This window comes from Primulina eburnea, chromosome 18 (genome assembly GCF_022965805.1).
Source record: "Primulina eburnea isolate SZY01 chromosome 18, ASM2296580v1, whole genome shotgun sequence".
Lineage (NCBI taxonomy): Eukaryota > Viridiplantae > Streptophyta > Magnoliopsida > Lamiales > Gesneriaceae > Primulina > Primulina eburnea.
In genome coordinates, this window is record NC_133118.1 from 26,652,551 (window position 1) to 26,715,633 (window position 63,083).

The following is a 63,083-nucleotide window of genomic DNA, read 5'->3' on the forward strand; positions in this document are numbered from 1 at the left end:
TGTGCAAAATTTTCCAAATGAACTAAAAAAAAATAAACAACTTCAAAGTTTTTTATGAATTTTTAACTATGTTGGAATGTTCATTAAGAATAAAGAAAAATACAGGAAAGTATTCAGTCAATTATTGAAAAAAACATGCAAGATTTATATAGACAGAAAAACACACAAAGAGACTTAGCCAACTAAAATAGATTTGCAAAAATCTTCAAAAGATTATTATTCCTCGATATGAAGATGACTTACTATTATATAAAGATGCCAATGATCATTATGGGACATCGGGTCTTACAAAGTTTATATCAGAAAGAGAGCAACCAAGCATATATTGCAATTGATTATTTTCAGGCGTAGAAGACATAAGAAATATTATTAAAATGGCAAGTTTTATGTCAAAATTATATTTTTTATATAATCATTATTAAATCTTATAAAAATATTCATGCAAATTTTTTAACAAAAGTTTGGCAAAGCTGATGTCGATGTCATCATGAATGTAGAACCCGTAAATCAGTAGACGTATAAGCCATGCATAATTCTAGATTTTTAAATTTAATTAACTTCATTGCATGATTATTTTTTTTTTATGCATTTATTTGAAGTTAATTATTTGTTTATTCAGTTCAGTAGTTGATTTTCAGCATTTCAGTTATTTCAGTGAGGCCGGACCGGAGTTGGAGTTTTGAGATAGAATTTAAGATTCGAAAAATATTTCCAGGACTTACTTTAGCTAGCAAGTAAGTTAATTTAAGTTAAAAAGAAGGTTTGAGGATTTATTTTAATAACTTGAGGTGAGTAGGAAATTAATTCAATTAAGCTCCATTTATTAAGGGTTTTATTTACTAAATTATTTAAGGGATTAGTGAGGCTTTGTAGAGTGATTAATTATCAACTAGATAACAAATTTTCCCCGTCATTTTTATTTCATTTTTCGGCCACCCCCCTTGGAGATGCAACAAATCCTTTGCCAACTCATCTTTGACTCATTCTTGATTAGTTTGAGTTGTTAAACTTTTTAATTATTTTGTTCCACCTTAATTAATCAATGTTAGAGCTTATCCTAGACTAATTAACCAAGCATTTTCGGCCACCTCTAGTCTAGATGCATCCAAGAATAAATTTCTAGAAAACCAAAATTCAAAATTCAAAAAAAACTAGTAGACTTGGTCCTTGATTCTCCCATTTATTTTGGCAACCACTCCCTCACTCCCATAACCATTTCTCCCCCTCTCCATTTTTCGAAAATCAGAGGAGAACCAGAGAGGAAATCGTGACTTATAGCTAGGAAGAAAGGCTAGAGAAAACCGAGAACTAAAGAGAGCAAGAGAAGCCACTCCGTCTCCGTGCCGCGTCGTCGTCTCTTCATTTCGTTGTTCATTAAAACGAAACCAAGGCATGTCTATATTCTTTTCTAAACCTCAATCAAGTCCTATATTATTTTATAGCCTCAAATGGTCTCGATTTTTCAGCAGGAAACCGATTTTTGACAGCAACATCACTTAAAAAAATTCTGCACAGTTTTATTCCTTGTGCTCTTCACGGTTTGGCTTGTTTTTGTGCATTCAGGTGGTTGGCTCGACTCCAGGCTCACCAGGCTACATCTAGACACATACTAGGGTGTGTCAAGACCGTGATGGTCCATTAAAACCAGCCCCATACATGTCAGAATTCAGAAATGACAGCAACCCTCCCCCTTGCATCTTATGAGTTTCGAAAATTTCAGTTTTGCTGTCATAGGAAGAGATCTGATCTTGGCTGCCCCAGGGGCTTATAGCCATGGTTAGATCACTTCCCTAGCACGTCTAAGACGTGACTAAGTCGCCCTTTTGGTGGCTTGGTCCATGGCTCCGCGGTTTGTAAATAAAACTGTCACAACAGCCCCTCCCCTTTCTCGGCTCTTGAGTTTTGATAGCAGGTTTGCATTTCGTTTTTGCGGCTTGGTGTGGATCTGGTTCGGCCTTGTGCCCTTAGCCACGGTCCATACCACACCCCAAGATGTCTAGGTCGTGCCATGGTAAATTAATGGCCACTGGAACGACGCAAGATAACCCACGAAACAAGAACAGCCCACACTCCCCTTCTCGGCCCTTCATTGTACAGCACATGCATTTCGGTTTTGGTTGCTTGGTGTGAATCTTGGTTGGCCTATGGCCCATAGCCACGGTTCATACCATGCCCCTACATGTCTAGATCGTGCCATGGTCAACCAAATGGCCACTGGAACGACGCAAGACATCGATCAAAGCAAGACACTACACTTGCACAGCTGCTGGAAATTACAGCAACTTGCTGTGTCGATTAGGAGGCTTGTTTGAGTTCTTGGTTGGCTTTTAGCCTATGGCCTTGGACTGGACAGTGCCCCATTGAGTTAGGAAGGTCATGTTTTCGACCGTTCGTGATTCGGATCATTTTTGAGGTCGTTCGAGAATTTACGGTGCGATGTGCCAAATTGACTCTCGAAAGAGCGTTTCATGTTTTGGCCTCCATTTCACCTAGATTTCGACCCTCATAATTTTAGGAGCATAAATTCATAATTTTAAACGTATTTTAATCATGACGTCACGTTGGTTCAGTGTTGGTTCGGGTTGGTTTAAAGTCATGATTAAATACGAGGTCGTTAGACGTAGTTGTCGCATTTTAGAAATTTAATTGCATAAATTTGCCTAAGAAAAATTCATTGCATATTTTCATGGCATTTTTAGGTTGCAGCGAGCCTGGGGACGATCCATTCCAGTTGGTAAAATTTCAGGATATTTTCATTATCGTCAGTTAATTATTTTACGTGCATGAAAACAGAAAAATGATTATTTTTGAGATTTATGCGATATGGCTTGTGGTTCATTCACTATGTGGGAGCATTATTATTATTTATACGGTCGCCAGTGACCGCTCAGTTCAGGTTGGTACCATCGGGTCTTCAGTGACCGCTCAGTTCAGGTTGGTACCATCGGGTCTTCAGTGACCGCCAGCTCAGTTCCAGGCTCCCCGGTAGTCAGTTACCGATCAGTTCAGCTTAGTGCAGTGGCCACAGGCGTAAAACATAATCTCAACAGAAAAGTTTTATCAGTTATTTCAGTGCAGGCTCCAAGGAGCAATTATTTTCACTGTGATTATCAGTTCAGCATGCACGTATTATAATTGCTCAGTACAGATTATTTTCAGCATGTCACATGGCATGATATTTTATCCCATGCATATTTTACTCCAGATTTTTACTCGTTACCTGCGATATATGCATGCTGAGTCTTTAGACTCACTAGACTTGATTGTTGTAGGTACTGATGAGGTCAGGGCCGAGGGCGGGGACCAGTGAGCCAGCTTGGGTCGGCAGTAGTGGCACCCGAGGACCTCAGTGCAGCAGTGTTTATTTTATTCCGCAAACAAATTTTTTATCAGTCATTGGATATTTTTTTTAAATTGTTATTGTTGGCAAACAATTATTTTCTTCCGCTGCAACCTTTTTGAAACATTGAACTTGATTCACCAGTTGATTTTATGAATGAGGCCATTTAAGTTCTTTTAAAAAGAAAATTTTTAATTTTCCGCAAATTTTAAAGCAAGAAGTTTTAGGGCCTTTACAATTGGTATCAGAGCGGTGGTTCTGTATAGGGTTTCACTACTACTGACTGCGAGAAGCTCACGAAGCCACGTCTTCGGTCTGTAAGTTTTCAGTTCAGCATTTTGTTCAGCAATTATTTAAAGCATGAATTTATTTTGTCAGCATGCTTCCAGACATTCAGTATTTCAGTATTCAGTTATAATAAATTATGGAATTATGCATGTTAGTTACGTACGGGTTATGTATGGAACAGTATGCCCCCTAGACGCCAAGTTGGACGCCCGAGAGGTGGTGGCGAGCACCGTCGCGAGGACGATGATCAGAGACAAGAGAGGCAGACACCTCCTCCTCCTCCTCCACCTCCTCCACCGCCCCCACCGGACATGAATGCCCAGATGTTAGCTGGGATGACTCAGTTCTTCGCACAGTTTGCGGGGAACAATGCTGTGGTGACTAGGCCGACAGGGCCCGAGGCCGTCTATGAGCGATTTATGAAGATGCGCCCAAAGGAATTCTCCGGGACATCTGACCCCATGGTTGCCGAGGGATGGATCAAGTCCCTCGAGGTTATCTTTGATTTCATGGAGCTGGGAGACGCTGACCGAGTTCGATGTGCGACCTATTTATTTACTGGAGACGCCCGCTTATGGTGGGAAGGAGCGTCAGTAGCCTTGACTTTGGCTACACTTTCTTGGACCCGATTCACGGATGTTTTCTACTCCAAGTATTTTGGTGAGGAGGTTCGCACCAGACTGACCACAGAGTTCATGAGTCTGAGGCAAGGGGATATGTCAGTTACGGAGTTTATCCGTAAGTTCGAGAGGGGCTGTCACTTTGTGCCCCTGATAGCAAATGATGCCAGAGCAAAGTTGATGCATTTTCTGGTGGGACTACGGCCGATCTTGCGCCTGGAATGTTAGGGTATCTGACCCTGCCACTTATGAGATTGCCGTCTCCAAGGCCTTAGCCGCAGAACAGGATCAGCGGGATATTGAGAGGGACCGACAGGGCAAGCGCCCAGTCCAGGCACCACACCGCCCTCCTCCTCATCAGCATCAGCAGCAACATAAGAGGCCATTCCATGGGCCGCCTAGAAACAGAGGTCACCACCTGCAGCAGCAGCAACAGCAGCGGGGACGCCCAGCCCCGAGGACTCAGGAGTACCCAGTCTGTCCGAGGTGCTCTCGCCGCCATCCTGGAGCATGTATGGCTGGCTCAGGAAAGTGTTTTAAGTGTGGCAGTCCAGACCACATGTTGCCACATTGCCCGCAGAGGAATCTGCCTACTCAGGGCCGAGTTTTCGCTCTCCATGCCGCGGAAACCAACCCTGAGACCATGTTATTGACAGGTACCTTTAAGCTTTAAGTTATCATTGAAATTCCGTGTTTTGACTATCGGGAGTAAGATTTGAACATAGAACCACGATAGGATTGCATGCTCTACTTAGTGATATTTTCGGGACTTAGTTAGAAGAACTTTGACCTTTGCATGTCTATAAGCTTAGCTCTTGTGATCGTTGGGTTCTGCTTAGTATTCCGAACTTTCAGGGAGAATTTTCATAGCCGGCAAAGATACCAAGGCCTTGATAGATTCAGGGGCCACTCACTCGTTTATATCGGAGGTCTTTGCAAACTTTCTGAAGATCAAGACCATTGGGCTAGACATAGCCTTTTCAGTAGTGTTGCCGTCAGGCGAGGAGATGGCAGCCACCAATGTTATCCGAGATATAGACCTTGAGCTGCACGGTAAGCTTGTATATGCGGATCTGATTTTGCTATCGATGCCGGAATTCGACATCATCCTAGGGATGGATTGGCTACTGAAGAACAGCGTGTTGATAGACTTCCAGCGGAGATCTGTTCTTGTCCGACCGCCTGGAATGGAGCAGTTCTTATTTGAGCCGGACAGGTACTTTTCGTTACCGCGCATTATTCCATATGTTCAGGCTAGGAAACTCATGCATAGAGGGTGTCGAGCATTTCTAGCGACCTTTTTAGCTGTCCCCGAGGAACCCAGCCAGTCAGCCTCTGATGTTCCGATTGTCAGAGATTTCTTAGACGTTTTTCCCGAAGACGTCTCTGGTTTGCCACCCGAGAGAGAGGTGGAGTTTTCCATCGAGCTTATGCCAGGTACGGCTCCGATCTCCAAAGCGCCGTACCGTTTAGCACCGACAGAGATGGCAGAGCTTAAGAAGCAGATTCAGGAACTTCTCGACAAGGAGTTCATTCGCCCGAGCTTTTCACCATGGGGCGCGCCGGTCTTGTTTGTTAAGAAGAAGGATGGCTCGATGAGGCTTTGCATTGACTATCGGGAGTTGAACAGGGTTACAGTTAAGAACAAGTACCCACTACCGAGGATTGAGGATCTGTTTGACCAGTTGCAGGGAGCTTCGATTTTCTCCATGATTGATCTGCGTTCTGGTTATCATCAGTTGAGAGTGAGAGATGCTGATGTCTCGAAGACAGCTTTCAGGACTCGTTATGGTCACTACGAGTTCCTTGTGATGCCGTTCGGTCTGACGAATGCGCCAGCGATCTTCATGGATCTCATGAATCGCGTATTTCAGCCATACCTCGACCAGTTTGTGATAGTGTTCATAGATGACATACTCGTCTACTCCAAGAGTCGGAAGGAGCACAGCAGGCATCTGACCACAGTGTTGCAGACATTGCAGAAGCACAAACTATTCGCGAAGTTCAGTAAATGCGAATTCTGGTTAGAAAAGGTGGCGTTCCTAGGCCACATCGTCTCCAGCAGTGGCATCGAGGTAGACCCCGCAAAAGTTGCAGCAGTCAGAGATTGGTTTGTGCCTCAGAATGCATCCGAGATCCGCAGTTTTCTTGGGCTGGCAGGATATTACAGGAAGTTCATTCAGGGATTCTCATCCATTGCCGTTCCACTCACAGCACTGACAAAGAAGAATGTGAAGTTTGTGTTGAGCGATGAGTGCCAGAAGAGCTTCGATACTTTGAAGCAAGCTCTTATTTCAGCACCAGTTTTGGCCACACCGTCAGGACCCGGCGAGTTCGTTCTTTATACCGATGCTTCGAAGCTCGGTCTTGGCGCAGTATTGATGCAGCATGGGAGAGTGATAGCATATGCTTCTCGACAGCTGAAAATCCACGAGAAGAACTACCCCACCCATGATCTGGAGTTAGCGGCCGTAGTCTTTGCTTTGAAGATTTGGAGGCACTATCTGTATGGAGAGAAATGCCAGATCTTTACCGACCACAAGAGCCTCAAGTATTTCTTTACGCAGAAGGAGCTGAACATGCGTCAGAGGCGTTGGTTGGAGCTTGTGAAAGTCTACGATTGTGACATTAGCTACCACCCGGGTAAAGCTAATGTAGTTGCGGATGCTTTGAGCAGAAAAGTCGCAGTGATGGCTCATTTGACTATGCAGAAACCTCTTCAGATTGAGATGCAGAGGTTCGGTCTTGAGACTTATCCTCGAGGTAGAGTTCCTCGTCTATCTACCTTGACCATTCAGTCTTCTCTTTTGGACCGTATTCGCAGTGGTCAGGCCACAGATGAGCAGTTGGCACAGTGGAAGAAGAGAGATGAATCCAAGGGCAGTGTCTTGTATACAGTCAGCGACGGTATTGTGAGATACCGAGATAGGATATGGGTTCCTAACAGTGATTCTATCCGAGCAGACATCTTATCAGAGGTCCATATGTCCCCGTACTCCATTCACCCTGGGAGTACGAAGATGTACAAAGATCTGCAGCTATTGTATTGGTGGCCAGGGATGAAGAAGGACATCAGGCGTTTTGTATCCGAGTGCCTGACTTGCCAGTTAGTGAAGGCCGAGCATCAGAGACCAGCAGGTTTGCTCAAGCCTCTTCCTATTCCCGAGTGGAAGTGGGAGAACATTACCATGTACTTTGTGACCGGATTGCCGAGGTCAGCCAGAGGATCGAATGCCATTTGGGTGATTGTAGATCGTCTTACCAAATTAGCGCAATTCTTGCCTATTAAGACGACTTTCACCATGGTTCAGTATGCAGAGTTGTATAACCGGGAGATAGTTCGACTCCATGGCATTCCAGTTTCTATCGTATCCGACAGAGATCCCAGATTCACTTCCTCATTTTGGAAGAGTTTGCATTCGACTTTGGGTACGAAGTTGCTGTTTAGCACAGCTTTCCATCCGCAGACAGATGGGCAGTCGGAGCGAGTTATTCAGATTTTGGAGGATCTTCTTCGCGCTTGCGTCATTGATTTCTCTGGGAGTTGGGAGTCGAACTTACCATTGGTAGAGTTCACATATAACAACAGCTTCCAGTCTTCCATTGGTATGGCACCGTATGAAGCTTTGTATGGCCGTAAGTGTCGATCTCCTGTTCATTGGGATGAAGTAGGAGAGAGAGCAGAGTTGGGTCCAGAGATTGTTCAGCAGGCAGCAGAGGTAGTAGCCAAGATCCGTGATAGGATGAGGACTGCTCAGAGCCGGCAGAAGAGTTATGCCGATCAGCGGAGGAGAGACTTACAGTTTGCAGTGGGCGATCATGTCTTCGTGAAAGTGGCACCTATGAAGGGTGTCATGAGATTTGGGAAGAAAGGGAAGCTCGGTCCGAGATTCATTGGACCGTTTGAGATCCTCGACAGAGTTGGGACGCTAGCGTATTGTGTGGCTCTTCCGCCGAATCTGGCCGGAGTACACAATGTCTTTCACGTCTCTATGCTGAGAAAGTACATGGCGAACCCTTCGCATGTGCTGAATTTTGAGCCGTTGCAGCTTACTCCGAACCTATCTTATGAGGAGAGACCCGTGCAGATCCTAGACAGACAGGAGAAGAAGCTTCGGAACAAGCTTGTTAAGCGAGTCAAAGTCCAATGGCTCAACCATTCAGAGGAGGAAGCTACATGGGAATCTGAGTCAGAGATGAGGGAGCGTTACCCCGAGTTGTTCGGTGAGTTCTAATTTCGAGGACGAAATTTCTTTTAAGGGGGGGAGGATTGTAGAACCCGTAAATCAGTAGACGTATAAGCCATGCATAATTCTAGATTTTTAAATTTAATTAACTTCATTGCATGATTATTTTTTTTTATGCATTTATTTGAAGTTAATTATTTGTTTATTCAGTTCAGTAGTTGATTTTCAGCATTTCAGTTATTTCAGTGAGGCCGGACCGGAGTTGGAGTTTTGAGATAGAATTTAAGATTCGAGAAATATTTCCAGAACTTACTTTAGCTAGCAAGTAAGTTAATTTAAGTTAAAAAGAAGGTTTGAGGATTTATTTTAATAACTTGAGGTGAGTAGGAAATTAATTCAATTAAGCTCCATTTATTAAGGGTTTTATTTACTAAATTATTTAAGGGATTAGTGAGGCTTTGTAGAGTTATTAATTATCAACTAGATAACAAATTTTCCCCTTCATTTTTATTTCATTTTTCGGCCACCCCCCTTGGAGATGCAACAAATCCTTTGCCAACTCATCTTTGACTCATTCTTGATTAGTTTGAGTTGTTAAACTTTTTAATTATTTTGTTCCACCTTAATTAATCAATGTTAGAGCTTATCCTAGACTAATTAACCAAGCATTTTCGGCCACCTCTAGTCTAGATGCATCCAAGAATAAATTTCTAGAAAACCAAAATTCAAAATTCAAAAAAAACTAGTAGACTTGGTCCTTGATTCTCCCATTTATTTTGGCAACCACTCCCTCACTCCCATAACCATTTCTCCCCCTCTCCATTTTTCGAAAATCAGAGGAGAACCAGAGAGGAAATCGTGACTTATAGCTAGGAAGAAAGGCTAGAGAAAACCGAGAACTAAAGAGAGCAAGAGAAGCCACTCCGTCTCCAGTGCCGCGTCGTCGTCTCTTCATTTCGTTGTTCATTAAAACGAAACCAAGGCATGTCTATATTCTTTTCTAAACCTCAATCAAGTCCTATATTATTTTATAGCATCAAATGGTCTCGATTTTTCAGCAGGAAACCGATTTTTGACAGCAACATCACTTAAAAAAATTCTGCACGGTTTTATTCCTTGTGCTCTTCACGGTTTGGCTTGTTTTTGTGCATTCAGGTGGTTGGCTCGACTCCAGGCTCACCAGGCTACATCTAGACACATACTAGGGTGTGTCAAGACCGTGATGGTCCATTAAAACCAGCCCCATACATGTCAGAATTCAGAAATGACAGCAACCCTCCCCCTTGCATCTTATGAGTTTCGAAAATTTCAGTTTTGCTGTCATAGGAAGAGATCTGATCTTGGCTGCCCCAGGGGCTTATAGCCATGGTTAGATCACTTCCCTAGCACGTCTAAGACGTGACTAAGTCGCCCTTTTGGTGGCTTGGTCCATGGCTCCGCGGTTTGTAAATAAAACTTCACAACAGCCCCTCCCCTTTCTCGGCTCTTGAGTTTTGACAGCAGGTTTGCATTTCGTTTTTGCGGCTTGGTGTGGATCTGGTTCGGCCTTGTGCCCTTATCCACGGTCCATACCACACCCCAAGATGTCTAGGTCGTGCCACGGTAAATTAATGGCCACTGGAACGACGCAAGATAACCCACGAAACAAGAACAGCCCACACTCCCCTTCTCGGCCCTTCATTGTACAGCACATGCATTTCGGTTTTGGTTGCTTGGTGTGAATCTTGGTTGGCCTATGGCCCATAGCCACGGTTCATACCATGCCCCTACATGTCTAGATCGTGCCATGGTCAACCAAATGGCCACTGGAACGACGCAAGACATCGATCAAAGCAAGACACTACACTTGCACAGCTGCTGGAAATTACAGCAACTTGCTGTGTCGATTAGGAGGCTTGTTTGAGTTCTTGGTTGGCTTTTAGCCTATGGACTTGGACTGGACAGTGCCCCATTGAGTTAGGAAGGTCATGTTTTCGACCGTTCGTGATTCGGATCATTTTTGAGGTCGTTCGAGAATTTACGGTGCGATGTGCCAAATTGACTCTCGAAAGAGCGTTTCATGTTTTGGCCTCCATTTCACCTAGATTTCGACCCTCATAATTTTAGGAGCATAAATTCATAATTTTAAACGTATTTTAATCATGACGTCACGTTGGTTCAGTGTTGGTTCGGGTTGGTTTAAAGTCATGATTAAATACGAGGTCGTTAGACGTAGTTGTCGCATTTTAGAAATTTAATTGCATAAATTTGCCTAAGAAAAATCCATTGCATATTTTCATGGAATTTTTAGGTTGCAGCGAGCCTGGGGACGATCCATTCCAGTTGGTAAAATTTCAGGATATTTTCATTATCGTCAGTTAATTATTTTACGTGCATGAAAACAGAAAAATGATTATTTTTGAGATTTATGCGATATGGCTTGTGGTTCATTCACTATGTGGGAGCATTATTATTATTTATACGGTCGCCAGTGACCGCTCAGTTCAGGTTGGTACCATCGGGTCTTCAGTGACCGCTCAATTCAGGTTGGTACCATCGGGTCTTCAGTGACCGCCAGCTCAGTTCCAGGCTCCCCGGTAGTCAGTTACCGATCAGTTCAGCTTAGTGCAGTGGCCACAGGCGTAAAACATAATCTCAACAGAAAAGTTTTATCAGTTATTTCAGTGCAGGCTCCAAGGAGCAATTATTTTCACTGTGATTATCAGTTCAGCATGCACGTATTATAATTGCTCAGTACAGATTATTTTCAGCATGTCACATGGCATGATATTTTATCCCATGCATATTTTACTCCAGATTTTTACTCAGTTACCTGTGATATATGCATGCTGAGTCTTTAGACTCACTAGACTTGATTGTTGTAGGTACTGATGAGGTCAGGGCCGAGGGCGGGGACCAGTGAGCCAGCTTGGGTCGGCAGTAGTGGCACCCGAGGACCTCAGTGCAGCAGTGTTTATTTTATTCCGCAAACAAATTTTTTATCAGTCATTGGATATTTTTTTTTTAAATTGTTATTGTTGGCAAACAATTATTTTCTTCCGCTGCAACCTTTTTGAAACATTGAACTTGATTCAGCAGTTGATTTTATGAATGAGGCCATTTAAGTTCTTTTAAAAAGAAAATTTTTAATTTTCCGCAAATTTTAAAGCAAGAAGTTTTAGGGCCTTTACAATGAATATGCAAATGCATTTGAAGGAACACTTTAAAATGCTTCAAAAAGAGTTTAACATGCTTGGCCTAAATGCAGAAGTTGAGGGTAAACTACAACAAATATATAAGAGCACTATCTTTGATCGAATTACATGATTTTTGTAGGTTTTATGCTTAGTTATGCTTTGTATTGTAAAAGCCTATCCTCCATGTTATTAAGAAACTATTGGCTTCTCAAAAGAAGTGTTTTCGAGTACATGGCTATACAAATGGAGCAGGGGATTCAAGTACCCCTAGCACAAGTATTAAGACAAGAATATCTTTAGTTGAATCAGCCCAAGCAAAATTCGAGGTTCCAAATCCTTAACTCGAGCCATCAAGTCAACTCTTCACCTTGGGGATCGAGAGTGAGAGATCTACCTTAGACTTTAAACTGACAAGGGAAAAACTAAGATTGATATTAAAAAAAATTACAATTACTTCATTTCAGATATATCAGCAGAATTGGGATAAATTAAAAACTAGAATATGAATCAACCCGCCACAATACGATTTGATATAGCAGGAAAGTACCTGAGGATATAGATGAAACCAAATTCACATCCTAAGATCAATGCGTGGTATGAATTTGGGGTTCTTGCCTCGGTCTATACTATATCATCGGCTTCCCAAAAATCTCAACACTACCAAAGTGGATTGAGGAAGATGTTCATGAAACTTGGGAGAAATCTCTTCATTTTCTTTCAAAACAAATTTTGTAATATTTCTTTCAGTTTATGTGTGTTGTAATTACAACTAAATAAGTTGTTAAACAAGTTTTTCCTTCTCTACATAAGGTTACTATGCAATAATATTTTGTATGTTTGAATAAAAAAACTAAGAATTCCTGCCCCTCTCATGAATTATTTTGAATTATCCATTTTTAGGTTTTATTCCAATATTTTGGAATATTTAAAATAAGAAAATCTAACCAAGTACAGATACCAGAAAAAACAACTAAGAATGAATAAAATTACCGAAGGTTTTTATATCACAATGTTCGGCTATGCATGCGTAGTGATGTATTTCTAGATCATGTGTGTTACTTGAACAAGGCAATCTATGGATTGAATCAGGCCGCTTTCCCTTGATATCTAGAGCTTCTTGCCTTCTTGGTTTTGTAACCTCTCGGGTTGACACTTCTTTTTTTATATTGTCGGAATATTTTTTTATTTATTTTCTGTTTATGTTGATTATCTAATCATTACAGGTAGTGATGTCTCTCTTGTTGACACCATAGTGCGCAAACTAAGATCTTGGGGAACTTTCATTTTTCTCTTGTGTTGAGGTTCAGGCGACCTCTACTAGTCTTCTTCTTTCTCAACAGAAGTATAATATTGTACGTACGTTCTCCTATCCAAGCATAACATGCTTGATTCAAAGCCAATGTCGACATCTCTCAATCTTGGCTCCTCTCTGACCCTGCACGATGGTTCCGTGCATGTTGATGCAACTAAGTTCCACCAGGTGCTGGGAGGTTTACAACATCTCCGCATGACTCGTCCTGATAATTCCTTTTATGTGAATAAACTAACCCAATTTATGCATGCATGTACCGTCTAAGAACCACTGGGAGCCGTGAAGCGTCTGCTTCGCTATTTGCATTTGTAATTTTTCTGGGTTCTAATCCGATCTCATGGAAATCCACTGAACAACGCACTGTTCCCGCTCTTCCACTGAGGACCTAATTGTACGCGATTGCATCTGCTGCTACTGAGATCCCATGGATCCTGTAGTCTCTTTTCGTTGAATTGTGTTTTCCTATTCTAGTCTTGTTCTCTGGTATTATATATACCACTTAATCAATAATAATCTATGATGCGACTGGGTAAAATGGGTGCGAGATGTTTGGGCAATTTCACCGGATCGAGTCGTGAAAATGATGAGGAATAAGAGCCTAGTAAGATGTGCACCAGAGACTTCTTCTTCCAAGAAAGACCAATAGTGACTTGTCAATACGAATATAACCATGTGAATGGGCGTCAGCGGACCATTCCGATGCTAAAATCAGCAAATGAGTGGGTAAAAAACTACATAGCAAAGAGAGATGATGTAGAAACAAGGGATATTCTCTTTTAGCAAAATGATGGGGACATGCTATATATGTGGGAATGAATCTTAAAATTTGAGTAAACTTCATATATATATATATATATATATATATATATATATATATATATATATAGTAAGAAAGTCAATGATACATTGTTTTAAATGTCAACTTATTAATTATGGCAGGATGGTTGTTCATACCCTACTTTCTGATACGCCAAATCCATGTGATTTTGACAGTATTGATTGCCAAGGTAAGATATCCCACATTTGTGCACTTGAGTGCGGTGTTACTATCGAGGTAACCTAGGTAGAAAGCCATCATCCGAAAATTTGTCTGGAAGCCCGGGTTTTTGGTAGCACGAGGTATATACCCGGTTGCTAGTAGCCCGAGAAAATGATGTCTCGGGCATATATTTGCACGGTTATCTGTTGAATTGGTCCAAAACTTGTCATAAACTAATCCACGACTCGAGATCATCTAATATCCATGACTCAAGCCTCCCCGAGGGTATCACCAATCTAGGTTACTGTTTCGCAACAATATCGATTCAAAATTAATATTTTTATAGAGCGAGAATATAAAATTTGCTGCAAATGCCATGCAGTGTGCCCGGGCATGATAAGTAAAACCAAACAGGGGAAAAAATCCGATTCTGTCTTAATTTGGATAGTCAAGGTCAAAATTATTAATATTATTATTTTAGTAATATCATTTGGAAAATATGTACCATAGATCTGGAAGATGATGGACGACGTTTTTTTTCAATTTTTAAAAATAGTAATAAAAACATTTAAGACAGGGGAAAAAATCCGATTTTGGAAAATATTAGAAAATAAATTATATCGTCAAATTTTCTTCTTTATTTTCTACATTTGTCTCTATTATATAGGTATATTTCTTTTAACGTTGAAAAATTAATTGAAAATATCAATTATATAAACGACTTTATAATTTCACGTGCTTATATATAAATGGTTAGTTTTAATTTTTCTTAATATATACTTAATTACAATACCTCAAATTAAATAGAAGTATATTAAAAATAATAATAGAATTAAAATATTACTAAATATAAATACATATATAAACTTGGAACAAATAAAAAATAATAATAGATTATATAATTGGGATCAATGAAATATATTGTGGGACAACAATTAACAACTTCTCATGAGCATTGGAGTTGACGAACTCAGTGTTTAACCGATGGTTAGGAGTTCAGTTTCTAGTGTTATATATCTTTTTGGGTGAACTCGTCACACAAAATATTATCAGTGCAATTAACCTTACTAATATGGTTTGTATTCTACTGTGTTAATAATAAGTTTTACCCATTATGCATCGAAAGATAGCAATAACGAGTTCTATCATAATAGTAATATATATATATATATATATATATATATATATATATATATATATATATATATATATATATATATATATATATTTTCACGTTTATGTATTATGATTATGATTATGATTATGATTATGATTACTATTTTCAGTCATCAAGAATTTGAAAATAATAAAAAAAAACCGTTATATATAAAAATTTTATACTAAAATTACTTAATATAAAATATTTTGTACGTGAAATTATTAATTCACACACAATATGTGTAACAATTACTAAGTATATACAATACAAATACATATTTTTATTTTATATATAGTTCTTGGTTGTATCACCTAAACGGGAATCCACATATTTTCTCGCGTGGATGTCATCGATGACATGTTTAGGGTAATTTGTAATTTAAATTAGTATCTTCTGCAGTTTTATTTATTCGAATTTCACTTTTGTTGGGTGCAATAACTGTCTCTGCTTGGTAGAGCGATCGAACTGTGGTGTTTGAGCTGCTGTGCGGTTTAAAAAATTTGAGTTGCACCATTACCACTAGCTGCAGCTTTTGGTAAAGCGGAAAGCGCTCGGTCCTACAACTTCTATTCCCTCTAATAGATAAAAAAAAATTACTATTCTTTTTGTTGGATAATACTATAAATTTATATTGATTTAACACGTAATTCTAATTTCGACCTCGATCTATAACCTAAAAATCCCAGAAAAAATAAATAAATTTAGAATCATCCTGTGAATTAGATTCAGAGATAATCTTCACATGTGTGCCGAGTGAATTTTGAATAATCAGAATTCAATTCAAAACTTGGCCAAAATTTTCTGAGAAAAGCGACTTAATTAATCTAACGTGTTTCCCCTTATTTTTACTTCTTCATCAGAACAGTTGTCGAGATTTCACATTCAGACAGCAGTCAAGCTTAGGGATGTAATCGAGTTGAGTAAATCTTTGAATGTTTGAGTTTCACTCGTTTGTACTCGAGTCGAGCTCGAGTTTTATTAACGAATATATTCATGAGCTTATTCTAAATTTTATCGAGTCTAAACGGGCTAGATAATTATAAATTACAAATTAAATTTCATTATTCATTAAGAAAATAAATTATATATTTATAGAAAAATATAACATTCTTATTAAAATTTGTAAATTTATTCTAATAAATAAGTAATAGTTTTTCCTATATATTTCTTAAGCAATATGTAAAATTAATAAATCAAATATAAAAAAAAACTATTATTTTGACTTATAAACTTATCAACGAACATATTCACGAGTTAACGAGCCGAATGTTGTAAATTTTGAGCTTCGTTCGTTCATTTTAACGAGCCTCAATAAACGAGTTTTTATCGAATCAAGTTTCAAATAACTCAAAAATAGTTTAGTTCAGTTATATCCCTAGTCAAGCCTCCCAAAAATTAAATTATTAAACCTTCATATTTGAATTTTGATAGGATTTATTAAATTTAAAATAACTAAATTTATTTACAGCCAAAGTCAGATGTCAACTTCTAGAATATTTCATCTAAATTCGTAATTTAAACAAATTAATCTAATGGAAGAGTTGAATTATAGGCTAAAATATCTTTAATCTATATCTATTATTGATTTAATAAACTATATTTCTGAATATTGTTTAGAAGAAAATATTAATTAATTTCTTGATAATTTGGAGAATTTTTTAAATAAAACATACTAGATATGATTTTAATTATATGTTGTGCAAAAATAGATTTAAAAACATAAAAGCTAGAGTTAATTTTCTTCATGGAAGAACTAAAAATAAAAAAATTCAACTACATAATATTACTCATACAACAACTCAAATATCAAGTATCAATCATTGTTCTTCCAGCTAGAAGTGTAAACGAATCGAGCCAGCTAGAAAAATAATTGATTCGTATTAGAAATATTGAAAGCAAACATGGGAAAACTTTTTTCCGAACCGAATTCAAGCCTGTATTATTTTGTTCAACAGTTTATTAGCCGTCCACAATCTTTAATAATTTACTAATATAATATAATAATATATCAAATAAATATATTTCAGACATTTATTTTCCACTAACTTACAAAATATTCAAATACTTCGATTCGAACTGGATTCTTGGTTCGAACTCGAATTCGAATATAAAATATTAAAATTTTCGAGCTTCGAATCGAAGTCAAACTCATATATGAATAATGTGTGCCTTCAAATTTTCTTTATATTCGATTTTACTCGGTTCGTTTATGTTCCTAACACGTAATTATTGTACCAACACAATAATCGTTGTAGTAATTTAATTTTAATATTAGTTGAATATTTATTCTGGGTTATTTTTAAGGGCTCCCGCTCGTGTATTAAGTAAGTTCATTAATAATTAGAAGGTTCTAACATTATTACCAGGTCAAGTCGTTGTCCGCATACACGTATTTTGTGGAGACAGAGAAACAAACGACTGTATATTTTTGACACATACATAATCTAATCTTTTCATCTATAAATTTCTCCGTCGTCATTTCCAAATTATAAAATTCAAATCCGACAATCCAAAACAGATTGGAATTCCAAATATGGAGGCGACAGGCGATCTGAGATCTATTGACTCAGTCAATGATTTATGTTCAGAGACAAAGATAATCCAAGATTTCATAACACAGATGAAGCTTAGTGATGATTCACATCAAGAACAAGAAGAAGAAGATCGTGATTCTGTAGATAATCATGAAGAAGATGATGATGAAGAAGAGGAAGATGACGATGATGCTGACGATGAGGAAGAAGAAGAGTTTACTTTCATGTTCGAAGGAGCAAATACACCATCAATGGAAGCGGAGGATATGAAGCAGGTCTTCCCCTTATTCAACCGAGATGTATTCTTTTCCGGTGAAGGATTAAAGCCTTCGAAAGAGAACTTGCCGACGAAGCTCCCGGTGAAGAAAGTGTTTGTGGAAACAGACAAAATATCAGACGAAGAACATCTTGTGACGTCAGTTTCAACCGGAAGTGACGAAGTAGCCGGACCCTTCTGCGAGTGGTCGGGGTCGAAGGCCGTGGTGGCGTCGTCGGTGGCATGTAAGAAGAGTAACTCAACCGGGTTTTCGAAGTTCTGGCGGTTCAAGGATTTGGTCGGGAGGAGCTGTAGCGATGGGAAAGACACATTCGTCTTCTTGAACAAGAGCCCTGCACCGCCGCGCGCGGTCGTGAAGAGGAGGACTAGGGAGGTCGGGCCACCGTCTCCTAAGACGGAGATAGGAAAGGTGAGGAGGATAGGGAGGGGTAAGACGGCGCCGTTGTCCGCCCACGCGGTGTACCTGAAGAACAAGGCCAAGCAGGAGGACAGACGGCGGTCGTATCTGCCGTACCGGCCGGAGCTGATGGGCTTTTTCACGAATAGTAACGTTGGATTAACGAGAAATGTCCATCCTTATTAATCTTTTTTATTTAATTTTTTTGTTGATTCTTTTCCTTTGTTTCATACATATAAGTGAAATACAAGATTTTACTATAATTTTACATTTATACATTTATTATTATGATTGATGTCGTAAGTATAATGAGCTCATATAACAACTATGGTAAAAACTTGTGTGAGACGGTCTCAAAGATCGTATTTGTGAGACGGATCTCTTATTTGGTCATCCATGAAAAAATATTACTTTTTATGCTAAGAGTATTACTTTTTGCTGTGAATATGAGTAGAATTGACCCGTCTCACAGATTATGCCCCGCTAGACGGTCTCACATGAGACTCTATTAACAACTGTTTGAAACAAATTCAAATACTCCATATAATTTGATATACGGAATATATCATACCAAATAAGTAAAAAAATATCAAAAGATAGCGATTCCGGATTTTCACGGTTTAAAAAATTTAGAAATTTAAAAGAGCTGATGAGAAGAGATGATTTAACATATTTCAAGGATGAAATTATGTTTTAATAATATTATATAAAATTTGAGGTTTAAGGACCATTCTTCAAAGGTTGTCATCATTATTTGTAAATTTGTATTTTGGATTGTGTGGGAATTCTCATTATATTAATTTGTCAAATGTGCTGGTCAAAGAGAGCAGCATGAAGTCTTTAACGAGTTAGTTTTCATCACTTCACACGAAAAGCAAATAAATTTCGTGAGAATGTTTTTTCTTTAAATCTAGAAGTATATTATAATATTCCATTATAAAATTTAAAAGTCATTGAATAATATATATATATATATAAGGAAAATTATGGTTAATTTAATCACAAAATCGTAATTTACATGGAATCCATTTCGAACTTAATATATGTTGAAAGCTCCTATTTAGTATTTTTGGATGCAAGATTAGTCATATCAACGTTACGTAGAAAAATTCGGTCGAGTTCTTAAAATCCGGAGTTTAGCTAGGGTGAGCTCCGTCCCAGCTTAGTCCTCGGCTTAATGTGTATGCGTAGTTATCGGGTTTATATACGCAGATGTCTATATGTAACGATCTTAATTTATGTATTTATGTTCATTCCAATTCTACAAATCTAGTTCTATATTTAGTGTTGTATAAGTAGATTTGGTTTATTCTTTATATACATGTAATTAAGCGAGAATTTATTTAAAAAATGTATAACTAAAATATTTGATTAATAATATATGCTTTGAATTATTCTAATTTATCTAAAAAGTTCATTACATATTTATATATTTACTTATGTATTATGTATCATGATAAATTATATTTCTTAAGATTTTTTTTTTTTCAAGTACGAGTGTTATTGATATTTAGAAGTTATAATTTTCATATTATAAGAAATATAACATAAAAATCAAAAACAACATCAGGTTGCTTTTGGATTGATAGATTTGAATTTGTCAGGGAATTTTAAAATAAATGGATTTGAAATGACTATGTTGAAGAGTGAATTTAAAATTGAAAAAAAAAATACCTAGCTAACATAAGATTTTAAATTTTTCATTCTAATTTTGAATAAAAGAGATACAGTGGAGGTAAGAACTCAATTCTTTTAATCCAAAGGCAACCTTAGAAAACATTTAAATTTTTAATGTCCAGCACTTTGTTAAGAAATCCAAGCTAAGCCCACATAAGGGAGACTCGATTTCAATTTTCCAAGTCCAAGAGCAGCTGATTTTTTTATGTACTTTTCTGCATGAGATCGTAGATCTTCGAAATCTTGCAACTTCTTTACCAGGGACCGGAAGAAATCCCCTTCCCAAAGCCCCTGAGTGAAAGCTGTGGTTTTTGGTTTCGAGGGCACAAGATAGCACCTCCAGGACTGCTTTGTTGAACTTGAGGATATACGCCTGCAATGATTCATCCCCACTTTTCTATACCTGGAACATGTTAAAATCAGTTTTCTTATATTTCTTGCTGTTACTGAAATGATTTAAAAAGCTGCCCTTGAAATCTTTGAAAGAATGGATACTCTAAGGCTCAAGCTTCTCGAACCAACGATGGGTTGAGTCCATAAAGTGCTCAGGAAAGATTTACACTCGATTATGTCTTCGAAACAATGCAACATGGCCATGTTCTTGAAACGGGTCAGATGTTCTTTTGGATCAGTGTTTCCATCATATTCTCTGATTTTGACAGACTTGTAATGATCAGGTATGGGCTCATTTTCTATTTGGATGGATAAAGGACATCCACTCGGCTAAGTCTAGGGAGCTCGGGATGACCTGGTTTGTCCTTCCAGTCTCTTTACCTTCCTCTTCAGGTCTTCTAACTCCTCGACCACGGTAAGATCTTTAGAACCCTCCTGGGAACTCTCTCACTTCTTACTCTTGTCTTGAGGATGAAATTCATCCTCGAACTCTTCTTCTCGGTGCACATGACTATCACTAGGAGGCAATTTCTCCGTTGTTGCATTTTGCACAGCCACTACTATTCACTGGATCGACTGTTATGGAGTAATATTAAAAGTCTGTGGGGGTGGATCTCCTTGGGGAACCTATGAATTTGTGGTCTTCCTTCTGGAATTTTCCCTCAGATTTGATTTTCGAATGGAAACTATATCTATGTCTATAGATCTTCTTTTCACATACGGCGCCAACAAGCTAGCCCGATAAATTGCCCACCAGCTCTATCAGTTTACCCGGGCCGCATCAATAGTGTATAGTTAAAACACTGAGTATGCTTACAAAAAACTGACAAGTTTAATGTCATCTCAAGTCATATATTTCCAACCTCATATTTGGATTAAAAAAGATATTCAAACAATATTTCAATGATTTAGAAATAATCTGGGAGAAAAACTCGTTACCAGGAGACATTGGTAATAGAAACAACAGTAAAATATAAGAGAAGCCATATTTGGAAACCTTGATGTCTCAATTGGAGCCATGACAATGCCTACAACTTCTGGTGCCATCACTTTGAAGCCAAGATTTAAGGAGAGATTGAAAAACTTGCTGGTCAGGAAATTGAATGAAGATCAGAAAATGTTCTTATTTCTCATGCAAATAGTCAAACTTACAGGTAGATGTAGTGATCAAGTTATTTCGTGTTGATCATAATATTGATCAGTAAGTTACTAATATTATGAAATGATAACATAATAAAACTAGATGCAATGTGTAATAATGTTAGTCGAAGATTCCGAGAAATGGAGACGAGAGTGATCACCTGGTAGGTGATTGGGTGTGCAGATCAACTGAAGACATGAAGCAGCTCTAGGAAGGATGCGTCTACAAAATCTATCTGAAAAATGTAAATTATCATATGTGCATCAATTTTTTGCCCTCTCTAGTAGCAATTCAACTTTCAATTGAACCTTTTTCCGACAAATGATGGAAAGTTCAAGAAAGAGAAGGAGCAAAAAGCTTAAATTGATCCATCCGACAGCGAGAAGAGACTCTTCATTTTGTATAGAATAAATATCTACCTTGTTTACAGTCTAAAAAATTTGAGAAGGCAACACACTGTGTTTCACCAAGCAACCAAGAAATAGTTTCACTCTTGAATAGGGACCACTTGGAAAAAAATGCGGAAACCATGAAAAGTATCGAGTTCTTACAAAATTGGAGGAAGGCTCTTGTTTCGAAATTATTAGATTTGTTACATAAAAATTTCCGGATTCCTAAATCGTCCATGGCAGTTGTTATAGGCGCCAAGAACTCCATATGTTTCAAGATTCTTGCGGATGTTTTCACTTGAAAGGTCAAGAAAATCCTCCATCAACCGTGCTTACTGACAACCGTTTACATATAACAAGCATTTGTAGAATCATCGAGTCTTTGATTATGATTTTCCTGTCAAGTAAGGTGGCCCAAAATATTTTTCAAATGTGGCAGCTAGAAATACTTTTCAAACGTTGCAGGTAGCAGATGCGTATGTCAAAGAATGGTTGGTGGCCGCTAGAAAATGCATTTGGTTTCACATGGACCGGAAGCTCCCCCATCCCAATTTAAGATATCCCAAATCAAGAGTTTTCAAAGCTTAGTATAATAGATGAGCATTTTAAGTGTTGAATGCTCTCTTGTGGGAGTTGGAGAAATTATTTTTTCTTGGTTATACTAGGGTTGGGAGTGTGAGATATTTAGTGTAATATTATATACACTTTTTGTAATATTTCTCATGTTATAAAAGATTTTCAGTAGCTCCCTGGACATAGCCTATCTTGGGTGAACCACGTATATTCTTGTGTTCTTGTTGATTATATTTCCTCAATTTTTTTATCATCACGATCATTATCACTTCGATGTAATTACCCAACAACTAGTATCAGAGCCTTGTTGTAAAATTTATTAGAATTCTTAGTATGCTCTTTGGTTGCAACTTTGTTTGATATTCCACATCATAAAAGATTTTTTAAATTTTTCGATAAGGCTAGAGAAGCGATGGCTGGAGATGATGGATCGGGACCAGAAATCAACAAGTTCGATGGAACATATTTTTCGTTCTGGAGGTTATAGATTAGAGATTTCTATACAGTAAGAAGCTACATTAAACTTTATCAGGAAATAAACCGGAAAATATAGAGGATGATGACTGGGAGCTCCTTGACCGACATGTGTTACGTGTGATATGATTGACCTTAACGAAGAATGTGGCACATAATGTGGCAGAGGCACACACCACATAAGATAAGATGTCTATTTTATATGACATGTACGAGAAGCCTAAGCAAACAACAAAGTACATCTCATGAAAAAGTTAATCAACTTGAAAATGGGAGAAGGTGCTTCGGTGGCTAAACCCATTAATGAGTTCAACACGATTGTTTCTCAATTAAAATTGGTTGAAATTAATTTTGATGAGGAAATTCATGCACTTATTCTTGGGCGTCTTTACCAAATGTTTCGTAACCAATGCGGGCAACGGTTAGCAACTCTGTTGGAAAAATAAAACTACAATTCAATGATGTCAGAGATAAAATTCTTGTTGAAGCAGTTCGCAGGATGGATTCTGGTGAAGGAACATCATCAAGATCTGCTCTAAATCTCGAGAACAGAGAAAGGGGAAAGAGTGGCCAAAAAAGTTCTAATCGATGGCGTGGTAGGTCCAAGTCAAGAAATGGAAAAGACAAAAGCATCTTTGAAAATAATTTGAAGTGCTGAACTTGTGGTGAAAGTGGTCACTTGAAAAAGAAATGCAAATCATCAAAGAATAATGCAAATGCTGTTACTGAGGAGGTACATGATGCTCTACTACTATTCATGTAAAGCCCGTTTGATTCTTGGGTTATGGACTCAGGAGCTTCGTTTCATACCACTAGTAATCATGATGTATTCGTGACTTACATCGCTGGTGATTACGAAAAAAATTTCCTAGCTGATGGAAAACTTTTGGAAATAGTTGGTATGAGTGATGTTCATATGATGATGTCAAATGGATCTGTCTAGAAAATCAACAAAGTCAGACATGTACCAAAATTGCCAGGCAATATGATCTCAGTAGGACAGCTCGATGACAAAGGCCGTAACGTAACCTTCTGTGATGGCTCCTAGAAAGTAAACAAATGAGCCATGATTGTTATTCGAGGAAAGAAAACTGTACACTTTATATGACTTCTAGTTGCAGAGATACATTAGCAGCCGTGGATGCTGGAGCTAATTCAAGTCTATGGCATTGTAGGCTTTGGCATATGAGTGAGAAGGAAATGAAGATGCTTGTATCAAACGGGAAGCTACAAGAATTAAATACCGTTGAACACATACTCTGTGAAAACTGTATCTTTGGAAAGCAGAAAAAAGTGAGATTTTCAAAAGCCGGTAGAGAACCGAAAGCAGCAAAGTTGGAGCTGGTTCATACTGATGTATGAGGACCATCTCCTGAGAAATCCCTTGGAGGCTCAAGATATTATGTCACATTTATCGACGATTCAAGCCGAAATGTTTGGGTTTATTTTCTGAAAAATAAATCTGATGATTATGAGACCTTTAAAATGTGGAAAGCCATGGTTGAGAATGAGACCAACTTGAAGGTGAAGTGCTTGCGGTCTGATAACGGTGGTGAATATAAAGATGATGAGTTCAAGAAATATTGACAGAACGAGATCAAGATGGAGAAAATCATTCCTGGTACACCTCAACAGAATGGTGTAGTCGAAAGGATGAACATAACCCTGAATGAACGTGCAAGGAGCATGAGACTGCATTCTGAATTACAAAAATCATTCTGGGCTGATGCTGTTAACACTGCAGCATATATGATCAACAGAGGACCTTCATACCGCTTGAATCCAAAATACCCGAAGAGGTATGGAGTGGCAAAGAAGTAAACATTTCTTTATTGAAAATGTTTGGATGTTTATCCTATGTTCATATTGACTCAGCTAGCAGAACAATGCTTGATCTGAAATCAAAGAAGTGTTTCTTTATTGGTTATAGAAATAATGAGTTTGGTTATCATTTATGGGATGACCAAAACCAGAAAATCATTCGGAGCAGAAATGTAATCTTCAATGAGTAAGTTCTTTACAAGGACATATCAGACATTGGAACTAAAGATGAAAATTCTGAAGTCGAGAATAAAGATGAAGTACCATTGACAGATATTCATGTGAATGAATCAAAAAACAATAACCAGAAAAATGAAGAATCAACTGCACAAGATGATGACCCACAAACTTCGGTGATTGAACTCAGGAGATCTTCGAGAACAATTAGACAACCTGAGAGATACTCTCCTGCAGTTCAGTATATTTTACTGACAGACAAAGGTGAACCAGAGACCTATGAAGAGGCTATGAGAAATGGTGATTCAATCAAGTGAGATTTAGCCATTGAAGATGAGATGGATTCACTATCATCCAATCAGACGTGGGAGTTGACAGAAACTCCGCAAGGCAAAAAGTTACTACATAAAAAGTCGGCGTACTAGTTAAAAGAAGACATTGATGGTAGTAAGAGGTACAAGGCAACACTTGTTGTAAAAGGTTTTCAACAAAAGAAAGGCATTGATTATACTGAGATTTTCTCTCCAATGGTTAACCACAAATATGACTGTACTATGATTAGTGGCAAAATAAGATTTACATCTTGAGTAGTTAGATGTAAAGAAATCGTTTCTTCATGATGATCTAGATGAAGAAATTTATATGCAACAGCCACAGGGCTTTGAAGTACGGGGAAAAGAGAAAATGGTGTGCAAACTTCAGAAGAGCTTGTGGTCTCAAACAAGTTCCAATGACAGTGGTACAAGAAGTTTGATGGATTCATGAGTAATAATGGTTTCCTGATGTGTCAGGCTATCACTGTTGTTATGTGAAGAAGTTTGACGGTTCTTATATTATTCTAATGCTATATGTAGATGATATGCTGATAGCAGGATCTTGTCTGGAAGAGATTGATAAACTCAAAAAAGAGTTCAAAAGAATTTTGTATGAAGAATTTGGATGCTGCAAAGCAAATTCTTGGAATGAGGATATTAAGAGATCGGGTGAATGGAATCTTGAAGTTATCTCAAGAAGAGTATGTGAAAAAGGTGGTTAGCAGATCTAATATGGATGAAGCTAAATATTTGAGTACTCCTTTGGCTAGTCATTTTAAACTAACCAAAGCACAATCACCTTCGACGGAGTAGGAGCAGGTTTATATGAACAAGGTTCCTTATGCTTCTGCTATCGGAAGCCTCATATATGCAATGTTATGCACTAGACCAGACATAGCACATGTTGTGGGAGTTGTGAGCATGTTTATGAACAATCCAGGAAAACAGAACTTGGAAGCAGTTAAATAGATTCTGACGTATTTGAAAGGTACTGCTAGTTTCTATATATGCTTCAGAAGGTCAAATTTGGGCTTACAATGTTTTGTCGATGCCGACATGGGTGGTGACCTAGATGGCAAAAAAAGTACCACTGGATATGTGTTCACATTAGGTGGTACGACAGTAAGCTGAGTATCTAAGTTGCAAAAGATAATTGCGCTTTCAACTACTTAAGCTGAGTACGCAGCAGTTACAGAAGCTAGCAAAGAGATTATATGGCTGAGATTTTTTTTTGGAAGAATTGGGTAAGAAGCTTGAAGGCAGCACATTACAGCAAAAAAATCCTATTTATCATGCTAGGACAAAGCATACACATGTTAGGTACCATTTCATCATATCAGTACTGGAAGATGGAGTCTTGATGCTTGAGAAGATCCATGGAAGTAAAAATCCAACCGATATGCTCATGAAGACGATAACCATTGACAAACTGAAGTTGTGTTGAACTTTGGTCGGACTGCAAGTATAAGAAAGAAGATATGAGCTGCTGCATTGGTGGTATGAAGACATGATCGAAATCAAGTCTTCAAGTGGGAGAAATGTTAAGTAAAGTGGCCCAAAGTATTTTACAAATGTGGCAGCTAGCAATATTTTTCAAATGTGGCAGGTAGGAGATGCATATGTCAAAGAATGGTTGGTGGCCGTTAGAAAATGCATTTGGTTTCACATGCACGAGATTATAGAGCTCCCCCATCTCAATTTAAGATATCCCAAAATTAAGAGCTTTCAAAGCTTAGTATAATAGAGAGAGCATTTGAGTGTTGAGTGTTCTCTTGTGCGACTTGGAGAAATTATTTTTCCTCGGTTATACTCGGGTTGGGAGTGTGAGATATTTAGTGTATTATTGTATACACTTGTTGTAATATTTCTCATGTTATAAAATTTGCAGTAGCTCCATGGACATAGCCTATCTTGGGTGAACCACGTAAATTCTCGTGTTCTTGCTGATTATTTTATTCTGCAATTTTTTTTATCATCATGATCGTTTGCTTCGATGTAATTTCCCAAGATCTCCAATTCCTGGATTTGATGTAAAAGTGTGATCAAGAAAGTTAAGAAAGACCCACCATTTCCATCTAAAAAAATAAGATTCAGAATCCTTATGTCACATTGAGGAATATTTGAGCTTACATTTGTTTTATATATATATATATATATATATATATATATATATAGAGTGAGCTTTCATTTGTTATTAAGTTGGACAAATTCATTCAGCACGTCATTTGTATGATACTTAAACTTTATTAAATCACGATCCCTTTTTCCTAGTATATATTTCTCGTTTTCTTTTTGTTGGTTTACTGTTTTCTTGTACTTGAGGAGCAGCGGAAATTTAAAATTTTTGTTTAGACATTCAAAATGTTCTTTGGGTGTCGTATGATTTAATCTTGTTAGAGTAGGTGCACGTCGAGCCAAGTGTTGGCCCAGTGTTCACAATGAAACTCTATGTATAAACGATCTTTATTTTAATAATATTCGAATTTATTGTTTTGGCACTTCTTTATCTATATATCCATGCTAGTTGCATAGATAAAGCCCTTGAATATACAAATAGTAGAAAGAATATGAGATGCTCATATGATGAGTATCATGAAACTCATATTTGTAATACTGTATATTCTAAAAGGTTCCTAGTCGATTCAGCCGCCACTAAGAAGGATATAGGCCGCTAGATCTCGAGACTAGTATCTGCGATGTGAGTACCATCTTTCATTGGTATGGGACATTGTGATGTCCGAGCATGCAGATAGGTGCTCCTGGTAGAGTGCACTGAACAACCCTCTATAAAGGACTTTCCAAGTGGTTCACAATAATCGAGTGGAAAAGTTCTAGTTTATGGTTGTACACGATTAGTCCTTATGACCCGAGACAACAATGAGACTCTATATGCTAGCGTTTCACTTTAACTTGTTTACCGACTCTCATGGGGTCATCAGGTGGCAAGGTTGGGTGTTATATCGAAACATATAGGAGTCGATGCATTGTAGTCGGGGATTCACCGCTTACCTACGGGTATGGATATCCTATGTGTTTTCATGTATGTGTAGTTTGAAATCTCTGATCAGAGTATGGTGGTAATTATGAGAGGGGTTTCATAGATTACACCATCGATGCAACTACAACATGACACATAGTATCGATTCATTGACAACTCTTGATAAACCAATGGTTGTCGAATCGATCGGGATATATGAGTTGAAGGGACCGTACTGTACGCTAACCATAATTGAATGGTTCTTGCAGGCACTATCATTTGATACATAGGGAATCATGTAAGCGATGCTGCTAGGCGTTTAACATGATTGGTTGGGTACTATCAGACTTGAGTTCTGACGTTCTTATTGTCAAGGAGTTGATAAATAAGAATGGAGCAATTGGGGTATGCTCATATAAGGACATGTTTAGTCCGAATCACATGGAGATGTGAACCCACAGCTAGTTGTATCAGTGAACCATTGAGGGCCACACAAGTATTTGCTTTCTAGATCCCGTTGAGAAGTAAAATAGTTCAATGTGTTGAACGACTTATAAATGAGTTTATAAGTGTAAGGAAAAATAGAAGTATGACCTCTATGAGAGAAATGTAAATTTAATTTATGAATGTGTTCCTAAATTAAAAGTTGGCCAAGCGAATAATGTATTTGAAAATTGTGATTTTCATAAACATTATTATGGACTAAATTAAATTAATTCAAGTGTTGAATTAATTAAACACTAGTGGACCTAGTAGAGTCCAAATAATTAAATTAATTCAAGTGCTGAATTAATTAAATTATATTGAGTCTTGTAGAGCTCAATTTAAAGAAATTATTTAACTAGTGGACTTGAGTAAATTCAAGTAATGTTTAATTAGTCTCAAATATGTTTGAGATAATTAAATTTAGTCCATGGTTTTTTAATTTGTTAAAAACCATATAATATATGCATGCATGGGAGGTGAAGGGTTGGAGACAACTTTTTGTGTCTCCAAGGCTTGGCATGCTAAAAGTAGTTTTAGCTTTTTACACTACCAAGACTTATCATCCCTCTCCCCTTGACAACCCCTTGGCCGAAATTCTTGGTGCCATTCTCTCCAAGTTTTTCTCTTCTTTTCTTCTTCAAGTGTTGAGGAAGAAATATTCTTCTCCTTGAAAAATCCTCTTGATTTTCTAGTGCAAATTAGGAGGGGATTTACCAAGCAAGTGGTGGGCCTAATTTTGAAGGAAGGAGGAAGCTTGTAGATCTTCTTGCCATTCAAGAGCTTTATTGTTTAACAACAAAGTTGAAGCCACAATCAATCTTTTAATGATTGATAGGTATATCTCTCAAACACTCTATGAATGTCATTTTTGTGTTTTATTGTATTTGCTACACAAAATAATGAGGTGGCCGAAATTTCTTGTAAAAAATCAAAATTTTTAAACTTCCGTTGTGCTTCCGGTCACCGTAACCGATCTCATTTCAAGTGGTATCCGAGCTATGGTTACGATTTTGTGTAGCATTTACAAGATATTATATTGAGATTGATTTCTAAACGCATGAGAATGAAATTTGCAACAAAAATCAAGGCACGACAAAGGGGCATTTCGGGAAGCATGTTGCTGCCCGTGTCGGGCAGCTCGGGCTGCCCGTTTCGGGCAGCAAGGGCAGCCCGAGTGGCTGCCCGAACACCTCTATCGAAATAACAAAAAAAATTTGCCAAGTTGGCCGGAATCCGGCGACGGCGATGACGACTAGGGTTTTCCAAAAGTGTTTTGGATTATCAAAGTGTCATGGGCCTTGAATTGTTGGGTCATTAGATGGCTAACATATTTGTGAATTTTAAATTGGCCAAAATGTTTTTGGTGAAAAATAAGTTTTTGGGCCCTTAAGTTTAAAATTACAAAAGTTGCAAATTTTTCTCATAAATAAATATTTTAAGTTGTACTTTAAATATTTATAGTAAATGGTGATTTACAAGAAATTCGGTTATAAATAAATTAATTTGAAAGTAGACAAAGGTGTTTGCATACTCTGTTAATTTAGTTTATAATCGTGGCGGATAGTGATTGGATCAAGATATATAATATTGGATCAATTAATTGTTGTGATAATTAATTGATGGTGTATGATATGTGATATTATGCATGAAAGATGATCAAAAGCCCAAGCCCAATTTGCTAGGTGTATGCTAGGATATTTTGTGTTGAATGATTGTAATAATTATCAATTTATAAAGTGGTCTTGGTTTATGGTCCGTTCCCACCCCATGAGATGTATCCCTATTTGCCATGGATATTTATTTGTAAATATTAGTATAGTGGATGATCAAGATTGGAAGATGGTGGACATGATGATTATGAAGATCGAAGACGTGTAAATATTGGTAGCTAATGTAATAGTTGTATTTGCATCCCTTGCATTTGCCTAGGATTGGACCTAGGCCCGTGTTTAGCTCACACGGTCCGTTAGTATTGGAGCGATTGATCATCCTTGTTTTGTTTACTGTTTATAACATATGCATGATATGTTATAAATAATGAGTATGTGCGTTATTATTATGATAATAACAAAGTTGCATGAATCCGGCAAACATACGATCAAACATGGCGAGCTTTTAAATAAAATTAATGATGAGACCTTTCAAATTTGAAAAAACCCTCATTTTGAATAAGATTCAAAAATTAATATCAAGCCCGAAAATGGGAATTATAAATTTTTTTATAATTTCCATGTCTTCCATCGACAATGGGTACATGATGAACGCTACCCGTACTCGGGGCTCGGCTCATTATTGGGGGAGCTTTGGGTGCCGGAAAGCTGTGACATCCATTGACATGGTGATGTGAACTACGTGGAACTCCCATGATTTCGGCTCATATTATTTGGGGAACTTATGGCGACCGTCCATTAAGGTTCAACATCGATGGGTAAGGCTTGACACGTGAAGATGAACGACGTCATATTATTGGGTCCTAATCAAACGTGAGACAAAAGTTTACGTATAGGATTGCATGGCGATGCAATTGAAAACTACCTTTTAGGAATTATGATTGGCTGATATTATTCGGGATCATAATTCGCTAACTGGACCTTACGTACCTACTGAGGAAAGGAGTTTCCCGTTTTGACTAGAGGGTAGTGAAAATGTCAAAACAGTGGGAGCGAAAATTTATAAAGTAATAGTCCATACTTTATATCTTAGTAAATATTTTAAAATAGTCATTAACATTTATTTGTTTTACTTTTCAGTACAAAATTTGACAATGTCTTCAATTCGCAATCCGCTTTCTACCATACTCGAAAAACATGTATTAACCGGACCTAACTATCTCACTTGGCTAAGAAATTTGAAAATCGTCCTCAACTCGGAAAGGATTGCATATACACTGACTGAGTCGCCCCCTGCTGAGGCTCCGACTAGCTGCACTCCTGAGGAATTGCAGACCTACAAGGATTGGTGTGACCATGACTTGAAGGCTAGGTGTTATATGCAGGCTTCTATGAACGATGAGCTGCAGAGGCGTTTTGAGGATACAAAGAATGCTGCTGACATTCATATGCACCTCAAGGAGCTCTTTGGTGAGCAGACTCGGCCTCTGAGGCATGATACAGTCAAGGAGATCATCACTTTACGCATGCGAGATGGGGGATCGGTCCATGAGCATGGCCTAAAGTTGATTGGGCTCGTGGACAAGCTCGTTGGCATGGATTTGATGTTGCCTTCGGAGTTGACCACTGATGTGTTGCTGTTGTCGTTGCCTAGCTCATTTGATCCTTTTGTGGTGAACTTCAATATGAACAAGCTTGAGCCGAGCCTTGAAGAGTTGGTGAACATGCTTGTGACTTTTGAGTCCACCATCAAGAAAGAGAAGCCGGTTCTTTTTGTGGGCTCTTCATCTGGTTCGGAGACCGGTCCACCTGGGAAGGGAAAGAAGCGTTCTTTCCAACGTCCCAAGAAGAGCGTGCCCTCGAAGAGGCAAACTCTGAGTCCCGTAGTGGCAGCCACACCAGTGAAGTCTGACAAGACTGTTGACATCTGTCACCACTGCAAGAAACCTGGACATTGGAGGCGTAACTGCAGGGAATATCTTGCCCAGAAGGGTTCTGGAAAGGGTATGTTCTATATTGAAGTAAACATTTCGATTAACTCTACTTCTTGGGTATTGGATACCGGCTGTGGCTCACATCTCTGTAATGATTTGCAGGTAATGGGAAGAAGTAGGAGGCTCAGGGAAGGTGAGACCTTCTTGAGGATGGGCAATGGAGCAAGGGTTGCTGCCAAGGCCATAGGAGATGTTTGTTTACTTTTGAACAATGATTTTAAGTTGTTATTGAGAGATGTTTTGTTTGTACCAGATTTGGTGAAAAACATTATTTCCATTTCTATGTTAGACAAAGATGGATTTTCTTGTTTATTTAGCAAAGGTGTTTGCAATATTTACAAGAATGAATGTTTAATTGGTACTGGAGAACTTGAAAACGATCTCTACACCTTAAAATTGAAAGATATTCCACTTAACAATGTCCAAGCAATAACAACAACAAACAAGCGAAAACAAGATACTCTAAATTCGGCACAATTATGGCATGCTCGATTAAGACATATTTCCCTAAGAAGGATGAACAAGTTAGTGGGAGTAGGCATGTTTGATATGTCTGATATTAATGCTCTCACGACTTGTGAATCCTGTCTAAAAGGAAAGATGACCAAGATTCCCTTTAAGGGCCATGTGGAGCGAGCCAAAGGGTTATTGGATTTGATCCATACCGATGTGTGCGGTCCGCTTAGCATCACCACTAAGCATGGACATGCCTACTTCATCACCTTTACCGATGACTTTTCGAGGTATGGGTATGTGTATTTGATGAAATACAAGTATGAAGCCTTTAAAAGGTTCAAAGAATTCAGAAGTGAAGTAGAGAAGCAATTGGGACGAAGCATCAAGACACTTCGATCGGATCAAGGTGGTGAATACTTGAGTGCCGAGTTCCAAGAGTATCTTAGGGAGAATGGGATTCTCTTGCAGTGGACTCTGCCCGCTACACCGCAGTTGAATGGAGTTTCGGAGCGTCGTAACCGGACTTTGATGGACATGGTTCGGTCTATGATGGGGTTCACGGAATTGCCGCCATCCTTTTGGGGATATGCGCTTGAGACAGCGGCACTGTTGTTGAACAATGTCCATTCCAAGGCAGTTGACAAAACTCCATATGAGATATGGATGGGTAAACCTCCCAAGTATTCTTATCTTAGAATATGGGGGTGCCCTGCTTATGTGAAGCAGGCAGTGGGAGATAAATTGGATAGTCGATCCATTTTATGCTACTTTGTGGGATATCCAAGGAATTCCGTTGGATATTATTTCTATCATCCCCAAGAAACAAAGGTGTTTGTTTCTAGGAATGCAACCTTTTTGGAAAGGGAATTTCTATTGTATAGAAAAGGCGAGATGATAGAACTCGAAGAGGTTCGAGAGACACCCACAGTTGTAGAACCCACACCCAATGAGCCAAGTGAGGAGATACAAGCTCCTAGAAGATCCGAGAGTGTCTCGAGACCACCTATGAGGTATGGTCTGCTTCTTGAAGAGGGCCATGATGAGCCTAACCTTGGATGTGATCCAAGGACCTTCAAGGAAGCGTTATCTGATGCCGATTCATCCAAGTGGCTTGAAGCAATGGAATCTGAGATGAATTCCATGCATTCGAACCAAGTGTGGAATCTCGTGGATCCACCTGAGGGAATTGTTCCCATAGGGTGTAAATGGATTTACAAGAGGAAACTTGGGGCGGATGGGAAGGTATTGACCTTCAAGGCGCGATTGGTGGCAAAAGGATATACTCAAAGACAAGGAATTGACTTTGAGGAAACCTTTTCTCCAGTTGCAATGTTCAAGCCCATAAGGATTTTGCTAGCCATAGCTGCATGGTATGACTATGAGATATGGCAGATGGATGTTAAGACAGCCTTTCTTAATAGGGATATTAAGGAAGAAATTTACATGTCTCAACCCGAAGGGTTTACATCTATCGGAAGTGAGCATATGGTATGCAAACTTCAAAGATCTATTTATGGTCTAAAGCAGGCATCTAGGAGTTGGAACCTCAGATTCGACAGTACAATCAAAGAGTTTGGTTTTACTAAGAATCCTGAGGAAGCCTGTGTGTATAAGAAGGTCAGTGGGAGTGCTGTGACATTCCTGGTGTTGTATGTTGATGACATTCTACTCATTGGGAATGATGTAGGAATGTTGCAATCAACTAAGATATGGTTAGCAAGTAAGTTCTCGATGTAGGACTTGGGTGAAGCATCTTTTGTATTAGGAATACAGATCTATAGAGATAGATCAAAAGGATTGCTTGGTCTCACCCAATCCACATACATTGATACCATCGTGAAGCGGTTCTCGATGGATGAGTCCAAGAGAGGACATCTATCAATGTGTCATGGTGTGTCCCTATCTAAGTCTATGTCTCTCAAGACTGATGCAGAGATAGCGGCGATGACAAGCATTCCTTATGCATCTGCAATTGGTAGCATCATGTATGGGATGATATCTACACGTCCTGACGTGGCTTTTGCACTAAGTGTAGTGAGTAGATATCAATCTAACCCTGGTCTTCCACACTGGAAAGATGTGAAAGACATCCTCAAGTATTTGAGAAGGACCAATAAGTTGTTCTTGGTCTATGGGGGTGGAGAACTGAAATTGGAAGGCTATACCGACTCTAGCTTCCAAAGCGATATCGATTACTCGAAGTCAACCTCTGGATTCGTATTCATGCTCCATGGTGGTGCTATCTCTTGGAAGAGTTCCAAGCAAGACAGCACTGCGGATTCCACCACTGAGGCCGAATACATTGCTGCATCGGCTGCAGCAAAGGAGGCTGTTTGGATTAGGAATTTCGTCCAAGAGTTGGGCGTCATTCCTAATGGAGTTGCTCCTATCCCCGTGATGTGTGACAACACGGGAGCCATAGCTCAGGCGAAGGAGCCAAGGTCTCATCAGAAGTCCAAACATATACTGAGAAAGTACCACATCCTCCGAGAGATCGTGGAAAGAGGAGATGTCACGATTGACAAAGTCGGCTCCGCAGATAATGTTGCTGATCCGCTGACTAAGCCTTTACCTGGACCATTATTTGAGAAGCATCGCGAATCGATGGGTTTAAAGCATATGGGTAGTTGGCTCTAGTGCAAGTGGGAGATTGTTAAAGTAGGTGCACGTCGAGCCAAGTGTTGGCCCAGTGTTCACAATGAAACTCTATGTATAAACGATCTTTATTTTAATAATATTTGAATTTATTTTTTTGGCACTTCTTTATCTATATACACATGCTAGTTGCATAGATAAAGCACTTGAATACACAAATAGTAGAAAAAATATGAGATGCTCATATGTTGAGTATCATGAAACTCATATTTGTAATACTGTATATTCTAAAAGGTTCCTAGTCGATTCAACCGCCACTAAGAATGATATAGGCCGCTAGAGCTCGAGACTAGTATCTGCGATGTGAGTACCATGTTTCATTGGTAGGGGACATTGTGATGTCCGAGCATGCAGATAGGTGCTCCTGATAGAGTGCACTGAACAACCCTCTATAAAAGACTTTCCAAGTGGTTCTCACTTATCGAGTGGAAACGTCCTAGTTTATGGTTGTACACCATTAGTCCTTATGACCCGAGACAACATTGAGACTCTATATGCTAGCGTTTCACTTTGACTTGTTTACCGACTCTCATGGGGTCATCAGGTGGCAAGGTTGGGTGTTATGTCGAAACATATAGGAGTCGATGCATTGTAGTCGGGGATTCACCGCTTACCTACGGGTATGGATATCCTATGTGTTTTCATGTATGTGTAGTTTGAAATCTCTGATCAGAGTATGGTGGTAATTATGAGAAGGGTTTCATAGATTACACCATCGATGCAACTACAACATGAAACATAGTATCGATTCATTGACAACTCTCGATAACAATGGTTGTCGAATCGATCGGGATATATGAGTTGAAGGAACCGTACTGTACGCTAACCATAATTGAATGGTTCTTGCAGACACTATCATTTGATACCTAGGGAATCATGTAAGCGATGCTGCTAGGCGTTTAACATGATTGGTTGGGTACTATCAGACTTGAGTTCTGACGTTCTTATTGTCAAGGAGTTGATAAATAAGAATGGAGCAATTGGGGTATGCTCATATAAGGACATGTTTAGTCCGAATCACATGGAGATGTGAACCCACGGCTAGATGTATCAGTGAACCATTGAGGACCACACAAGTACTTGCTTTCTAGATCCCGTTGAGAAGTAAAATAGTTCATTGTGTTGAACGACTTATAAATGAGTTTATAAGTGTAAGGAAAAATAGAAGTATGACTTCTATGAGAGAAATGTAAATTTTAATTTATGAATGTGTTCCTAAATTAAAAGTTGGCCAAGTGAATAATGTATTTGAAAATTGTGATTTTCATAAACATTATTATGGACTAAATTAAATTAATTCAAGTGTTGAATTAATTAAACGCTAGTGGACCTAGTAGAGTCCAAGTAATTAAATTAATTCAAGTGTTGAATTAATTAAATTATATTGAGTCTTGTAGAGCTCAATTTAAATAAATTATTTAACTAGTGGACTTAAGTAAATTCAAGTAATGTTTAATTAGTCTCAAATATGTTTGAGATAATTAAATTTAGTCCATGGTTTTTTAATTTGTTAAAAACCATATAATATATGCATGCATGGGAGGTGAAGGGTTGGAGACAACTTTTTGTGTCTCCAAGGCTTGGCATGCTAAAAGTAGTTTTAGCTTTTTACACTACCAAGACTTATCATCCCTCTCCCCTTGACAACCCCTTGGCCGAAATTCTTGGTGCCATTCTCTCCAAGTTTTTCTCTTCTTTTCTTCTTCAAGTATTGAGGAAGAAATATTCTTCTTCTTGAAAAATCCTCTTGATTTTCTAGTGCAAATTAGGAGGGGATTTACCAAGCAAGTGGTGGGCCGAATTTTGAAGGAAGGAGGAAGCTTGTAGATCTTCTTGCCATTCAAGAGCTTTGTTGTTTAACAACAAAGTTGGAGCCACAATCAATCTTTTAAAGATTGATAGGTATATCTCTCAAACACTCTATGAATGTCATTTTTGTGTTTTATTGTATTTGCTGCACAAAATAATGGGGTGGCCGAAATTTCTTGTAAAAAATAAAAATTTTTAAACTTCTGTTGTGCTTCCGGTCACCGTAACCGATCCACTTTCAAATCTATCATAGGGTGTTTTAAAATAGTTTACCGTTGCATATATAATGATGGTTCTAACTATTTCGGATTTTAAACTGAGGTAGCCAATTTTGTAAATCTGTACAAACAGATTTTTCTTCTTCTTTGATCTTCTAATCGGGTCAACGATCAGAAATTGAATTTATCGTATAGATAGCACTAGAAATCTAAACGAAATTTGCGTCGAGAGTTGTCTACCGGAATTTCAAAAATCTGGCGGCAGTGCTGTGGAGGAGCGGTCGTGAGCTTCCAAGAGAGAGGTGACCGATTTCTTGTGTGAGGGAGAGAGACAAAAAATTTTGGTAGACAAAAATTTGTGTGTAAAAGTTATGTGTGTAATTCAACTATTGATTACACATATACTGAAGCCTTTTCTCGCTCTAATCATGACACTTCTTTTATCATGATATTGTTTTTCATTATTCAAAAACTCTTATGTATATATTTTTCACTCTTAAAAATATCACACATAATTAAATTATTATGAACTTTTGACCCACAATACTGAAATCTGATTGCATCCATCGAATCATGGTAAGGACATTGGATCATGGTAAGAGCTTCTATTAGCATCACCCATGATCCCTTGCAAATGAATTCGATAACGATGTAATGTATTTTTGAGTAATAATACTGACATTGTATGTGCAACTGAGGAAACGTATTTCCAAAATGCTCATGTCTTACTCTTTCCAGAGATTTCTTTTACTATTAACACGTCAGATCACATAAAATATCTTCACTCGTAGATGAGCGGTGAATCCCCAACTACAACGCATTCTCCTACATATTTCTAAACTACACTCAACATCGCCACCTGATGACCCTCAATGGAGTTGGTAAATGGATCAAAGTGCATGCTAGTACGTAGAGCCTCCACGTTTTCTCGGGTCAAATGACTAATGGTGTATAACCATAATCATAGACTATTCGACTCGATAAGTGATAACCACTTGGAAAGCCGATGGAGGGTTGTTCAGTCCATCATCAAATGATCATCCATATGTATGAATGGGCATCTCTATGCTCTTACCAATGAAAAAAATGACGTTTACATCATAGATACTAGTTTCAAGCTCTAGTGACCTTTAACTTTATTTTAGGCAGGTGAATCGACGTTTGAACCAATTTAGAGTATACAATATGCTTCCTTATGAATTTCATGATCTTACGTTGAAGAGCAGACCTCATTATACACATTTTATATTCAAAAACTTTATCTATGCACCTTCCATGTGTATATAGGTAAAATAAATTTAATAATTGAATAAAGTCTTAAAATATTATTAAAATAAATATTTTTTTTATATAAGAGTCAATAAAGTTCAAGTTATAAGTTGGTTAACTGGACACTTTTTTTTACGAGAGCTGGACAGTTACTATAACACTTTTATCGTTTTTGGATAGAAATTTTTGAATTTGTGAGAATACTTGATATCAAAATTTTTTAAATGGATGGATTACAAATGACTAAGTATATGTACAAAAATAGATACAATAGATATGAATTGTGTATAAAAATCTCCCTATGGAAAAATTCATATTGCATATGGTACGAAAAGATATGATATTAAAAATATATATTTATGTCGTATCGAAAATTTCGTTATAATATAATTAACATATCGTTTATACCAAAATGATACAGTATACATAAATTTAGATATATTATGAAAACATATCATTTTATAACAAAAAAAAATCTTATATTTTTTTAAATTTTAGCTTTATCATTTAAAAATATTATATATTTTTAAAATTTATATATATTATTTTGATATTTCAATATACACAGAAAATTTTCAAATTTCATATAACCAATATTTAATGTAACAATTCAAATAACATAACTCAAAATTCAAAACTAAACAAAATGTTTGCAAATGTATAAGACAAGCCATTTAGTTATACAGCCAATTTGAAAGTTCCTAAACAATTTCCAACAGTTGAAAAGTAAAATATACCGAGCCACACGGAAACCAGAGACGTAAAACATAGAAATCCAGAACCGGACAAAACAGCACTATCAAGATTTATGCCTTGTTAGCAATGTTGTTAGAGAGCCAATCGAGTCCCTCGTAAAGCCCCTCCCCAGAGGTAGCACAGGTGCTCTGAATATACCTGGACACAAAGATAACATAATTTTAAAGAAAACGCTGTCGGTATCTTAGAATAACAGATGATCGAAGCAACTAGATCGAGAGTGTTTTACCAGTGGCGCTGCCTGAGAGAGTGCAAGCCAAGCTTGTCAGTTATTTCAGCAGCATTCATTGCATTAGGAAGATCTTGTTTGTTAGCAAATACAAGTAAGACTGCATCTCTCAGCTCGTCCTGAAAAAATGGGGCCAAAATTCGAGCAAAATGATCAGAAGTTGCTTTGATTATTAACTTGAAGGCAGAGTAATAAAAGTATAAAACTCAGAAATCTTATTGGCTAAGATGAAACCGCTTCATGGAAAGAGTCCCACAAAAGGCAGGATTTTTTTGTACCCACCCACCTACCCCTAGGTAAAACATTACTATTGCAAGGAAACAAAAATTGATATGTTCGTTAAAATGACTCATAAAACATTACTATTGCAAGGAAACAAAAATAGGAATGTCCATTAAAATGGCGCATTTATGGGCTTCATTTTTGTCACTTAACTCTACCAAAGGAAGTTAATACACAGTAAATTCATTGTCATTGAAGTGCATCATAACAGGGGAAAGCCTTCTAGATCAGGATGCTAAGCAGTTAAACTAGTTAATCATGCACTTTATGCAGTATTGTTTTTAAAGGCCAAGATCATAATGGCATTTGCAGTGATATATTTAAATAAATAGTTCAAGTTTTATCCATGAATGTAAGTGTAACATTGTTTAAACAAACAAAAACTATAAATCTCTTGTTTATTACCTAGAGTATTTAACATAGTAGACGATACAATTACAAATAACCAGCAGTCCAGCACTGATCTTAGCCCTTAAGAAGCAGAAATGTTGAAAAGATCAGCCTTTAATTTCTATTCCAACCAATCACCATGACCATGAAGCATGAAATACAGCCATAAGATTTAACATAAAATTCTGGTCAAGCAAACTGCAGGAAAACAAATCCCCCAAATGTTCATCTACTTCCCTAATAGAATGCTGAAAAGCAAGAATGTTGAGCCTCAACGATTGTTTGATGTTTTACTTATTGAAACAGACTGGAAAAAGAAAAAGATTGTCACCTCATTCAACATCCTATGCAGTTCATCCCTTGCCTCCACAACACGGTCTCTGTCATTGCTATCTACCACAAATATGAGACCCTGAGTGTTTTGGAAGTAGTGCCTCCACAGTGGACGAATCTGTCAAAGAAATTAAACAAAACAAGGACTCTTTTGTCACTTGATGCACAAATAATCAATCATTATGTGAAATAAAAATGGCCCACAAAAGGACAGTAAGTGTTGAAGTTTCTTTACTTAAATAAAAAATAAACAAATAGAGTGGTAAACAAAAAACTAAACATAAGGCTCACCTTGTCCTGACCTCCAACATCCCAAACTGTGAAGCTGATGTTCTTGTACTCAACAGTCTCCACGTTGAAACCTGAAAATAGAACGTGAGCCCCATAACGTTAACAACAAATAGAAGTTGAGCTTAAAAGCAAAAGATAAAATGGGGATAAACCGGATAGGATGCTAAAGAAGGTCATGATAACTGAAAGATACAGCAACATTCAAATTGCAGAATCAAGGGCCATACCAATTGTAGGAATAGTAGTCACAATCTCCCCGAGCTTGAGCTTGTACAGAATGGTTGTCTTACCAGCAGCATCAAGACCAACCATCAGAATTCGCATCTCCTTCTTGGCAAAAAGCCGACTAAAGAGCTTAGTGAATGTCAGCCCCATTTTTCTTTCTTGCCTTTGATCCCTAAAACCATTATTGCACAAATAGATTCAAAAAATAATAATATAAAAAGATAGATATGCAAATGCACGAATCAGGACAGCAAAAATAATGTGCAATGGAAACATGTTGATGTCTTCACACAAATTCCAAAGATGAAATCCTGATTAGATGCATTGAGATGACTGAAGAACGATTTACAGCAACCTTACTCTTTGTGTTCAATTAAACATCTTGGTAATATGAAAACTTTTTATGCCTAACAGATTTATCCATACCTAAAGGAAATCAACACACAAAGACCAAAATAAACTTCTTACTAATTGGCCATGCATTAAAATTCACGTAAATTTTCAATAATTGAAAATACTTTGCGTCTTACATGTTGTCATTGAATCAATCATATATCATATTAATTATCAAGCATTAAGTAACAATGAAAAAATTACAAACTAGAAATGCGCATCGAGCACCTATCATTTTGATTTTAGGCTCCATGAAATTAAAGGCCCACATCACGCATAAAATCATATTCGAAAACAGATTAAAACTAAGAAAACAGAAATTAAAAATTCAAGAAACTGGCCGAGCTAGAGCTCACAAAATCGAAAATTTCACCATAATTTTTAGCGGATCAACAGATCCACAAGCAAAATCAGATATTTTCCACAATCTCCTCTGTAAAAAAAGGATTTCAACTTCACAAAACAATTTACCGAGATCCTCAAGGTAAAATCTTCAGATCAGACCAGATCAGACCACAACAAAACCAAAATCTAACACCACCAACCGCACATTCTCAAAATCCACAAAAAAATTCAGTGGATCCATACGAAAAAATGCTTCATTTCAATCAAATCCTCCACGTCAGAACAAAAAACACCAAAATTCCACACCGTATACCACAAATCTAAACATGAAATCAACAAAAAATACATCAAACAGCGAATCCATGAAAATCAATCATAAATTCGCATGCGATTCAGATTTCTCCTCACCGGAAAGTACAGATCTGGCGAAGTGCTGGAGAGAGAACGTGGAGAAAGATAAATGGAGCTGCCTAAGGACAACGCGAAGAGATTAATAACTTCTTTTTCTGAGAGAGATTGAGAATCTGTAGCCATTGGTTATTTATATTAATCCCGTGCATTATTTTTTATATTGTCCGAATTGCCCCTCAATGTTTCGTAAAATAACGGCGTTGCCCTTTTGAGAAAGTGGCCGTTGTGACATCACTTCAGGGAATGTATACCGTTGGATATTCACATGCTGGCGGGCGAGTTAGATCTCGCCACGTCATTTATTTAATTTACTAATATTTGTTTTTACCAAATTTTAATTTAATTTACTAATTTCGGCCCCGATTTAGATTTTTTGGAGGAGAAATTGTGCACCGTAGATCTCCACGGATTAAGATCGATTGCATGATTCGATAGACGGCTCATTGAAATAAATAGATGTAGATGAACAATATGTAAATTAGTGGATCTTTGACACACTACGCATATTAAATTTTAATATTAATTATAATTTATACTTTATATATACTTTTGATTAAAATGTAAACGGATCGAATCGAGTTGAATATTTAAAAAAGATTTAAGTATCGAATCCGAACTTGACTTGTTGAATACTTCAGCTCAATTCAGGACATACTCACTAGAAAAAAATTCGAAATTTAACTATTTAATATCTAATTAACATATTAAAGTTCAGCTAAATGAGTGGCACTAACTCGCTCGAAAAAATTATAAGCTTTTTGAATTTGAAAATTTCAAAATACAAATAAAATGTTTTGAATTTGGAAAGTTCACGGACCAGTTCTATTTTTTACACTATTTAATCTGTTGTGTATTGTCCTCTCGCAAAGTTCAATTCGATGATAATATTCTTAATCATCGATATATAAACGCTGATTGATTATTCTGATGGACCCGTGAGATAGATATTTCAATTCTTTCATGGTGACACTGTTGTTAGTCCCACGTGCGGAATTTGAGATAATAAAACCCGAAAAGAAAGAATAAACTGGACACCAAGATTTACGTGGAAAACCCCTAAAAATTATTCGGGTAAAAACCACGTGCAAGATGAAAATAATTCCACTATAATATTTTGTGGTGTACAACTCACTCACTGTGTTTCCAAAGAGAACACACACTCTCTTAATACAGGAGAACAAACACCTCACAAATATTATAGAACTAAGCACTCAAATGCTTATAAGATGAGAGAAAACTAGAAGAAGGGATGATTTCAGAATGAAGGGGGGAGCTCTATTTATAGAACCTCTGTCAGTGTGAAAACGCGTATGAAACGCTTCTTCTGAAATTTCCTCGCTATTTCGTTGCGCGTTTTCTCATTTATTCCCACGTGACTTTGCCTTTCTTCATTTTGCTGCCAGCAGCCTAACTTGACTGGCCCCACCGACATTTCTCCCACTTGGAGATTTGATTGAGAATCAAACACATCTCCACACATCCTTTCAATCTTGACATTCCCTGCTGCTTACGTTTTCGCTAGACCACTTGAGGATCTACACCACTCAAACTTATCAGTGTTCAATGGCTTGGTCAGAAATCAGCTATGTTTTCTTTCATATGGATCTTCTGCATATCCACGCTTCCTTCTTCTACCATTTCTCGCACAAAATGAAATTGTACTCCAATGTGTTTCGTCCTGGAATGAAAGGCTGGATTCCTTGCGATGTGCAAGGCACTCTGACTGTCACAAAACAAAGGAACATTTTCTTGTTTGTGACCGATCTCTTCCAATAACATTTTAATCCATATTGCCTCCTTGCAAGCTTGAGTAGCTGCCATATATTCTGCCTCTGTTGTAGATAATGCCACAACTGTCTGCAGTTTTGAAACCCCGCTTACTGCTCCCCTCGCAAGTGTAAACACATAACAAGTAGTAGATTTCCTCTTATCAAAATCACCTGCATAATCTGAATCGACATAGCCCCTGAGTGTAAAATCTGATCTTCCATAACATAATGCAGCATTCGAGATACTCTTAATGTATCTAAGGATCCTCTTAACAGTGCTCCAATCCTCTCGTCCAGGATTCACCATATACCGACTAACTGCTCTCACTGCTCGAGCAATTTCCGGTCTAGTATAGATCATGACGAACATCAAACTTCCCACTGCTGATGCATATGGTACTCGAGACATCTCTATCCTCTCTGCTTCACTGCTAGGACACATCTCGGAGGATAACTTGAAGTTAACAGAAAGAGGGGTCGAGATTGGCTTACTATCTTGCATGTTGAAGCGTTGCAAGACTTTCTTCAAATAATTTCTCTGTGAAATCCAAATCTTTCTGTTACTTCTATCTCAGGTGAACTTGCATCCCTAGAATCTTGTTTGCTGGTCCCAAGTCCTTTATATCAAATTCCCTAGCCAACTGTGCTTTCAATCCTTGGACCTGATCTTTGTTCGGGCCTGCTACCAACATGTCGTCCACATACAACAGTAAAATAATATAATCATCACCAGACCTCTTGAAATATGTACAAGGGTCTGCACTCAGTCTGTTGTATACAAGGCTCATGATATAAGAATCAAATCTCTTGTACCAACACATCGGCGCCTGTTTGAGACCGTACAGAGATTTCTTCAACCTGCAAACTAAGTTCTCTTTGCCTATTTCCGCAAAACCTTCTGGCTGGAGCATATAGATTTCTTCTTCAAGATCTCAATGAAGAAATGATGTTTTCACATCTAGCTGTTCTAGATGTAGGTCAAACACCGCACACAATGCCAGAACCACTCTGACTGTTGTAAGCCGAACCACAGGAGAAAATATCTCATTGAAGTCAATTCCTTCTTTCTGAGCATACCCTTTTACCATCAATCTAGCACGATACCGCTCCACTTGGTTATTGCCATCACGCTTGATCTTATAGGCCCATCTGTTTCCAATGGCTTTCATCCCTCGTGGTAGTGTAACAAGATCCCAAGTTTTATTCCTGTCTAATGCCTTCAATTCTTCTTGCATTGTTATCATCCACAAAGATACATCCGAGCTTTGAGTAGCCTCGTGGAAACTCGATGGCTTACCATCCTCTGATAATAGACAATATGTAATGTTGCTTTCAGTGACATAATCTGAAAGCCAACATGGTGGTCTTCTGTCTCGAGTTGACTGCCTCACATTGGAAATCTCAGACTCAACATGTTCTTGTTCTTCGTGCTCTGGTACTGCTTCAAAACAAACTTGACCTTCGTCCGTCTTATTTTCCACATGAAAAATAGTAGTTTCTGAATTCGGTGTGCCTTTGTCTCCCTTTACTTTATCTTCCTCGAAGATAACATTCTTGCTGATGACAAGCTTGTGAACAGTAGGATCCCACAAGTGAAACCTCTTTACTCCATCAGCATAACTCAAGAAGATACATTTTCTGGATTTCGAATCCAACTTTAATCTTTCTTGCTCATTGTACAGAACGTACACCGGACTTCCAAATGTATGTAAATGAGAATAATATGTCGGCTTCCCGGTACACAGCTCCATCGGAGTCTTCAGATCAATCGCCACTGAAAGAGAACGATTGATAATATAACAAGCGGTTTTGACTGCTTCCGCCCAAAATTACTTTTCTAGACCCGCAGTCCTCAACATAGCTCTTGTTCTGTCCAACAAGGTCCTGTTCATCCGCTCCGCTCCGCCACTCCATTCTGTTGAGGTGTGTAAGCCGTCGTGAACTGTATCTTGATGCCTTCATGTTGACAATATGCATCAAACTCGTCACTGGTATATTCTTCTCTATTGTCAGTCCTCAGACACTTGATTTTCTTTTCAGAATCAAGTTCAAACCGCGCTTTGAAATCTTTGAAGATCTGGAAAACATCTGATTTCTTCTTGATTGGATACACCAAACATCTCCTAGAGAAATCGTCTATGAACGAGACAAAGTATCTCGCTCCACCTAGGGATACAACCGGTGCTTGCCAAACGTCCGAATGAATCAGCTCCAATATAGTTTTGCTCCTGGCAGTAGAAGTGCCAAACTTTAATCTGTGCTGTTTACTGGTAACACAGTGCTCACAAAAAGGTAGTGACACTTTTGTAAGTCCCGGCAGCAGCTTCCATTTTGAGAGAATTTTCAACCCTCGTTCTGACATATGCCCGAGCTTTTTATGCTATAACAATGTTAATTCTTCTTCTGAACCAATTGATGCAACAGCTAGTTCTGCCTCTTTGTGTGTTTCTCCCATAAGTACATACAGATTTGCAGCAACTTTTTCCGCTTTCATAACCACAAGCACGCCCTTCACAATTTTTATGATCCTATTTCGATACGAGTTTTGCACCCGATGTCATCCAATTGCCCCAAGGAAAAAAGATTTTTCGTCAGTCCTTTCACATGTCGTACCTCATGTATGGTGCGAATGGTGCCATCAAACATTTTAATTTTGACAGTACCGATCCCCAGCGATTTCCAAAGCATGATCATTTCCCATGAATACAAATCCTCCTGAGACTGGTTCATAATGATCAAATCATTCTCTCCGAGACGTCATGTGCTACGTCGCTCCTGAATCCATAATCCATGTGTCACAAAATTTGTATCTGTCTTCTGCAACAGTTGTTGCTTCGCTAAATAATATTTCACCACTTCCTGAAGTACTGGCCACATTTTCTTGAGAACTCTTCTCGATACTCATACACTCTTTCTTGAAGTGCACTTTACCGCCACATTTAAAGCAGTAAATATTTTTCTTCTTACTTCTCTACTTTGATCTACCTCGCCTTTGGCTCCCACTGTAGTCACGGTCCATAAATCTTCCTCTTATCATCGGCAAAGCCTCTGCCTGCTTCGAACTAACCAACATGTCTTCCTTATTTGTGCCTGCTTTCTTCTCCGAGAACCGCAGTTAAGACATCGTCGAATCTTAGAAAGCCCATAAGAATATTGTTGGTAATGTTGATGATAAGTTGATCATATGAATCTGGTAGACTTTGAAGTAGAAGCTTCGCACGTTCATTTTCCCCTATTTTATTCCCCATGGAAGTGAGTTGGGCAAATTATGGTATTTAGTGTGTTGATACGGTCGGTCATCGATGAGGATTCCGCCATCCGAAGAGTATAAAGCCTTCTCTTTAGGAAAATCATGTTGTGTAACGACTTGACCTCGTACATCTTTGTCAGAGTATCCCAGATAACTTTGGCTGTTTTTATCTCAGAGATACTTGACAAAACTTCGTCTGCTATTGCCAAGTGTAAATTGGCAACAACATTATTATTCATCTCGTTCCACTTTCCATCATCTGTAATCTCCACTGGTCTATCTCCAATAGCCGCCAAGAAATTTTCTTTTCTTAAAAATGTTTCTATCTTTATTTTCCATAGCATAAAATTGCTTCCGTTGAACTTTGATATCTCGTACCTTCCCGCCATTATGTCTACACAATTTTAGTAGACCGGACAAAATAATCCCGCCTTAAATAAAAAATCTCAAAAAATCTTTTCTGATGTGGAAGATCAGTCTAGGCTGCAACCACAGAGCATACTCAGAATTTTAAGAAATTTTAAACCAAGGCTCTGATACCACTTGTTGGTCCCCGTGCGGAATTTGAGATAATAAAACCCGAAAATAAAGAATAAACTGGACACCAAAATTTACGTAGAAAACCCCTAAAAATTATTCGGGTAAAAACCACGGGCAAGATGAAAAGAATTCCACTATAATATTTCGTGGTGTACAACTCACTCACTGTGTTTCCATAGAGAACACACACTCTCTTAATATAGGAGAACAAACACCTCACAAATATTATAGAACTAAGCACTCAAATGCTTATAAGATGAGAGATAACTCGAAGAAGGGATGATTTCAGAATGAAGGGGGAGCTCTATTTATAGAGCCTCTGTCAGTGTGAAGACGCGTATAAAACGCGTCTTCTGAAATTTCCTCGCAATTTCCTTACGCGTTTTCTCATTTATTCCCACGTGACTTTGCCTTTCTTCATTTTGCTGCCAGCAGCCTTACTTGACTGGCCCCACCGACAACTGTGACTAGTTAGGTTTGTTCATCAACCATAAATTGAACCCTTTGGTATGCTTTAATCGTATTCAATTTAATTGGTGGACGAATATTTTTATACAAGGTGAAGGAAAGTGACCATTACATATTCTTCTATTTTAGGAGGAGAAAAAAAATTAAGGCGTACACTAACACGAAGCTTGGCAACTTGAATCTTGATTCTTGAAACGGATAGAATTGTGTTATTAGTTATTGGAGAGACTAAAATTCTAACCAGGCATCGTGCTTGACTCATGTGATATGACGATGAAATGATATGGATGTATATGAGTAATAAGAAAATAATATATTTGTATAATGTTGGATGTGAGGGTTGATTGTCAGTTGAACAATTCATACTTATCTTATCAAACACATCAAACAGTGCCAAAATCATGATTTTCTACACTTCTTATTTCTCAAATTGCACACAAAACTCATAACCCATAAGCTTAAATTTTGTTGTATCCAAGTATATTAAGATCATGTCAGAAGTGGGAATCTTGAGAAATCTCATTTTTGTGTTGCAAGTATCAGTTTTTCCCCTCTGAACCTTCCTCAGTGCCGTAAAATAGAAATTTGCTACAAGAAATTAAAGTATGAATTAAGAATGATTATTGAACAAAGCAGGAAATTTCATATATCACAATGTTAATTCATCGGTTACAACTTTTCTTGAAAATAAAAGGATCGTATCTTGATAATCTAGGTTAAAACTATACATCAAACTCCTACGAGCGCAACCCAGTTTGTACTCATGCAACAGTGTTTTTGGTGCACTTGAGCAAAGACACCTGAAATCTTCTGCAAAAGGTTCATCAGTAGAGTAGGGATAAGAGTATTTGATAGCTTAAACTATTGATAGAGCTTCGGTTTCGACAATCCAATCGCTCTTTCGATGGCCCTATTGCATTCTATAGCCAAGTTTTGGCGCTGCAACACCGTAAATTACCCGCAAATGAAAAAGAGTTGATTGGTTTGTGTTGGGGATCGATATCGAGTTTAGAGGGAGGGGTGAATAAACTCGTTCTTTTGTTGGTCGTTTTTGCATAGGGTGCTAGAATTCTGTTACAAATTATAGTTTTTCTTGTTTGAATAAATATCCAGCAGATCACAATAATGAATGCGGAAACGGTCTGATGATATGGGGTGAAAACAATAAAACAGTAGGTAGTAGACAGTGGTTGTTTCTGGAAGTTCGAAGATAGAATCTTCTACGTCTCATTTTCTTCTGTTTTCAGAAGGTATAACTAAAAGACTTTGGCTATTACAGTACAATTTTTGTACACACCCAATTCAGTAGGACTTACCCTTAGCCTACTGAAACTTTTAGCTTTACAACACTGTAAAATGAATACAACAAAGTTCTGGAAAAGACTCTTTCCCAGATTACAGACTCTTCTCAACAAGATGTAGTAAAGTGTATAGCTTTGGAAGAGATCACGAAACAGAGCACAATATGATGTCAGAAGATCAGATATCTACTATAAACTGTGTGCTGCTTTTCTGTATGTTGAACTTGAAGATAAGTAGTAGTTGATGATAGCTCAAACTAGCGTTGGAATAATCGTTGCGTTGATAATGATAATAATGTTCTTTTCTATGAAAGATTGACCCTTATAAATAGGAAGCTTTTAATCCAATTAGGGCTTCTGTGACTTCTGAAAAGAATCAGCTTTATCACATAAAAAAGGGCCCTGCAGAAAGTTTCAGAATAATCAGTCTTGTTTCATACCAAAAATAGTAAGTAGCGTTAAATGTCTTTCTACAACATTAACGGTGTAACTAATACTAGTATTAGGTAAAGTAACGATAATATTTAAGACTGTAACGACCAAGCAAAAGACGTTAAGTTCTGATAAGTTATACTTCTACTTTTATAAGTTGAATTCTTAGAATCTTACCATATTTGTGTGTACATATAATGGTTAATGTAATGATATGGTATATACGGTTGAATACTTTAGTCGCGAACTGTTAAATCCAACCACCCCAATGTATCAACGTAATAGTTCGAAATAGAACAAAAATGGCTAGAAATAAAAAGAAGAGTGGATAAAGGGATTGTGATGAAAATTACACAGAATGGTTTGAACACCTTATTTCTCAAATTGTCACACAAAATTCATAACCCATAAGCTTAAATCTTGTTGTATCTAAGTAAATTAAGATCATGGCAGACGTGGGAATCTTGAGAAATCTGGTTTTCTGCGTTCCAAGTACGAGTTCTTCCCCTCTGAACCTTCCTCAGTGCCGTAAAACAAAAGGGTGCCATCTCCAGCAATTTGCTACAAGAAATCAAAGGATATACATATATATTTAATCAGCATTGGTGATAAAAAGCACATTTTAGTTCGACTCGAGTTCGATTAATTATATGGATCTTGATTATTCAAGAAAAAGGAGATACCTGAAGTCCAGAATGACCGTCATCTACTGCATTAAGAGCTGATTTCAGGACGCGAATCGCCATCGGGCTGTTCCTCATTATCTCTCTGCACCATTTAACTGTTTCCTCCTCCAACTTCTCTAGCTGCAACAAATTTGTTTGAATCATTTCCTAACTCAAGTTGTAGGGTAGGCATAACTCGATTCGAGTTTGCATAACCATATATAATCTATTTGTAATTTTCGAAATAACGATAAATGCTCGATCTTATAATTAATTTTGGTGCGTTTAGTCTAGAGAACTCACTGGCACAACAATGTTGACAAGTCCCATTTTTTCTGCCTCTTCAGCTTTGTAGAACCTACACATGAACCACATTTCACGAGCTCTCTTTGGTCCTATCTGCCAAAATACATGTAAATTAGCATTAATACAAAAGTTCATTTCAAAAATCATATCATAATATATATATATATATATACACGAACTGATGTTCACATAAAGTTTGATCTCGTGAACTCCTATATATATATATATATATATATATGTGTGTGTGTGTGTGTGTGTGTGTGTGTGTGTGTGTGAACATCAGTTTGATCTCATGAACACCTACTGTTGACACCTATGTGAGCATCAGTTTGATAACGTCTATATATTGGATGTATAATTTCGTCACATCAAATATTATTTATGAAGTCTAAAACTCACCAAACGGTCCATTATGGAAGCACCATACCCAGCATCAAAACTTCCAACCTACAAAATTACATTTATCATTTATGATTCTTGAAATTGAAATATAATCCGTAAAAAATGCATATTAAATAAGTTTGATAAAGGTATAAATTATGATTATGACATTTATTTATACTTCTAAATATTTAATAGTTTTTTTAATTTTGATTTGAAAGTAAGAATACCTTGGGCCCTGTTTGGCCAAAAACTGCATTATCAGCTGCGATTGTTATGTCACACACCATATGCAGCACATGTCCACCCCCAACTGCATAACCCGCAACCTGGTTTTCATAGAATAATTATATATATATATATAAAAAAACCCTTTATTTTTCAAAGCAAAATAACATTTTATGAGACTGAAATATCATCAAAAACCCAAAAATTAATCAAAAAATCATACCATTGCGATCACGGGTTTCGGAAGGCGACGAATTTGCACCTACGTAACGAAATAAAGTTTCGAAAAATCAGCACGGATTCGCAATTTATATAACAAAAAAGGCATGTTCAAACCGAGTAACATGTGAGACGATAACAATAAATGTAACCTGTAAATCTAAAACATTCAAACGACCAAAATCGTCATAATCGGCATAGCCATTCTTGCCTCTGAATGACTGGTCTCCCCCACTGCAAAATGCTTGGCTTCCCTGTAAGATTATCATAATAAACCATAATTAATTAGGATCTACTTTATTTTTTAATATATATATATAATTAATATTTACTAATTGATGCTCACATTAGTGTTTACGGTGAGTGTATAACATGTCAAGATTATATATATATATATATATATATATATATATATATATATATATATATATATATACGTGTATGTGCGTGCGCGTGTGTGTTAAAGAAATAAAAATGTTTCTTAAATACAAGCAAGGGTGGAACATTTTTTGGGGGAAAATATACTAAATTGTCTAATTAATCTATTAGAAAATAATTAGTCAACCATTTAATAATCTCACCCATTTTCACTATCAAGCCTCCAGTTATTAAAATATTATTATATAAAGGAATAATGTTTAAGATAATAATTACAAACTACCGCAAATTTTTAGAAAAAAATTAAATTACCCAACTTAAATAATTATTCTATCACAAAATAAACTGCAATTTTTTTTAAAAAAAGAAAAACAAAAGTTACCCTACTTCAATAATTATTCCAACTAATTATCAAGACTAATTACTATGCTAATTAATCAAAATAATAATAATAAATGGGCTAATGGATATTGGATCCTCTATATTAACTAGTACAACGACGCACGCGTTGCGTGCTTGTACGATATGTTTTTATAATTTATTTGATTTATATTTAAATGAGGATCAAAATATATTTATAAGAAATAATGAGTGGCTAAATTATAATTTTGATATATGAACTAAAAAATAACTTAAAAAAGAATAAAAAAGACCCAAGCAAAAATTGAACCTACAACCTCATGAATAAGAAACATAGACTTTATCCACTAAACTACATGTGACTTGCTTTTAATTTTTAACACTTTATTAATATATATAATTAGTAATGTAGAGAGTGGGGTGAAGGGTATTTTAGGTATTTTAAAAAACAGACCAAGGAAGTTACTCTAACCTACTCAGCCTTAATAAATAGTAAGAGATATGCTAATATTATTTTCTATTTTTTAAAAAAAAATCGTGCATATTTAATCCATACTAACACATAAATAGTAATAGTTAGTAAAATAACTTCGATCAAATATTTTATTTTAAAAAAATGATATTCTAATGTATATTATGAAAATTCTCAAATATACTTGAATATAATATTTTAAAAATAAAATAAAATTTGACCAAGATAATTTTCTCGAATATCCCACATTACTTAACCACCGATGACTTTGACTTGTTGGACCCTGTTTGGTGCCTTCAAATGAGTAAATGAGGTGGAATTTGCGTCAAGCCACCGCCAAAATTTATATATCATTATTTAAAAATTATTTTATCTCATTATTTCTAGTCTATATGATACTAGAGTAAGTCTCATGTGAGACCATCTCACGGATCATAATCTGTGAGACGGGTCAACCCTATCCATATTTACAATAAAAGTAATATCTCTAGCATTAAAAGTAATACTTTTTCATGGGTGACTCAAATAAGAGATCCGTCTCACAAATACGACCCGTGAGACCTTCTCAAACTGTCTGAGACGATATCTCATGTTCGATATCCCATTATAACAAATTTCTCTCTCGACTGGATAAAAAAATATTTATTGATTTCTTAGAAAATGAAATTGATGGGTACCTTTCCGGTGAATATGATGACTCCAATAGAGTTATCATCCCTTGCATCATTGAAAGCACGCATTAGTTCCTTCACGGTTTGGGGCCTAAACGAGTTCCTCCTCTCTGGCCTGTTGATCGTTATCTAATTCCACCAAAATATTATTAAAATCTCTTTAATTAAATAAAAATGAAAAAAAAATATAATAATAATAATAATAATGAATAAATAAATAATAATAAGAAGATGATAAAATTTGAGTGCAATAGGGCTCTATATAAATGTTACAAAAATTTTGGGAAAAAAAAACTAGCCATTTCCCTCTAAATTTGTGTAAATCGGATTTTTTTTGGTAAGATGATTAGTTAAAATCGTTTTCAGTTCAATAACTTGATTTTTTTTCCATACGACATACATAACATCGATCATGTCAGTAATATTATGCGTCATTCGGCAATATCTGGTGAGAATACGGACTAAAATTACAAAAGAAGCCAAAACATGAAAGAATACCAAAATTCAATTTAGATCATAAAAGAAGAAGTAAGCTAAAGATAACAAAAACCGGTGGTGGTGGAGTAAGAAATACTAGGCTGACGGGACGAGTTTTAAATAAAAATATCCTAACTAATATCAAATTAGTCCAAAAATTTTAAAATTAATATATATAAAAAGCGTGTGTTTCATGTGAGACGGATCAACCTTATCCTATATTCACAATAAAAAGTAATACTTTTATCATAAAAAATAATACTTTTTCATGGGTAACCCAAATAAGATATCCGTCTCTCAAATACGACTCGTGAAACCGTCTCACACAAGTCTTTACCATATAAAAATTTGGACAAACCGAGTCGAACTCTAGTAAAGTTTCAACTCAATTAAAATAATAATAAATCAAGATCAAATTCGAGCTCCATTAACATATATAATAACCATGTTTCGAGCTCGAAGTGAACTCAAACTCGACGTTAATTCGAGATGGTCGGAGAAGCTCGGGTAGATTGCACCTCATATGAGAACACGCACCTTAGCGATGCCTTCTCCGACAGCTTTCTCGTAAATGATATCGGTGAACTCTTTCTCCGAATCGTTGCACTTCTTCCACTGCGGGGCGTGGGTGGGAACCTCGCCGTGCACCCTGTGGTACGAATCATCCAGCCGGGAGCTGCAATTCGACAGCGCTATGACGTTACCTGGCTGGGTCTGGTCCGGAATCAGGTGGCCCGCGACGGAGGCCATTCTCCTGTTCACTACGTTAAGATCACTCCCTGTGAATCCAGCCATTGAAATTTTCTTCGAGTGTTTGATTCGAAGATTTTGGAGGATTTCTGAACTCTTGGGGAATCGAGGAGTTTTGGTGCTTCAATGGGAGGAGCGATGGAGGAGGAGTATTTATAGTGGAGAAGATGATGAAGATAGGATAAGCTATTATGGATGATAATGGATTTAGAATTGGAATTTCGTAGGCTTTGGATTCCGATAATACCCTTCTCAATTTCTTGTTTGATTTATTATTTAAGGTTTAAACTATAAACTAATTTGTAATTGGGAGTTATAAGTTTTAAAATGTATAAGATTAAAATATAAATTTTTATATTAACAAGCATGTCTCTGGGAACCATGAGACATTTTGACTCGGTCTATACCAATATTTTTTATCAGGTCGAGTTGTGTCGTAAAATCTATGTCATGAAATTGATTGGTGAAGAAATCTCATATTAGTTTTTATGTATACCAACAAATATGAAAATTACAAGTGTAGGATGTGTTACGATCATAAATAAATTTAGAGGCGCGGAGGTGAATAAATATTTCTCAACAATGTTGCTAATATTTCGATTGAATTAGCAACATTGAAATAAAATTCTTGTCAGTTGGGTTCTCAATAAATCAATAGTGAATACTATGCAAAAAGAGATTGACTGAAACTACTTGAACAAAATGACGTATCAAAACTCAGTTGAGTTATCAAATGTGAGGTAAAGAAGGTAAGATGAAAAGTAAATTGGTACGATTTTGTTTTTGGATGTTCGGAGATTTTAATACTCTTATGTCACGCATTCTTCCTCAAGGAAGGATTGCACTAAATGACTTTGGTAATTACAAGCAAATTGAAATCACTCACTTCAATATGATTTAACAATGTCTAACTGAAACTTATAGTAAACTTCAATCATATTCAAAATGAGTATTAAGACTTCTTACTCTCGGTTACATATTTTCAGAGAAATTACAAGCACGAATTGATCTTTAAATGATCAGATAATAACATATCATTGTATGCTTACTTTTATCAGTTTCCCTCGCATAAAGCTTTTTTTAAGAAGATACAATAAATTAGTTAATTCAGACAGTTGGAGATCTTTAAAAGCTTGTCAAAAAAAATCTATTTATAGACTTCATCTGCAATAATAATCTTTTTAAATCATATATCTATTCCAAATACAGATGTCGTTGTTGCCATGTTATCGTCTTTTTGGGAATTTTCTGGTTGTGCTCATAAATTCTGACATCTCTTGTGAATTAATGACTTTTGATACAGAAAATTTTATCCGATATTTCAGTTGAACTTTGATTTTTAATAACTGAGTATACTGATCATATTCTTCAAAAAAAATTTGATTTGTGCTGACTGGTCGACTGAAATAAAATATCACTTAGGCTCCATCATTTGTCCTTAGATCAGTTTGTTGATCAGTATCCCTCTTATACTATCAGTTTGGTTCGGTAGTAAGTTGGACTCTTAGATAACTTTTGCTTGTGCTTATTCAGTTTTCTTTTTGAAATTCAGTTAAATTAGGTTATATAATTATCCGTTAGATCAACAACCTATTTAAATTACCAAAGATTAAATAGTTCTATTTTTTTTTCCTTTTTGATGTTTGAAAAATTATGTCACTTGAGACAAAATATTGAATTCATTAATCTCAATAGAATATACGACTTGAGTTGTCTTGTTGACGATAAAAGGTATGTACTCTAAGCATTATCTTTTATAGTGACTGGAATGTTTGTCAGTTGGCTTCTTCTACGGATCAGTTGGCTTCTTCGGTTCTTTCTTATGAGTATGACTGGAAGATCTAGTTCTTCCTCTTTTTTTCAACAACAAAAAATGGCCACTTCAATTAGGAAATAACATATGCTATAATAATTATCAAGGATTTCATCGAAAACTTACATCAGCCTAAGGGTCATATTCTTCCCCAATTTGAGTTTTCTTCCAATGCGCGCTTCATTCGTTCCGCTCGCAACAACCCAATTAGTTCTCCGGGTGAAGAACATTAGACAGCCCGTCTTCTGAAACCAACACCTTTGATGTTATTTGACGTACAATAATTTCTATATGTCTATTATGAATCTGCACCCCTTGGGAGCGATAAACCTTTTGAGCCAAGTGGAGCATGAATAAAGTAGTCAGATGCTTCTTCTATTTTTATTCTTTTCCCTCGCACATAAACTACTTTTCAAAAAGAATCTTCTTCCATCTAGAGGTGATACTCGTTTATTCAGTATCGGGCCATCCATAGTGGGGAGAGTGGTCAAGTGGTCAAAAGTGACCGACGTAAATCTGTTGAAGTTTTTCTACGTAGGTTCGAATCCTGCCTCTCCTTTATCTCCGGTTCGGCATTCAGCTTTATGAAGTTATTCCATTCCATGGCGTGAAGCTTAAACTCCCCTTTTGGCAAGATTATACCTCTGATTCTTAATCACTAAGTATATTGATATTCTTCATAGAATGTTTGATTTGGACTGACTCATCCACTAAAATAAACTATAGTTAGGCACCATCAATTTTCCGGAGATCAGTTTGCTTATCAGTATCCCTCTTACAATATCAGTTTGGCTCGAGAGTCAGTTAGACTCTGAAAAAACGTTTTCTTGTGAATATTCAATTTTCTTCTTAAATTCGGTTAAATTAGGCCCTTTAATTATCCGTTGGATCAACAGTCTTATTAAATCACCAAAACTTAAATAGTTCTAACAGGATGCTTGCTGATTTTTCAGAATTTATGGATCTCACTCCTAGTCGGACAATTATTTCACGCCAAAAATATATCTCCAAATAACTGTAATACATGTATTCCACGAGAATTGAACGAAATAACTTGGTTCTTATACCAATTGTAAGATTGATCGTTTGTTGTTTTACCAAATGTTATAATTAGTGGAAGCTGTGCAGTGCAACTCAAATATTTTAAGGCGTACTATAGTTCAAGCGTTACATTCTCCCAATAGAAACATTTACTGTACTCCAACTAAGTGTATAAAATATAGTAAAGTAAAGACTACTAAATAAATAGTATTTATAACTAAACATTTAAGAGAAATATGGGAACTTGAAATGTATTGATTACTTATATTAATATTATAACATTTTTTTATTAAAAAATATAGGTTCCTAACATATAAGGGTGTCAATTTGGGTCGGGTGAGTTGAGTTAGGGATGTAAACAATCCAAACCAAACCAAACAATATCAGGCTTGAGCTTGGTTCGTTTAAGATTGTTTGAGGCTCGAGTTCGAGCTCTATTCGAGCTTCTATTATCAGGCTCGAGCTCGGTTTGTATTGAAGTTACTAAGCTCGAAAAAGCTCGAGCTCGGCTCGTTAAAAGCTCGTTTATCATGTTAATCAAGCCGGGCTTGAGCTTGATTCATTAATAGCTCGTTTATCATGTTTAACAAGTCTGGCTTGAGCTCGGCTCGTTAAAAGCTCGTTTATTATGTTAATCAAGCTGGGCTTGAGTTTGATTCATTCATAGCTCGTTTATCATGTTTAACAAGTCTGGCTTGAGCTCAGCTTGTTTTCGAGCTCGCAAAGCTTAGAATTGAGCTTGAGTTTGAGCTTGTTAAAAGTTAAATCTATCTATGAACTTATTTTAAATCAGATATAAAAATATAAATTCATTCATAAATAACAAAAACGACAAAAATAACAACTAAAAAAAATATAAACTCATTATATTATTGAACATCTCAAAATAATATATCCAGTATCCAGATAACAAATATTTGTTATACCATTGATATCACCATATAAATAACATTGCAATAATTTCACTTCTTTAATACTTCATTCGATGTGTTCCAATATTTTTTAATTAATATAAATTCATTATATTCTATTTAATATAATATTTTAGGATAATAATTGGTAAAGTTACTCAATGTGTATATGACTTGGTGATGTAAATTTTTTGGAGAAAAAAGAATAAGTTGATGTATTTCTGTTAATTTATTATGTTTTAAAGAACATTTTAGTATAATGATATGCAAGTAAGATAAAAAAATATAATTGTGATTATGTGGTGTAAATTCATCTTTTTTTCAACTATATTTTGTATTCAATTCCTTCCATTGAAATTAAACTAATATTTTATTTGTCAACTCAACAAATGAGCCAAATACGTACTAATATTTTTATTTGTCAACTCTTAACAAATGGGCCAAATTCGAGCCGACGAGCCACCTAAACGAGTCGATCTCGAGCTCGAGCTTACGAGCCACCTAAACAAGCCGAGCTCGAGCTCGAGTTTATCAAACATGTTTGCGAGTCTATTATCAAACATGTTTGCGAGCTCATGAACCAAATATCCTTAAGCTGGAGCTTGGTTTGATTAAATTTTCGAGCTTGAAATCGAGCTTGAGTTTGGCTTGATATGATTAACAAACGAACTCAAACGAGCTTTTTATCGAGGCGAGCTTCGAATAGCTCGCAAACGGTATGATTCATTTACATCCTTAAGTTGGGTGGGTTGGATCAGGTTGAGCAATAGTACTATTCAAAAATTGCTCAACCCGAATCCAACCCGAACCCGAGCCAACCTGAAAACTCTCAACCCGAAACCGAACCCGAATCAAAATCAACCCGATCAAGATTTCGAATTTTTTTAATTTTTTTTAAAGAAAATTAAATAAAATTAAAAATAATAATAATAACTTTATTTTAATTTAAACGTATAATAATAAAATCTCTCTTATATATATGATTTAAATTTGAAAGTCTAATTGTAGAAAAAGAAAATATATTTACTAAATCAAATAAACAATTGTTTAAAAAATAAAAAAATATTCAAAATAAATATTAAATTATGAAAAATCATGATATAAATATAAAATAAATATTCTTTCAGACATACAATATATAAAATTAGACAATATTTATTAATTATATTTTATAAAAAAAATTAAAATTTTCGTGTTGACCCAAACCCAACGCAACCCGATTATTTTTTCGGGTCAGCTATCGGGTCCAACCCGATCTGACCCGAGCCCAAAAATCTCAAACCCAAACATGATTTTTTTCGGGTTGAACCTTGTCGGGTTGGTGAGTTTCTGATTTTGACACCCTGCTAATTAACATAACCAAACAATGTAATATTATTTTATTTAAAAAGGAAAATAGATTAACTAAACATAGTACATGACTCTTAACCTGTTTATTTTTTTGAAAACACAAAAAATAAAGACAAGACAAAAAACAACCAAAGAGGAGTAACATATGTTGTGTATTTATTAAATTTGAAATTATTAGTTTAATTTATAATTTTTTATGCAACAAAAATTTATGGGTTTCTCGAGATTCCGGTTGTGAGTATTATTGTTTTTTCGATAATTATGTGAAATCTAATACTTTTATTTCATTCGTAATATTGACAATAATTTAACACCAAGAAGAGGTTTCCCTTCACAAAATCAGCTTGTATCCAACCTATTTTTTATTATTGGGTTAAGCATGTATGAATGAGAGTTGTATTGAGAAAGATGACTTCTTGAGAAGTTCTCATATGTCAAGATGCTGACGTTGTGCCGCTTGATCTGGTTGATTAAGTAAATCATAAAAGAGTGAAGACAAATCTTAGTAGTTAATATTGTTTATGGTGGTGACAAAATCGGTGGTAGAAAAAAGGTAAAACTGATTTCTAAAAGATACGAGACATCACCAATAGATAGAAACGCATCTCTCGCACTAATGGATCTAACAGCTTGACCCATTAGCACCAGGTGCATTCTACGCGACTAATAGTATAAGGAAAATAAAGTTGGACTTTGGCTAACAAATATAATTTTTGGCCTAGTCGTAAGCGTTTGATCTTAACAATTAGTATCAGAGAGAGGTCATGTAATGCCCGAGATTTTACGTCGTGTTAAATTATGATTATAGATTATTAATCGAGACGATTATGAAAGGGCTAACCGAAACACGAAATGAGATCACGTGTGAAAATTGATGTGCGAGAACAGAAGGATTAGCGCACATGCGCGACTATATGCGCGCACATGCGCGGGGGTTCCAGTAGGGTTGGCGCACATGCGCGACCTAAACTCGCGCACATGCGCGAGACAACCCGAGAGGGGGCTATTTTGGAGCAGAAGCCTCGCGCATATGCGTCGAATAGGGCGCGCATATGCGCGGAATGTGGCCGTGCATATGCGCGAGACGTGTGCTACAAAGAGTAAGCCACTCGTCCTTTGCATGTACGTGGTGTGTATATATATATATATATATATATATATATATATATATATATATATATATTCCTCAGAACCTCAGAGGAAAAGAACAAGAGCTTCCGGGGAGAAATCACGTGCAATTTGATTTTACGATCAATCCGTCCGTTAGATTTTAAATCCGACTTCGATACTGTGCTCCTATCGACGCAGGCTACTACGGGACGTAAGTTTTACTACGTTTTGACATGTTTTGGAATTATGATGTTGTTGGAATTGAATACACGTCATATATGTTATTCTGGACATGTTAGGTAGTGTAGAATCGAAGTCAGATAAAGAAACGGACTGAATATGGAATTGTTATGAATTTCAGAATGAAATTGACTAGAATTGATATCAGATTTTTACAGTGGTTGATTGTAAATTATTGGAATTGGTATAGACTGATATAGTATTATCAGTATCGCAAGATTGTACTGTTGTACTGTCAGAATTTGATAAAACAGAGATGTTGTGATTTGATTAGAATATTGATACAGAATATTGGTATTGTCATTGCCAGATTGATCAGTGACAGATTTTGAATCAAGACTTTGATTGTATCAGATCGACAGCAAGAAAGGTATAAATAAATGTTGATTCAGGATTGCACAACTCAAGTTAGGTTTGACTTGAGTTTCCCTAAATCACATACTTTATTTTATTGCATTGATATTTGCAGATTATCAGATTGATATGTTAATCTATTGACTTAGAACAGAGTCAGAGTCCGAGTCTAGGGCAGATCAGCCTAACTAGGGCAGAACCGCCGAGTCTTTCTCAGAACCGATAAGACTCTAGACTTACGGTGTATCGATGAGCTTTAGATGTAGATCGACGTCTATCGTAGACACTCGATACAGCATACCAAAGTCTAAATTAGATTGGGATCCCTAGATGTGAGATAAGATAAGATTAGATCACGAGTCATTAATTCATGTAATCAGATTAGATACATGTTTTAATGTTTGTTTATGCTTTTATATATGTGTTATATGATTGCATTTAATACATTGTTTATACTGGGATATTTATATCTCACCGGAGTTATCCGGTTGTTGTCTTGTTTGTATGTGTGCATGACAACAGGTGGGACAGGTACATGGTCACAGAGGTGAAGACAGATCGAGGTTAGAGTGGTGATTCCGGACTTGGACTAGAGATAGGGTTTAAACACTTGATAGTTAGGTGTTGAACCTGAGATGTAAATTATTGTATGATGTTTGAGATTTATACTTTTATACTGATATGTATAGGAGTTTGATTCCATTACTTTCCGTATTTTAAAAAAACAAATTTTAGACCCTGTTTATTATAATTGGTTTAGTCCCCAATGACGATTAAGAACATGATTAGCGTCCGGGTCCCCATAGGTCATGAGTTCAAATCTCCCAAAAAGCATATTTATATATTTCTCGGGGGATGTGGGGTTAAGCGTGCATGAGTGAGAGTAGAAACAAGATGAGTGACGACCTAAAAAGTTCTCATGATATTGTTGTTAGCAATGTCCCGCTCGATCTCGTTGGCTAGATGAGCCGTAAAAGATTGACACCAGATCTTAATGAGTAATATTGTTCTGTTGGAGAAAGGGCCAACGGTAGGTAAAACGTAAGACTAATATCTAAAATATAGAGACAACACCACAAATAGACATGCACCTCCCCGTAATCTTAGGCCTAACAACATGACTAATTAGCACCTAAGTAGGTACACTTTACGATGTCACAAGTGCAAAGAAATAAATTTGCGCCTTGACTAACAATTATAACTTTTGGCGTAACAGTAAACGCTACATCTGAACACTTAT

At 36.8% G+C, this 63,083-nt stretch overlaps 3 protein-coding genes and 1 long non-coding RNA gene across 4 annotated transcripts; 2 read left to right on the top strand and 2 right to left on the bottom strand.

The window, feature by feature from the left end:
* Positions 1-17,594: 17,594 nt before the first annotated feature.
* Positions 17,595-18,455, top strand: LOC140819214 (uncharacterized). The gene has a single exon (XM_073179227.1). The coding sequence runs from the start codon at positions 17,595-17,597 to the stop codon at positions 18,453-18,455; it is 861 nt and encodes a 286-aa protein (XP_073035328.1).
* A 20,871-nt stretch (positions 18,456-39,326) lies between these two features.
* LOC140819609 (ADP-ribosylation factor 2) lies at positions 39,327-42,477 on the bottom strand. The gene is made up of 6 exons (XM_073179772.1): positions 42,355-42,477; positions 41,211-41,380; positions 40,984-41,054; positions 40,691-40,810; positions 39,688-39,806; positions 39,327-39,596 (listed from the first exon to the last, which is right to left on the bottom strand). Exons 2-6 carry the CDS (start codon positions 41,356-41,358, stop codon positions 39,509-39,511), a joined length of 546 nt encoding a protein of 181 aa, XP_073035873.1. The 5' UTR covers positions 41,359-41,380; positions 42,355-42,477; the 3' UTR covers positions 39,327-39,508.
* Positions 41,389-42,300, top strand: LOC140819610 (uncharacterized). Its single transcript, XR_012115244.1, has 2 exons — positions 41,389-41,740; positions 41,781-42,300. It is a non-coding gene; the product is annotated as an uncharacterized lncRNA (long non-coding RNA).
* Positions 42,478-50,388: 7,911 nt separating the features above from the next.
* On the bottom strand, positions 50,389-55,193 carry LOC140819926 (1,4-dihydroxy-2-naphthoyl-CoA synthase, peroxisomal-like). Its single transcript, XM_073180205.1, has 9 exons — positions 54,812-55,193; positions 53,804-53,926; positions 52,069-52,170; positions 51,921-51,959; positions 51,700-51,798; positions 51,488-51,535; positions 51,086-51,181; positions 50,801-50,923; positions 50,389-50,678 (listed from the first exon to the last, which is right to left on the bottom strand). Exons 1-9 carry the CDS (start codon positions 55,067-55,069, stop codon positions 50,562-50,564), a joined length of 1,005 nt encoding a protein of 334 aa, XP_073036306.1. The 5' UTR covers positions 55,070-55,193; the 3' UTR covers positions 50,389-50,561.
* Between the last annotated feature and the right edge of the window lie 7,890 nt (positions 55,194-63,083).

What these genes read in the sequence shown, in the direction of transcription:
- LOC140819926 (XM_073180205.1), bottom strand. Translation starts at nt 55,069, where the DNA reads ATGGCTGGATTCACAGGGAGTGATCTTAACGTAGTGAACAGGAGAATG. An exon ending in CGAAACCCGTGATCGCAATG is followed by an intron (nt 51,799 to 51,920) that starts GTATGATTTTTT and finishes TATGAAAACCAG; the next exon opens with GTTGCGGGTTATGCAGTTGG. An exon ending in CTTCCATAATGGACCGTTTG is followed by an intron (nt 51,182 to 51,487) that starts GTGAGTTTTAGA and finishes GTATTTTGGCAG; the next exon opens with ATAGGACCAAAGAGAGCTCG.
- LOC140819609 (XM_073179772.1), bottom strand. Translation starts at nt 41,358, where the DNA reads ATGGGGCTGACATTCACTAAGCTCTTTAGTCGGCTTTTTGCCAAGAAG. An exon ending in ATGTTGGAGGTCAGGACAAG is followed by an intron (nt 40,811 to 40,983) that starts GTGAGCCTTATG and finishes TTTCTTTGACAG; the next exon opens with ATTCGTCCACTGTGGAGGCA. An exon ending in TGCATAGGATGTTGAATGAG is followed by an intron (nt 39,807 to 40,690) that starts GTGACAATCTTT and finishes CCATTTTTTCAG; the next exon opens with GACGAGCTGAGAGATGCAGT.
- LOC140819214 (XM_073179227.1), top strand. Translation starts at nt 17,595, where the DNA reads ATGGAGGCGACAGGCGATCTGAGATCTATTGACTCAGTCAATGATTTA.